This window comes from Triturus cristatus, chromosome 3_1, assembly GCF_964204655.1.
Source record: "Triturus cristatus chromosome 3_1, aTriCri1.1, whole genome shotgun sequence".
NCBI lineage: Eukaryota > Metazoa > Chordata > Amphibia > Caudata > Salamandridae > Triturus > Triturus cristatus.
In genome coordinates, this window is record NC_140583.1 from 956,582,998 (window position 1) to 956,655,086 (window position 72,089).

Below are 72,089 nucleotides of genomic sequence, written 5' to 3' on the forward strand. Positions count from 1 at the left end.
GGATGAGGTGATTTGTGTGGCTCTCATGAGGTTCTGTTATCCAGAATCCCTTGCAAACCTCAAACTTTGTCAAAAAAACATTTTCCTCACATTTCTGTGATGGAAAGTTCTGGAATCTGCAGGGAGCCACAAACTTTCATACAACCGGTATTCCCCCAAGACTGCAGATAAAAATGGTAACTCACTTGTGTGGGTAGTCCTACTGCTGGAGACATAAATGGCCCAACACATACTGTGGAGACTTCAACATTATCGATCACAAAACAACCTAATTATGCAAGGCAATCACCTGAGTTTTTGGTCACGGGCTCAGCACTCATCAAGGGAGGCCTACCAAACCCAGACAGTTCTGAAAACTAGATACGTGGGGGAGTCCAGGGAGGTGTGGCTTGCATGGATCCCCCAATGTTATCTTACAGGAAATCCCCTGCAAATCTCAAATTTAGCTAAAAAAATCACATTTTCCACACATTACTTTGTGGGAAGCTATGGGACCATCTAGCCATCACAACTTTCCTACCACTCAGCATTTCCCATGATCTCCCAATAAAATTGCTACCTCCCTTGTGTGGGTGGGCCTAGTTACCGTGACAGGAACTGGCCTCAAACGTACTGTGGAGACTTCAACATGTTCGATCACAAAACAACCTGGTTTTACGAGGGCATGACCAGCGTTTTTGGTCCTGGGCTGGGCGGCTTTCTAGGGAAACCTACCAAACCCAGACAGTTCTGAAACCTAGACACCCGGGGAAAATCCAGGGAGGAAAGGCTTGCGTGGATCCCCCAACGTTTTCTTACGCAGAATCCCCGGCATACCTCAAATTCAGCAAAACAAATCAAATTTTCCTCACATTTGTTTGTGGGATCAACATGCCAGCACACATTTCCAACCACCCAGCATTCCCCTCTGTCTCCTGATAAAAATGATAATTCACTTGTCTGGGTGCTCAAAGCAGAGTCAGCCAAAAAACGTTAAAAATGAAAAACTGAGGGAGAACCAGAGCGTGTCCATAAGGGCAGGTTATTAAATGTTTTTATGCTGACTCTGCTTTGGGCACCCACACAAGTGAGGTATCTTTATTATTAGGAGATCGAGAGAAACACTGTGTGGTAGAAAACTTGTGCCAGCGCTGTGATCCTTCAACTTTCCCACACAGAAATGTGAGGAAACTGTGACGTTTTAGCTAAATTTGAGGTTTGCAGAGAATTCTAGGTAAAACAAATCACTGGAGTATCCAAGCAAGCCATACCACTAGCCAAGCAACAGTCCACACCTACCACCAGCCAAGTGCCGGTTCACATACACCACCAGCCCAACGCCATCCATGCACACCGTCAGTCAAGCACAATCCAATGCACACCATCAGCCAGGCGCCAGTCAACACAAACCACCAGGCAAGAGCCACTCCACACACACTGTCAGCAAAATGGCAGTACACACACAGCCAGCCAAATGCCAGTACATGCAGACAGCCAAATGAACTCCAGTTCACACACACAGAAACTTTCCTTGGTATCTAGTGGTTTGCTGCCCCCCTTGGGGGGGGGGGCATAAACTGTGAAAATGTGTGCTTAAAAAAAGGAAGAGTGACACTTTACCAAGGGGCTGCTCCCTAACATGACCATAAACATATCCCTGGTGCTTAGTGGGCTTTCTGTCCCAACCATTTGGAGGGAGATCGGTTGTAAGAACCATTATCTGCCTCCCCGGGACAGAAAGACTCTGCTCATTTTAATTGAGGGGCAAGGGCATCAACATGCTTATTTCCACCCCTACACAAAGTAACAATAGTCCCTGGTGTCTAGTGGGCTTTCTGCCCCCCTCAGGGCAGCAGATCGGGAGCTGTTGGCCATATCTTTCAAACAGAGGTCCCGTAAGACTTTGCCCATATTTTATGTGGGTTAGGGGCATTAGCATGCCCATTGTAGGCTGCCCCTACCCCTACACTAAGAAAATAAATAGTCCCTGATGCCTTGTAGGCTCTCTGCCCTCCTGGGGATCAAAAAGGGGGCTACTGACAACATATGTCCCGGGGGACAGAAAGACTGTACCGATTTATATTGGGGGTGGAGGCGTTGACATGCCCATTCTGGGCAGCCCCTAACTCGCTTGTATAAAAAGAAGACATTCCTAGTGTCTAGTGGGTTTTCTGCTCCCCCGGGGGAGCCGATCAAGGGTAAAAATCCCCAACTGCCCCCCAGAGGGGGCAGATAAACTGTTGCTTTTGTGTTTGGGGGTAGGGGCATTAGCACCCCTCTTTTATAAAAAAACAATAATCCCTGGTGCCTAATGGGTTTTTTGACCCCCCACCCCCGGGGTAGCACAACAGGGGCCATTTCCCCCTTTTGCCCCCCGGTGGGGCAGAAAGAATAAATATGTCCAGAAATGTTTGGGGGGGCCCTTACCCAAGAGGTCACCCCCTCTCCCTGGTGTCTAGTAGTGGATCCCTGCTTAGGTATCACCCACCTGCGGTGATCCTCAAGGGGTGATCCACTAGATTCTCCCCTTTCCAATGATTCCTCTCTCGTTGGCCTAGGTGCTCGGGGGCTGAGAGAGCCTCACAAGCATTTAGTCAGTGAAAGTGAAATGAGCCAAGCAGCCCATTCCACTTTCAATGTAATGATGTCAGCATGCAATGCCGGCTGTTCGTCATTATATTGAAAAAAAATCAATGCCTCGGGCGGCTGGGGAAGCTCTTCCCCAGGTCCCGAGGCTGAATAAGAGAAAAGGAAATCTCTCTGCTGTAAACAGTAGAGAGATTTCATGGTTGTGTGCAGAGGATGGAACAGTTCCGTCCTCAGCACATGACCACCGTGTCTGAGGATGCAACCGTTATGCCCTCAGCATGAAACTGGTTAATGCTTGGAGGATAAATAAAGGAGTAATGGTAATATCAGATATTATCATGCATGACACATTTACTGATTTAAGACACCAAAACCTGAAAGTGCATTTACACACAAAGTGCACAGAAAAACAGATATTAAGTGACACCAATGTAAAAGCTTGATTGGAGCTATAATAATAGATATGCTTGCAAAAAGTGGATAACTGATTTAACAAATGTTTAGTATGAGAAAACTGATTTATGAGTCTTTATATTTACCAAAGTAACACAGTTTAATAACGTGGCCTAGCATTTCTATTGCTTTTTATTATTGTGCACTAAAAGAAGAATGTGGTGCAAATATGTGATAGTATGATTGTTGGGAACATGATGTTTATGGAGACCAATAAAAGACTTTAGAAAAAATAGTTTAAAGAATAATTTACATGTATCAACTTTGAAACTTTGTAGCAGTAAACCATAGTTGGGGTTAGCTAGTTTCATGTTATAATATGTCAGTGAAGCACTATTATTTTCCTTGTTATAATAAATGTTTGAGATAATTCCTTATATTTGCTTTTAATTGAATTAAATCATTTGAAAGCTGATGTATGCATCCAAATGCCTTTTCAACAGGTTGTGCGATGGATCAATGCAAGCCTCAACAACGCATGCCTGAATGACGTGGTCTTAACCACAACCGCGTCTTTACCATGCATGCCTTTACCACACATACCTTTACCACACAATTTTATAGTAAAAACATGATTGGTACAGGGACATGTGTGGTAAAGATCACACTCCTGCCCCTCTGCCCTGAGCCCTAAAATTTGGCCCTCCTGCAGTCTATTCTACCCTCCCCAGCCCTATAAACTACCCTGACTCCCCTACCCTGAGCCTTAAAAACCGATCCTCTAGCCCCCAAAAAACAACTCTGACCCCAGCCCCCTGCCTGAGCCCTAAAACCAGCCTCCACCCCCTAAAACCTATCCCACCCCCCTGCCTTAGCACAACTCCACCATGACCTGAAAACTGCCCCTTTCCTGTCCCCAGCCTGAGCCCTAAAACTGAACCCCCTAAAAACTATGCTGACCCCAGCCCCCCCTAGAGCCCTAAAACTAGCCCCACCCCCTAAAACCTACCACCACCTCCCCCTGCCCTAGCCCAACTGCTCCTTTCCTGTCCTCTGCCCTGAGACCTAAAACTCCTGACCTCCCCAGTCCTGAAAACTACCCCGACCCCCAGCCCTGAAAACAACTCCAACCCATGCAGACTACTCCCAACTCCACCAAAATCCGTTACTTCACCTCGTCACATCGCTTCCTCTCCCAAACCTTCTTCCTGCTTTCGTTAGCCAGCAACTAGACCGTGCGTATGCCTTAACCACGCATATGCACGGTTAAGGCATATTCGTGGCTAAGGCAGGCATGGTTACGCTTGCGATGTTGAAACACGCGTGGCTGAGGCTGCGGTGTTCTGACTGTTTCCGTCTTCGGTTGTGTGATGGAACAACGCATGCCTCAACAACGCATGTCTGAACCACGTAGTCTTAACCACAACTGTGTCTTTATCAACATGCTGTTTTCTGATGCTGCATTCTTCCCTTAGCTCAATACAATGGACATTTGTGTTTTCTGAATGTTTCATTATTTGTACTAAACATGTAACATATTTCAGTTTAAGGACATTCCTTTAAAGTTCATTGTTGAATAGTCTGGTGAGAAGTTGACCTATAACCCGAAGACATGGACTGTTACTTTGTAATTTCTTAATGGTGGCAAACCTGTGAGGCCCGGAAAGCTAGTTCTTCCCATGAACAGTATGGGAAAGGAGTAACTAAAATGTATTTTGTGACAACATTTGTAAACTAATCATACGATGGACTGACTATTGGAGTGACACCGGGTCATTAAGGTGTCATAAGGACTTCAAAAGAAGAAACCTCAAGGGAGGAGCAACGCTATCATTTTCCTTCTTTGAGATATAAAACAGCTGTCATTATTTTTCTTTCTTTTCCTTGGGAGATGGATACTATGCAATTGCTTTTTGTGAGAGGACTGAGTGCTTTTCTGCTGATTTTCCACCACCTTTGATCTCTATTTTTGGACTGCTTTCAAGCCTTCTTTGCCTAAGAACTAATTTACTGATTCTCACTTTTGCCCATACACATGGACTCACCCTTAGAGGACTTTACACTTGATCCTCTCTGCCCCTCTGCTTAGAATCTTTTAATTAATCTACCTATCTATCTGCCTAAATGGTAGTTGGGATTTGTAACTTTGAAACCATCCCCCTTCCGATTAGATTTTCTGGTCGAATGTGTAGCTTTGGACAACGTATTGTAATGTTTTTGACTGAAATGCTTAAGAGATTTCTTAATTTTTTTGATTTCGGATCATTAATACAATATCAAATTAACTAAATTGCCTGAGTCTGTTAATGTGTCTTGATGTTCTTTTTTGAACTGTACTGTATTTCCAATTAGATTAAATGCGCTGTAGAGAGAATCAAAGAATCTTTTCAGAATATCAAGTTCTGCTCCTTTTATTTTGTGTACCAGTGGCCGAGCTCCTCGTGTGACTAATACTGGCTAGACTTAATTTCTTCAGGAGGTTGGGTCTTCCCATTGCAATACTTCAATTATATAGAATGTATATGAGAATAGTATATTTGAACCTGATTTTGAACTTGTGAGTTGGTCACCAATTAATGGTCGTCATTGGGTGACTAACACTGTGATTTTGACACCCTAATTCCCAGCCCTCCTATTAGCGGAAAAAGATCTATCAGAGGGCCCTTCACCTCCATGGTAAGGGAAATGTTGTGAGCCTTTTGGCTGTAAAGGGCCCAGTACGGTTAGAGGGATGAATGAGTAAGCAGTGAATTAAATTAGCAAATGTATTAAATGATTTTTACGCTTCTGCTGGATTAGTAGTTCCACCAGCCCAAAATATGAAGTAAACTGATTTATGAAAAATAATGAGGCAAAATCAGTGTGCTCTCTTTTACCATAAGCATCACTCATCCTGTGCAATTATTATTTCTAAAAGGGTTAGTGATAAATCATTTTTTCAATCTTTGTGACACATAAAATGATTAGAAGCTGTAGACATGTTGTACATGCGTTCATAATTCATTTTCCCTTATTGCTGTAGTGCAAAATTCTTTCAGTGACATAGTCTTGGGCAAAATCAATTCCTCGCTAAACAGGCAGAAACAAAAATTCACAGTGTCATGTTTTTGGGATATGTTCTTCCTTCCGTAGCTGACTATTACAGAGTGTTTAACACAGTTGCATAGTAGGAAAACGTGTGAAAGAATAGATTCCCAAGAAATAGTCAGGAGTTTATGGGGGGCAGTACTTAGTTTGTAAAAGACTAAAGGCAGGAGCCCACATTTTAGCTCAGAAGACCACACCAGAGCTATTAAAAGTCAAAGTGCTTAATTCCATGGCTGCATGCTCTTCATTCAAGTTCATGCTGCCTTAGTCCACTACCATGCAGATGTTGCCCCTTGATCCCAGTCATGCAGATTCATTTTCATCCCTGTGTTCTGCCTTTGTCACTTTTTGTCCTCTTTCTCTTCCTCCTTTTCTTTTGTGATTTTTTCTCCCCTGCTCTGAGTCATAGTCTAATGAGGGAAAATAAGTGCAGATCCCAAAAATGAGTGCTGGTGGACCCTACCTGCAACCACCTGCTCAACATAAACACCACTGGTGGGAATTACACATGCATGAGAAACATATACAAAAACATAGCAGCAAATATGAGAAATTCTTCACTCACAAAACCTGTAATCAACTTTGGAGCAGCAGTCTAAACACATGAGCATGAGCATATAGAAACATCTCACATAGCAAACACAAGGAGATGATGGACAGAAGGCTGAAACTTTTTAGACACTCCCCAGTCACAAATCTGAGTTGAATCCATCATCGTTCTTTAGCTCACTTCGCCACCCCAGTTCAGACCCAGCTATATGCAAATCAGTCTTAACCCTGTGCCTCCTGGGAACAGTCCAGCCCGAACTGCCAAGCAGGTCTTCCCTGGACTGGAAACAAGCATCCTGGGACCAGTTTCAGGAAACACCCCATATCAGCCAGGCTCACTTAAATCATCTTCCTCCATCGTCTCCTTTTATTTGCTTCCTTCGCCCTAAGTTGGCAGGGTATGTCCAGATGTGGTCCCCTTGCTCACTTTGCCACTGGATTCAAGCTAGCCTGGCTGATGAGGGGTGTTACCCAGAAACTGGTCCCAGGGTGCTTGTGTCCAGTCCAGGGAAGACTTGGCTTGGCAGTTCAGGCTGCCCAGGGCCTGTAAATCAAATGCTAATATTGGGTCTGCGGGACTGAATGTGCCACCCACACAAGTAGTTTTTCAAAGGTGTCTTAGGCCTGCCACTCCAGTGTCTGCGTGCAGTTTTCAACTGCCATGTCGCCCTGGAAAGTGCACCCACTTGCCAGACCCTAACATTTCCTTTTCTTACATGTAAGACACCCCTCACGTAGGGCCCAAGGTACCCCTGTGGGCAGTGTGCAGTGTATGTGAAAGTAAGGACATGTACTGGTGTATGTTACATGTCCTTTTAGTGAAAGACTGTACAGTTCATTTTTCACTATTGAAAGGATATATATCCAATGGGCTAACATGGGGGTTGCCTTGTAAAATCTTACAAACCTAGCTTGGAGAAAGAGAGTTTAGTATGCCTGAACTCAGGATTCAAAAATACATCTTTTAGTAAATATGATTTTTATATTATGTGTTCGAAAATACCACTTTTAGAAAGTGGGTATTTTTTTGTTTAACCATCCTGTGTGCCTCTGCCTGTTTGTATATTCCCGGCTTGAGTTTAGAGTGACAGGAGCAGGGAATGTGCATTCACACTAGACAGACACAAGGGGGGGTTGAGGTGTGTCCCGCCTTTCTTGGGTGACTCATAACCAGGCTGTTATGTTATGTTAAACAATTTATATAGCGCTACAGCTACTCCAGCACGGGGGTGTCCCGGCGCTAACCTAGAGAGTAAAAGGAACCGCTGCCAGGTGGAACAGCTTACGGCCCAATATGTCTTGATTGCCTTCCTAAAGTGTAGGTAGCTGATGATACTTCGAATATGAGATGGCAGAGAATTCCAAAGTCTGGCAGCCTTCAATCTAAAGGCTCTACCTCCCGCCCTGATTTTCTTTATCCGGGGAACCAATAACAAATTTTGGCCAGAGGAACAAAGTTAGCGCATAGGCTCATAGGGCGTGACTAGATCTTTCAGAATCTCTGGTGAAGTCAGCCTCCATGCTTTAAAAACCATACAGAGGGCCTTGAACTCAATGCGCCTCTGCATGGGTAGCCAGTGTAGACGCCGTAGGGCAGTCCTGGCTGAACTTGATCTCTGCTGTCTTAAAAGTATTTTAGCCACCAGGTTCTGAACCCTCTGGAGCCAATTGATCTCTGACTTATTGGCTCCCAAATACAGAACCGAGCCACAGTCCAGGCGAGACAAAATTGTCGCCTGGACAATGATTTGACGTGTAGGAGCATAAAAAAATCTGAAAGTGGGCTTAATCTTCCGCAATAGCCCAAAGCAGGTTCCTGCCACATTCTTTGTTTGAATTTGAAGGTTGAGAGCCTCGTCCATCCAAACCCCTAAATTCTTCACCACAGTCCTAGGGGTAGGGGCGGCGCCAAGATTAGTAGGCCACCAACGATCACTCCAGGTGCCCTTATCTTTACCTACTATCAGGACCTCGGTTTTGGATGCGTTTAACTGCAGACAATTTGTGGACAACCAGTCCACCACAGAAGCCAAGCTGTTTTGAAAATTCGCTGCAGCTGGGGCAGTGTCACAGCTATTAGTGCTGGAAAGAGCTACCACCAGCTGCGTATCGTCTGCATACGAAACTAAGGTCGAATCTCTGCTCCTTGCTAGCAAAGTCAGCGGCAAAATGTAAATATTAAAAAGCAGGGGACTCAGAGAAGAGCCCTGCGGCACACCTCGGCTGACCTTGAAGGTATTAGAGGAGAATGGGGGCACATCCACTTGAAATGTCCGCTCCTCCAAGAAAGAGGTCAGCCAACTCAACGCCAAGCCCCAGATCCCCACTTCCTCCAGCAGTCGCAAAAGAATAGAATGGGACACTCAAATCAAGTAATAAAAGTGCAGATGTAGTGCCGCCATCAAGGGCGGCCCATAAATGTTCAATCACCGCCAACAGTGCGGACTCCGTACTATGGCCAGGACAAAATCCATTTTGCGAGGAGTCAAGGATATTATTGATAGTAAGGAATTCGGAAAGAGTGGCGTTGACATGTGCCTTCAAAATTTTTGCTGACCAAGGGAGTTTTGAAATAGGTCTATAATTCTCAACACTGGCAGGGTCTAAATTAGGTTTCTTTAGCAGTGGTAGAACCTTAGCCTGTTTCCAGGAGTTGGGGACAGAACCTGAGGCAAGAGACGCGTTCAGTCCAACGGCTGTAAAAGGACCGGCAGCAATTTAAGAAAATGAGCTGGCTTCAGGGGATCCAACGGAGACCCAGATTTTATTTTTATGCAAAGAGCTTCCAGTTCTGAGTTAGTAATCTGTGGAATCATACTCAGAAAGGAAGTGGACGATCGTACCTGCTCTGATGAATATACTAACACCGGAAAGGCTTTGTATATCTTATCCACCTTAGCGATGAAGTGTTCAGCCAAATCATCACATTGTTTATTGGACTGAATAGCTGACTCACTAGTGGCCTCCGTCAATGAGGCGACCAATGAAAAGAAACACTTTGCCTTATTCTCTGTGTTTTCAATTGTTCTGCATAAAAGGAGGCCCGAACTACCTGGATCCTTCTCTGGTACTCCTTTATAGCTGACCTATATTGGTTTTTGGCCAGTAAATCGTAGTCCCACCTCCAGATACGCTCCAACCCTTTGCAATGTTTCCTAAGGGAAGCCAGCTCTGCATTATACCAGCGGCTACCCTTAGCTTTGCGAACAGGTGTTCATTTTTCAGGAACTAGGTGATCTAAAGGTCGCCTAATCCATGATACAAACTCATCATAACCCTCCGTAGGGTCTTTGTCCAACATAGGGACCGATACCTGAAGCTCATTAGTGAGATCCTCCCAGTTGAGCTTATGCCAGGCACATTTAAAAAAATATTGATGAGAGCCTCTAACACTAGGCTGTTCAATCCGCAGGTTCATCTTGAGCAAATAATGATCTGTCCACAATAGTTTATCAGGGGCATGCACCACCAGTGTATTTAAATTTGAAAAAACTGGGTCCAAAAGATGACTCGCCACATGAGTGGGTCCTTGCACCAATTGCGCAAGTTGACACGCCCCTAAGTCCACCAGAAAGTTGACTATATCTGGCTCTTCCAGATTCTCAAGATGGAGGTTTAGGTCTCCCACCAAAGTGAAGTTGGCCCAACTTATAGCGAGCCTACTCACAAATTCCACACAAGCTAATTTAAAAGCTTTTGACGTACCAGCCGGCCTGTATATTAATAAGCCAGAAAATGTAAACTTCTGAGAGATTAAAACATTGAAACTGGCGCATTCACTTCCCTCTAGTTCCTGTTGTTCAATTTTGCAAATATAGTTAGCTCTAAAAATCACTGCTAGCCCACCCCCTCTTGAATCTCTATTCATGGTCAAGATTTTATAGCCATCTGGAAGTGCTAGCAGTGCTATTGTCATTGAATCGGCCGTGAGCCATGTCTCAGTGAGAAAAAAGACATCTGGCTGATGATCTTCCAAGATGACATAAATATCCTCAAAATGCCTAACCATAGAGCGGCAATTGAGGGAAAGAATCACCAAATTCATTTCCTCCTCAGTCTGAACAGACTTACCAGGACCCATCGACTCATCTCTATGCTGACCATAAAGAGAAGAAAACTTACAGTTCCGACAGCTAAATGGACCTGCGCAAGGAGCTAACCCCTGAGCAGAGCACCCAAGGCTAGCTTTCCTTAAAGAATGAATAAAATCAGCAGTTAAGGGCAGTCTCCCTGGGGCACGACCGGCAGCATCCCTGGCTCCTGGCGTTTGACTGGCACTGACGGGCGCAGACGGGCTTGCCTCAGGCTCGATTAAGTAGCCGCCTGAGCCCGGCGACTAGACTGCCAACCTCAAAGCCCCCAACACTAAAGAGGGACTACTTGTGAGTCAAAGTCTGGTAATCCCTATGCAAAATGGGAAAACAGTTTCCCTTAGTCAAATTTTTAAGGTGCGAGTATGCAATTCTAAGATAAAATGGTTCAATAAAACAGAGCAATGGGTTCGTTTTTAAAAAAAGGAAAAAATTGATTAACAACAAAGAATAGGCTGAATAGACCTGGCTGCATTTAGAGTAGTAGGAGGAGTTGTTGCTTGCACCTGAACAGACTGTGGCTGCCTCTCACAAAGCTGTCTCCACCTCCTGTGGTGAACCTGGCCTGAGCCAGGCTGAACTGGTTTACGTGTGCCAGAGGAAATTTGTTGGTACCGATGTTCAAAAGAAAATGTGGTATAAATTTTAAAGCCCTGACCCCAGAACTTTAAATTACTGCTGGACTAAGGATCCCGCCAGGAAGAAGAGCTGGAAGATCGGTGAGGAGAGACTACCACTTTGCTGTGTGCTTTGCTGAGTTGGCCTGCAGTTGCTGCTTCTGTCTTGGCGGGGCAAGGACTGGACTGTGCTTTCTGCATCCTAAGTATCTCCAAGGGCTTGATGTAGACCTTGCCTCCTGATGGAAGTCTCAGGGAAATCAAAGACTGCTTGCACTGAGATCTGTGGGCCCTGCTCACTGCATGAGCATCAACACACTTTGCACTGGAGCCCTGGTCTCACCGACACTGCTAGATGACCGTCACCAAGCTGCTGCCTGCATCGGGACCTGAGGGCACCACATGTCGCACCATTCCTCTTCACACCACAGCTCAATGCCTGCCGATGCCGGCGCTCCTGACTTTAAACTAACGGAGTTCAACTTGCAATGCATGTGACTTCATGGGCCTAATGACTGTTGCACAGACTTCGAACCGACACCTGCTGATGCTGGAGCAGAGTTTTCTATTGAAAATTTATTGAGATTTAAGCTCCAGTTTTGTTTATATGTTATGATTAAAATTACTGATTTATAATCATTAATTATTAACTTTGTTAAAAGTCTTGACTAATCAACATTACTAATGAAAGAATTACATGTGGGAATGCTTTTATGTTGCTTAATTAATACGTGAACTAAGTTGATGTGCAAATTAATTAAATAAGTGTTGCTAAAGTGCTATTTGTTTCGTGTTTACGCTTTAAAAATAACGTGCTTTAATGCTTCTTTGTGTCGCAGATGGCTAGGTAATTACATATACATAAGGGTATTAGTGGGGATTAACACTGTATAATCATTATGATGTGGTAATGTTGTTTTGTGTTTCTTTTAATTAAGATGGTCCGTTTTGGCCTAAACCAAGATGGCCGCTATTTACAGCCTGCACTCGAGTGATTAAAATGTGACGAGAGGCCTTGCTGAACATGGTTGAAAGTCACCTGACCATGGCTTCTGTCTGAATTAAAAGTTTCCGTGAGGACAGCAGCTCCAGGCTTGATGCCAATTGCCCTTGGAAAAGAATAAAGCCACAATGAACTTTGATAACTTGCGGTGGCTTCGCTTTGGTTCCGAGGAAAAGCATTCATGAATGTATCGTTTCCTAACTTGAGTTTCCTTCTTCCGTGTTTTTATTTTTGAGATTTTTGTGAGCGGAGGTTTTCCAAATGTTGCGAGTATACATCCTTTCCTGCTCGCTCTGCTCAGCGGCTCAACGGACGTTTAGAGTTTGTTTGTTACTTTTATTTCGTTAGTTTTGTTATAAATAATGTTAGACTAGAGAGGGTCTAAGGCCACTTCTTCCTGAACCTATGCTCGTGAGGATCGATGCTGATCGAGAGGACGGCGACTCGGGAGACTTTACTGAGAGACCTGTCCTGACCCATTTAGCTAGAATAGGTAACTATGAGAATAATGATCTTGCTAATGATTGACTTTCATTTGAACTAATTTAGATAAAAGATAACCTTTGTTTGAATATCAGTGTCGGATGGTTATTTCTTTGTCATTTATTGAGTTCTGAATGTATTCCCTGTGTTTAAAATCATGACTCAGGACATATCTCTATGGTCACATTGACCTCGCACTGGATGCAGATTGGTATAGGTTTCGCTCTTATATACAGTGTGGATAGAGTAATAGTTATGAATGTTAGTGTGATGGGCCCTAGCGTATGATGAGTGTATGTGCGTGCGACTGTGGATTTACTCTGTCTGTGGAAGTAGGGAGAATTTATATGCGCCGATCTGCAGCAGTTTCCTGGTAGCGGTATGATGGTTAGAGATTATTGTCTTGATCTGATAGATTGCTTGTACATAGGCTTTTGGATTTATTGATTTATTGATTGATGTTGGTATATGTACTAATACTATATGTTGAGGTCGTCGTATTGAGTTTTATGTAGTGTGTACGCCTTCTGGAACGTAGGGAGCTGGTGACGGTTCCGTAGTAGGGCAGAGGGAAGTAAGTGCGGCTCTCGGGAAAAACGGGATTGTTGGCCCTGTACGTATGCGGGGAAAAACGTGTGACAATTGAAGTTGCGCGTCACATTGTCTGGGTTCGGAATCAGTGACATCGTCGTGTGTTACTATTAGAGATATATTTTCAGTATAAAAGGAGTGCGTATGGTAGCGAAGGTTATCTGTGAAACTCTGGTCTTAAGTCCCAGGGATCCGTAAGGTTTGCCGTTAAAGCTTATCGCTGGAGAAGTAATAGGTATTCTCTGAGCTTGTCTGAAGGACTGGGCAGAGGTAAGCGCTGCTTGGTTAACGTGTGTTATAATTCTGTAGTGGGACAGATTGTTCGCTGTTCTCGGGAAAGGCAGGATTCTGTGTGGTTGTGCTACATTTTTCTGGTGTGAAAGTGCGTGAATGTATGAGCATTTAGTTGATTGTAAGACTCTTTGGAGCAGTCCTAGAGGAAGCAGTTAATGGATGCATGTTAGAAGGGCAGAGTAGAGGGATGTGCTACTGTGTCAACGAAAGTAATAATTCCGTAGTGGAGCAGAGGTAAGCGCTGTTCTAGAGAGAAGCGGGATTCTTGTGAGAAAGGATTTTCTTTACTATTCTGTGGTTAGGGAAGCAGACAATGGAGATGTTTATATGTTGTAACTAATAAATTTTGTAGAATCTGAGACGAAGTCTACTGAAAAGGTTTTGTAAAGGAGGGGTAGACGGAGGGGTAGACGAGTGACAGGAGACAGAGCAGAAGCGACTGCAGCGACCACTGACGTCAGAGACAGTCCGCGCTGTGATTGGGTAGTGGATCAGAACAGTGCTCGCACTGGGATTGGTGCGTTAGTGTGATCCGCGCAGGGATTGGAAGGAGTACAGGGTGACGTAGACGCTCCAGGATTGGTGCGTTGGTGTGAGTCGCGCTGTTATTGGACAAAAGATCGTACAGTTGCGGAAGGGACTAGAGAATAGTGGTAAACGCGAAAATGTATTACCAACCGGAGGAAAAGAAGAAGAAATCCTTGTTCGGTAAAATTAAAAGGTGGTTCGACAAGGATAAAAACATAATAACTAGAGAAGGTGAATTGCTACCTCCGACGAGAACTCCAGCATCCTTCATGGTTGCGAAATATGGGTATCATACCTGTATATGGTTAGATAACTGGGCTAAGTACACTAAGGATGATGGTGTTTTAGCATTCCCGGAACATGGTTCATTTAATCTGGCCGTGTTGAGAAATTTACGGGAAAAAATGATGTGTCTAGAGCCTATACCAAGGCCGACACAGTTCGAGGCGTTGGTGGAATGGGAAGATGAGGTGCATGAGCGAGAAAAGCAGAGGAGTGGAGGCAATTATAGGTATATGTTCGGGAGAAAATATGATCGTGAAACTCATCATGATCGAATGAGGAGATGGCGAGATGCTAGTATGTCAGAGGGATTATATCCTATGAGAACAGTTGATGAGAAGGAAGAGAGGAAGGGTACGGAAAAGGTGCCTGATGCAGAAGTGAGAAGGTATGGGGCTAATGATTATGAGGATGAGGTCTTGGATGACATGATTTACAAGAGACCACCTCCATATAGCCCAGAACCAGAAAAGAGCACGCCAGTTATTACTCCAATAAGAGATACTTTGCGAATTGTTAAAACTGAGGTTGTGACACCTGATCTGAAAAGTGGTAGCTCTTTCATGGAAAGGGAAAGAGAGAGAGAGCGGGAGAGAGAGAATCGAGTCAGTGACGAGAAAACAAGAGAATTAGCCAGAACCACATCTGAGCTGACTGAGAAAATTAGAGAGCTGACGAAAAATCTAGAAGCTGTTACAGTGCCTGTAACAATAGGTCCGGTTGTGCCTATTTTTGATAAGCAAAGAATGGGTGAAAATGGTTTGACAGTTCCCTATGTTGGAAATGGTTTGGTTGGTACTTGCTCTTTGGAGGAATCAGGAATGAGAACGGGAGGAAATAATTTGAGACAGTCGAGACATGACACATGTAGTGGAGGATCAGATGTGCAGCCTAATTCAGGATTGAATACTGGTTGTTTGGGAGGAACGATTTTGGAACCACAGAGGATGGCAGAACAAGTGGGTGCAGTGAAAAAGTCTACAGAAATAACAGCTGAGGATTTGAATGATTGGTTGAAAGTTCTTCAAAAGAAGGATAAAGATTCACAGGCAATTGATGTAGCCAGGTTACGCATAGAATTGGAGGAGCTTATTACAGGAGCAATTCCTACAGATATACTGAAAAATCATCATGATGGAGAGTTGTTATTCATGTGCAAGAGTATCACCTGGAGGGCTAAGAGTACACATGACAGGTTAAGAGCAATAGCGAGTGAACAAGGAGTTGACATGGATAAGGTGAAAGCTTTGCAGAAGCCTTACAGGGTGGATTTTACCGATAAGGATATTGAGAATCTAAATGGTGCTGGCAGAACAGGACAGATTAAGGAAATGATAGCCTTATTGCGAAAATGGGGTGATGTGGAAAAGTGGAAGGATAGGTGGTACAAGAAAAGGGAAGATTCAGTGGACAGGACTTACTCAGCTTTTCCCATGAGAGAAAAAGAAAAAACAGTGGATGCTTATCCTATGAGAGAGATTCCTGGAGGAGGATATGTACATGTCCCATGGACTAGACAGGATATTTTGTCATTTACGAATGATTTCCCTCGACTGAGAGAAAAGCCCGTCGAGTGGTATAGGCAGGTAGACAGGTTTGTGAAATTGTCAAAAGTGCTGTGGATTGAGCTGAATAGTCTGTTTGATATAATTGTTCCAGCAGACTTGTGGGCAGAGTGTAAGATAGTTGTAGATTGGCCTGCTAAGGAGTATCCAAGAGATCCGAAAACAGGAGCACCAGATCCAGAGGTTATGAAGAAGTATGACCAAGTAATTGTGTTCCTGAAAAATAAAGTACCCCGAAAGAGACAGACTGGGTTAAGATAGATCGAACACATCAGGAAGCGAAAGAATCAGTTCATGCTTTTTACGAAAGGCTGATATTGGCTTTTAAACAGTTTAGTGGAGATGATTACCTGGGTGATAAGGATTTGAGTCATTTTGTATACAGATTTGTATATGGCTTGAGACCTGAAATAAGTGAAAGAATACGTGAGCACACAGTTGATTGGCAGAGTAAAAAGATTGATGAAATCTTGAGACATGCAAAGAACTTCAGTGATGAGATTGAGGCAAAACAGAGAAAGCTGAAAGAAAAAGCAATGTGGGCACAGGTGAAAGTTGCAGAAAGACAAGAAGCACAGTTGGTGGAACAGGCAAATAATCCAGGAAATAGACCCAGATATGCAGGAAAAGGGAAGGGGAATCTAGAAGAAGCAAAGAAAAAGTTCCCTTGTCACAACTGTGGACAATTGGGGCATTGGAGATCCGAGTGTACCAATCCACCATTAGTGAGTAATGAAAATAAATCCTTGAATCAACAGGTGCAGAACAAGGGTTGTAATCATCAGCAGCAACAGCAGAAGGTTGTCAGACAGCAGAGTCAAGAGCCAAAACCGCCCTTGCCGCAGAATAGAGGGTCCCAAAAGTATAACCCGGACTCGGGATTCTACAATGATGAGCAGGTAAACAAACCGAGACGTTCAAACCCGGTACAGCAGTACTGGTTAAAAAATGAGGGGAGTGAGTCTGAAGGGGACTATTGACGGTGCCGAAGAGAGGAGGAAGAGTGCATACTTGGTGCAACTCTAGAAATAGACCAGGCAGGACCATTTGTAGATGGGAAAATAAATGGGGAGAGTGTTACTTTTTTGGTAGACACAGGAGCGACGAGATCAACTGTCAGGTCAGCAGATATAAGAAATCTTCCTCTCTCGGACGAAGCAATCCAAGTGGTTGGTGTAGCTAATACACAGATTAAGACTCGTCTTACCGAACCAGTAAGGATAAGAATAGGGAAATTTTCAGACATGCACAGATTTGTAGTCTGTGACACTAGTCCAGTGAACTTGTTAGGTAGGGACCTATTGTGTAAGATGAACTGCACAATTTTTTGTACTCCGGATGGAATAGCTTTTAAAACACCAGATGAGAATGTTTTGTACAGGATGACTCTAGATAATAGAGAGAGTGAGATTGTTGGTACATATGCTGTGTTTAATCCAGATGATTTGCCTCAGGAGTTGAGACACACAGTAAAAACAGCGGTTTGGGATTTTACTGGAGAAGATGTGGGATTGATGAATAATGTAGATCCAGTGAAGATTTCAGTGAAAGAGGGGATTGTTTATCCTAATATTCCTCAGTACAGATTGACACCAGAGATAATTGAGGGAATAACCCCTATAATTGACAAGATGATTCAACAGGGTGTTTTGAGAGAGTTACTGAGTAGCCCGTGTAATTCACCGATAATGGGGTTAAAGAAACCTAATGGAAAGTTCAGGATTGTACAAGATTTGAGAAAGGTTAACAAAATTGTGGTGGCATGTTCTCCCATTGTGCCAAATCCGTCAGTGATTCTGTATCAGATCCCTCATGATGCCGAGTGGTACACGGTGATTGATTTGTGTCATGCTTTCTTTTCAATTCCATTGCGTCATGACAGCCAGCCGATTTTTGCATTTCGGTTTGGACAGCGTATTTTAGCATGGTGTCGTATTCAACAGGGGTATACAGAGAGTCCTTCGATATTCAATCAGTTACTGAAGAAATCATTGGAAAGTTTGATCATGCCTGAAAGCTCAGTACTAGTGCAGTACATCGATGACCTACTTGTGGCATCGAAGACACGTGAAGCTTGTGAAGTAGATACCATAGCTTTACTGAATCATCTGCCAGATGGAGGATTAAAGGTATCTCCAGCTAAATTGCAATTTTGCAAGAAAGAGGTGCATTATCTTGGACACAATATTGAAAAGGGTCTGAGAAAGGTGACCGATGACAGGATCAAAATTATCAGAGGAATGAGAGCCCCGATGACCCAGAGAGAAGTGAGGATGTTTCTGGGGATGGTGGGTTATTGTCGTCAGTGGATAAGTAATTTCTCCCTGATAGCAAAGCCACTGATTAAGTTGACTAAAAGTGAGGTGAGAGACCCATTGGAATTGGATGGAGAACAAATGGCAGCATTTGAAGAATTAAAGAGCAGAATGTGTGAAGCCCCTGCTTTGCGAATGCCAGACTATGAGAAAGAGTTTGAGTTGTATTGCAGTGAGAGAAATGGATGTGCACTTTCAGTGTTAATTCAGAAGCATGGACAACTGAGAAGGCCAATTGCGTACTTCTCATCAACACTTGACCCCGTAGCTGTGGGTTTGCCAGGTTGCCTGAAAGCAGTAGCTGCTACATGCAGAAGCTTAGAACAGAGTGAGGGTATAATAATGGGATATCCTGTAAGGGTATTCGTACCTCATGATGTGGCGATTCTTTTGACAAGAAGCAGAACTCAGTACATGTCACATAGTCGGCTGACTAAATATGAGAAAATCATTCTGGGAGCATCAAATGTGACTCTTGAAAGATGTGTGAATGTGAATCCAGCAACGTTGTTACCAGATGCTGAAAATGTGAATGTGGGAGATGATGTTGATCATGATTGTTTGGATGTGCTTGACTACTGTACAAAACCTAGACCAGACATAAGAGATCTGCCACTGCCTGAGAGTGATCATGTGCTGTTTGTGGATGGATCATGTCTAAGGACTGATGACGGTGTGCTGAGTGCAGCATATGCGGTGTGCAAGGTTTCAGAAGTTATGGAAGCTTCGTCTTTGAAAGGAGTAAGATCTGCTCAAGTGGCTGAATTGGTGGCATTGACGAAAGCTTGCAAGATTGGGAAGAATCTGAGAGTGACTGTGATGACTGATAGTCAGTATGGATTTGGAGTCATTCATGATTTTGGCCAACTTTGGCTACAGAGAGGTTTCTTGACGTCGAGTGGGACTCCAATAAAGAATGCTGAAGTGATTGGGAAGTTGCTTGAGGCAATACAGCTGCCTAAAGAACTAGCAGTTGTAAAGTGTGCTGCTCATGGACAAGGAGATGATTTTGTTACTCTTGGTAATCGTTTTGCCAATGACATAGCACAGTATTGTGCAAAGAACAATCATTCGATTAACAGGGGACGAGAAAAGGAGATGTCTTTTTGTTCTGTGATGTTTACTAATGTCCTAAAAACGTGGGATGAAGTGAAACAGTTGCAGGATGAGGCAGGAGATGAGGAAATGAGAGATTGGATTAAGGCAGGTTGTGCCCCAAGAGAGACAGATCATGTTTGGATCTATAGAGATGGTAGACCAGTCATGCCTAATTCCATGCTGTCGACAATGGCAAGAATGTATCATGGCCAGGGACATCTGGGGAGGGATGCGATGATTAGGTCCTTCAAACAAACCTGGTACAATGCAAAGTTCAGGCTAATTGCTGAGAGCATCTGTCAGAGATGTTTGATTTGTCAGCAGTTCAATACTGGGAAAAAGACAGTGGTGAGCCTAGGAACAATAGGCAGAGAAGGAGGTCCTTTTACCAGAATGCAAATAGATTTCATTGAAATGCCCCAAGTGAACAGATTGAGGTATGTTCTAGTGGTAGTCTGTTTGTTCTCAAGATGGGTGGAGGCCTATCCGACTAGGAGAAATGATGGAATAACAGTGGCAAAGTTACTGTTAAGAGAGTTGATTCCTAGGTACGGGTTCCCAGTGACAATTGAGTCAGACAGAGGTGGACACTTCTACAATGAGCTCATGGGTTTAATTTGTGAAGCATTGAGCATACAGCAGAAGCTACATTGTGCATACAGACCAGAGGCTTCTGGTGTTGTTGAGCAGATGAATGACACAATCAAAAACCGAATTGGTAAGATGTGTTTAGCTACTGGAATGAAATGGCCTGATGTCTTGCCTCTAGTGCTAATGACTATTAGGTCTACTCCAGATAGAACCACAGGGTTGAGTCCACATGAAATATTAATGGGACGTGCGATGAGACATGCATTTGTGCCTGTCAACAAGTTGATGACAATAACTGATGACATGATTTTGGATTACTGTAAAGGCCTGGCTGACGCAGTTCATTCTGTGTTTCACCAGGTTGGAGAAGACGCTACTACACTTGAAAAGAAGCAAGCCCATGATCTGAGTCCAGGGGACTGGGTGAGGATTAAAGTACACAGAAGAAGAAATTGCTTGGTTCCAAGGTGGGGAAGGCCAAGACAGGTTATTCTGACTACGACAACTGCAGTGAAGTGTGCTGGTGTGAAGAACTGGGTTCATGCGAGTCATACTCTGAGAGTTCCAAATCCAAAGGATGGGACTGGTAAAGAGTATTTTGAAGAGTCAGATTCCAGTGATGATGCAGAAACTGAACCAGTGAGAAGAAAAAAGAACCCTGAAAGGGGGGAAGGAGAAAGAGAGTCAGGTGATTCTTTTTTCTTTCCAAGAGAGGCTTCAAGAGAAACATTGAGAGTCTCAGAGGAGAGATCGGATTCTGTAAGAGTGCCTGAAGTTCCAACAAGCAGTGGAGAGGAAAGAAGAGAGAAGAGCAATTCCACAGTGACTACACCTGAATCAGATGAGGAGGTTGAAAATCCACTTGAGATTACACCTGAAGAAGCAGGGTCAGAAGAAGATAGAGAGGGACAGATTGCGGAAGACCCCCGAGGAGGTGTAGGGAACATTTCTGATAAGCTAGGTGAAGGGACAAGTAGACAGCAAGAAGATTGCGTGTCGGAGACCCGAGGAGGGACAGAAATAGGGAAATCTCATTCGGTGGTGGAAAAGACTGCGGAGCAAAAGAAAATTGTTCATGAACCAGAGGCTAATGAAACAGAATCAGATGAGAGTGAGAATGAGAAATCAGAGGGTCGAGTTCTGAGAAAGAGAACTTGGATCGGAGAAAGAAATAATAAAGAAGTGAGACCAAAGAGGGTTGTAAGAGGAGATCTTCGGCCTAACAGAATAAAGAGGCTAAGGTACAGACTGACACGAGCAAATTCATCGAAAGCTGAACAGGTGAACGAGGTGTCTAGTCAGAATCAAGCAAGAAGTGATAAACAAAAGGTCACAAAAGAACCGGAAGAGATCAAGAGAATCAGAAAACCTAACCAGAAGTATAGGTCACCGGAATGGACGTACGTGGCACTGTCTGAAGGTGAAGAGGCAGAAAGTCAAGGAAATCCAGAGGGGACCGTACGAGAAGTGGTTGAGGAGAAAACTGTTGGAATCCTGAAAGTTATCTTGACTGACATTGGAGAAGAGTCGGATGCTCAGGATGTTGTTGAAGATCTGATACAATTCGATGTTGCTGAAGAAGAAGTGAAAAGTGATGAAAATCCAAATTGAGTGAACTAAAGGAGTCACTTGGAGAAAAGTGAAAAGAAGAAAGTCTGAAATTAGCTGTTTGAGATAATATAGAGATCTAGATTTCAGTAGTGGAGTAGAAGAGGCTAAGTCAAAAGACACTGCCAAAGTAGTAAAATGGCTAACACAGAGAATAATCAAAGTAGATGTGCCTTCTTGAAAAGATGGTGTAGAATGTGCTGCTGCTGTACTGGATTATTAATGCTATTATGGGGTGTACTAGCTTTACTAGTTACTTTTAGAGTTACAATAGACACTTTTGGAATACATACTGAAAATGTGACTAATATAGAGAAGAGTTCACAGAAAGTAGTTCCAACTAGAATTAGTAACATTTACATACATAAAGATAGGTCAATTAATGATTTTTCTAGCAATGTTTTTTCAAAGTTGTTGTACGAATACGTGAAGACAATGGAAGTTAGGGATTGCTACGTCTGTATGCAATTACCTGCATCCGTTTCAGAAGGTGTTACTTATCATCATTTACCAGCTATGTATGGGATTTCATGTAGTGTGCTAAGTAGTGTTTTTTATTTGTTAGGGAAAATAGATTATGAGATGTTTGACAAAGATAATATTTTTGGGCAATTGCCTATGAATAAAAAGCTGAATCCAGCTAAAGAAGCTAACATTTTTGGTGAGATTTTTGTTGAGTCAGAAGAATTAACATTAGATTACATTTTTAGAAACAATTTAACTTGCAGTTTGAAAGAAGAAGAAAAGGCTTTCCTAAACATGGTGGAGGAAAGGAGAGTGAGCATGCATGAAAAGGCAGGGAAATATAAAGTGAGTGAGACAATATGGGATATTGAGATGGGAAAGGAATTGAGGAATGGGGCCAGTCCAACTTTGGCTTTAGATGCACCACAAAAGGGTAAACTATGCATTACCAGAAAGAAATCCCAATATGATAGGTATTTTGTTGGGACTAGTGAGTGTCGTGATACATACTTCATTGCAACAGGATGGGGTTTCAAGGGAGGAGAAGATCCAGTTTTCCCGGGAGTGTATTATGTTTGTGGGAACAAGGCTTATTACAGGTTGCCTGACCATTGGTATGGCACGTGTTATGTTGGCCTGGTCTTTCCAAAGATTTTTCATATAGATAGGATAGAAGATGTAGAACACATTAATCTACTCGTTTTAAGAGAGAAACTTGGTCAGAAATTGTAGGTGATATTTTTGGAGCTTTAATTCCAGCAGTGGGAATTTCTTTAAATGCATATGGAATTCGGAAACTGTCAACAGTGGTGGATCGCTTATCGACAAGTACCGCTGGAGGGTTTCTTTTGGTAAATACGGAGATGATTGCCGTACGTGCCATGTCTATGCAAAATCGACTTGCCCTTGATATTCTATTGGCCAAGGAGGGTGGAGTCTGTGGAATGCTGAAAGTTCAACATTGTTGTACTTACATTCCTGACGAAAGCAAAGATCTAAAGGTCTATATCAAAAATATTACTGATTTGCATGAAGAATTAGTACCACTGGAAGCTGAAAGTATCTGGACTAAAATAGCTAATAAGATAGTTGCTATTAAGAGTTTTATTGCTAAGATAGGTAGTACCATTATTGGTAAAATATTATTTCCATTGACATGTGTAATTGTTGCTTTATTGATACTAAGATTGGGGTGTTTGTGTTGTAAAAACAGGGGAGGGAAAAAGAGAATAATTAGAGGAAATACTGAAAAGAAACAAAAGAGGTCAAAAAGAGACCCACAAGAAATAGAATTAGAAGAATTAAGGGAGAGTGTTTACTTAGAGTCAAAAAGGGATAATGAGAGAGAGTCTGGTGTGTAGTGTTGTGAAAAGACATTTCGATTTCTCCTAAAAATTGGGACTACATTTTTTTTTTGGGTTGGTTTTTGTGGTGATAATATATCACCAAAGGGGGGATTGCTGGAGCAGAGTTTTCTATTGAAAATTTATTGAGATTTAAGCTCCAGTTTTGTTTATATGTTATGATTAAAATTACTGATTTATAATCATTAATTATTATCTTTGTTAAAAGTCTTGACTAATCAACATTACTAATGAAAGAATTACATGTGGGAATGCTTTTATGTTGCTTAATTAATACGTGAACTAAGTTGATGTGCAAATTAATTAAATAAGTGTTGCTAAAGTGCTATTTGTTTCGTGTTTACGCTTTAAAAATAACGTGCTTTAATGCTTCTTTGTGTCGCAGATGGCTAGGTAATTACATACACATAAGGGTATTAGTGGGGATTAACGCTGTATAATCATTATGATGTGGTAATGTTGTTTTGTGTTTCTTTTAATTAAGATGGTCCGTTTTGGCCTAAACCAAGATGGCCGCTATTTACAGCCTGCACTCGAGTGATTAAAATGTGACGAGAGGCCTTGCTGAACATGGTTGAAAGTCACCTGACCATGGCTTCTGTCTGAATTAAAAGTTTCCGTGAGGACAGCAGCTCCAGGCTTGATGCCAATTGCCCTTGGAAAAGAATAAAGCCACAATGAACTTTGATAACTTGCGGTGGCTTCGCTATGGTTCCGAGGAAAAGCATTCATGAATGTATCGTTTCCTAACTTGAGTTTCCTTCTTCCGTGTTTTTATTTTTGTGATTTTTGTGAGCGGAGGTTTTCCAAATGTTGCGAGTATACATCCTTTCCTGCTCGCTCTGCTCAGCGGCTCAACGGACGTTTAGAGTTTGTTTGTTACTTTTATTTCGTTAGTTTTGTTATAAATAATGTTAGACTAGAGAGGGTCTAAGGCCACTTCTTCCTGAACCTATGCTCGTGAGGATCGATGCTGATCGAGAGGACGGCGACTCGGGAGACTTTACTGAGAGACCTGTCCTGACCCATTTAGCTAGAATAGGTAACTATGAGAATAATGATCTTGCTAATGATTGACTTTCATTTGAACTAATTTAGATAAAAGATAACCTTTGTTTGAATATCAGTGTCGAATGGTTATTTCTTTGTCATTTATTGAGTTCTGAATGTATTCCTTGTGTTTAAAATCATGACTCAGGACATATCTCTATGGTCACATTGACCTCGCACTGGATGCAGATTGGTATAGGTTTCGCTCTTATATACAGTGTGGATAGAGTAATAGTTATGAATGTTAGTGTGATGGGCCCTAGCGTATGATGAGTGTATGTGCGTGCGACTGTGGATTTACTCTGTCTGTGGAAGTAGGGAGAATTTATATGCGCCGATCTGCAGCACTGACACCGTTCCTCCAGAGCTCACCGTAAGGCCATCACCCTGTATCTCCAAAGGTACTATTTTACGGGTCTCCCGACATAGTAGCTGGCCCATGATGCCGTGATTGGCCAGAATATTTGGATTTATTTGATCACAACCCTTTGCGTACCGGCTTCTGGAAGTGGATGCTTCTCCTGCCACAGAGGAGAAAAGGTAACCTGACACTGTCAACAATGCCGCTGCTGGCACGGTGACCTGAAGGCATAGCCACACTTCGCACCACAACCCTGGTCTCACCAACAACCCCATCCAATGCCACATCCAAGCAGTTGCTTGCACCGTGACCTGTGGGCACCGCCTCGCTTCACACCACTGCCCTGGTATCGCCGACAACGCCACAATGCCATCACCAATGCCGCTGCCTGCACTGTGACCTGTGGACAACGCTCATGGAGAACAGGGAGCACCGTCCCACTTCGCACAGCACCCTGGGCTCACCAGTGCCAGCGCTCCAAGCTGACATCGACGCCGCTGCCTTCACCATGGATGGGGGCCCCACTCGTAGGTTATGCGATGCATCGCCCTATCCTACACTGCAGCGTTGGTCCACTGACGCCAGCGCCATCGACTCCAGATCATCAATTGACACATCTGCTTGCACCGAGACCTGTGGGCCCTGCGCACCGTATTCAGCAATGACTATGCTGCTGCCTGCACCGTGACCAGTCAGAATCGCAACGAGCACCGCCCGCTTTGCACTGGAGCCCTGGTCTTACCAACACTGCTGGATTACCGCCACCGAGCTGCTTCCTGCATCGGGACCTGAGGGCACCGCATGTTGCACCACTTCGCTTCACACCACAGCTCGATGCCTGCCGATAACGGCACTCCTGAATTCAAACTGATGGAGTTCAACTTGCAACGCGTGTGACTTCAAGGGCCCGATGACTCTTGCACAGACGATGGAACCGACACCTGCTGACGCCGCTCCTTCAGAGCTCACCGCAAGGCCATTACCCTGCATCTCCAAAGGTACTGTTTTACGGGTTTCCCCGACACCACAGCTGGCCCACGATGCCGTGATTGGCCAGAACATTTGGATTTGTTTGCTCACAACCCTGTTATATCCCCGGACGGAGTTATTGACTTCAAGGAACTGTATATAAAGTCTTTCTTTGCTTCATTGGTATTGTGGATTACTGTATGTTGGATTTTTATCATTTTGGTCTTGTTTTACACATATAAAAATTGGATAATTTTCTAAAACTGGTGTGGTGTCACTTTGTAGTGTTTTCACTGTATTACTACTGGTTATGTGCAAATGCTTTACACACTGCCACTTGGATAAGCCTGACTGGTCGTGCCAAGCCACCAAGGGAGTAAGCAGGGGTTATTTCAGAAGTGTAATCCCCGTACCCTGACTAGAGAGGTGGATTCTGCCCGGGTTAGGTGCAGGCCTTAGCCAACCAGAAAACCCATTTCTAACAACTAGTGACCCAGCAGCACTCCTTCTGTCAGCCATGTAAGTAGCCCTTTAAACATGTCTCAGCCCACTATTGCAACCTGTGTGTGCAGTTCTAAACTGCTATTTTGACCTGGTAAAATAAACCTGTTGCCAGGCCAAATTCTTCCTTTTTAATACACATATGTCAACCCTAACACTTTATGCTTCCAAACAAGCTGAGGTCAGGGCAGGAAGGCAGGAAATTCCAGACATCTCTGTACAGTGAGAACTCTAGAAACTTCTCCTACTTTAAAGCGGGCACCAGGCAGTGCTTAATTTGTAAAAAAATAAGTCCCGGTGCTCAAAATCTTTCTTAGGCGGCCGCCGCAACTTCTTACAGTTTTTCACCCGGCTACATTACTGCGCCACCCAACTGTACCATTGTTATGCCCACTGCCTACACTGACAACTCGAAAGCAGCCAAAATCAAAAATAAACTACTGCTTCAGCATCACGACATCGATTATAACAGTCTACTTATTTCACAACAACAGCATTCATTTAAACAAAATGCATCTGAAAGTGTGTTCCTGGGCAAATTGCTTTCATGTCCCAGGCTTTATGATCTGCTGCAATGAAGAGGTGTTTTTGAGAAACAAAGTTGGGTAGACTGTTAAGTGCTATATGTAACAAAAGCAGACCATTCGTAACAAAAGCAGACCATTCGTAACAAAAGCAGACCATTCAGTTCAGTGCATGGTGCAATGCCATCTGGTAGGCATACGCCTTTTGGTGCAAGAGCTTTATATTCTTAAGATGTATTAGTTTGTGAGGGTAGTTCACTGTGCCTCGCAGCGCTTTGGGCGCCTTAGACTATGAACATGAAGCAGCTATGGAAAAGTGCGTTTTGCCTACCAGCCCCGAACTAGTTATAATAAGTACCGGGTCAGTGCAATGCCCACAATAAGCAGCGGGTGCTGGTGAAATGTAGCAGTGGGCATTCTTGGCACAGTGGTGCAGTGTGCAGCCTGCAGTGGAAGATAACCACGAGCGCAGTGTGCCAGGCAAGTGAGTGTGCCCAGCACCTGTCAAAGACTTTAATGCCTCTGCGCAAAGGCCGGAGGCAGAAGCGAAGCTGTGAAATTTTCAGCTGAGTTCTAATATCCCAGTTCCCTAACTCGCCGTTATCGTGGGATCATAACCATGAGTTAGCCAATCAAGTGCTAAAGGAGTGCATAGAAAACCGTTAATGACCAAAACAAAGCACTGTGCAAAACAAACTTGACATCCCTGGAGCTTTAACCTTCTTTATCAGACGAGGGCAGAAGACAGACACGAACAGAATTCTGTCTGAGTCAGTGCACAAACCCATCTTCGACTAGGAGGAAGGCTGCGCCCCTTTAGCGGACTCTCTCTTGATTTGGTGGGCTGGGATAGTTGGAGTTCATAGGTTGCTTTATCGGTAAAGTGGAAATGTGAAAATTAACTTTTTCCACAGTTCGATCTCTTCAGCATCACACAAATCAATTCTTGTCTGCACCTTTTGAGTCTGCATGACGCAGAACTTGCACAGACACGTGTACTCAGTAGAGGCAGACACTTGAAGGGTGTGTGTGAGTCAAGAAAGGCTCCCACTCCTGAAAAGTGACACATGCATCATGCCTGCACAATACACGTGCATCATGCCTGAATCAGAGACGGCCAAGCTGTAAAGACATGTCAGGCAGTCACCCGGCAGGCATATTTATTTTGAAAAGTTAAAAGGAATTCTGACCGCAGGAGAAGAGATTTATAGTCCCGGCCCTCTGAAATAAGTGCCGGTGCTGAGCACCGGAAAGCACCGGCACAAATTAAGCACTGGCACCAGGTATAAATAGAAGACCTTCAGACCCAACTCTTCAGTGCACTTCTGGACCTGTGAAAGACGGACTGCTGTGCTGCTCTGCTGCAAGAAGGATTGCTCTGCTGCCCTGCTGTCCTACTGCTCTGCTGTATAGGTGAGCAGGACTGGACTTGCACCTTGAACCCAGGATCACCAGAGTGAATCTAGGGCTGGTTGGCAGGCCTTCTGATCAGAACCTCAGGGATAGAAAACACTCAAACCATCCTGAGCCCTGCACCTGGACTCTGTGAGTCTTAATCCCCCAAGTGGTGCCCCTCCAGTCCTGGACTCTTGGCTAAAGGTACTCTGACATCGGAGATGTGGCCACATCAGAACTGACAATGCTTGGTGCAGACCTGACACAGCTCTTTACAGCTTCTGATAAGAACAGACACAGCATGACACAGCCTCGAGGCAAGCCTGCTGTGGTAATGTGTAGTTATATTCTTTAATTTCTTCTATTTGTCATTATGGCATACTCTCTCTGTCTCCCCCCCCTGATTTCCCCTAGTATAATGTTCCAAATCGAATGATTATCCTTAATTGGGTAAGTTATGAAAAGGCAGTTGCTGTGGGAACCTGGATGATGCTGTGGTTCTCTTCTGGAATAAAACCTGTGTGAAATGATCATCCTCTATTTGGTATTTCTTTGGGACCCCTGAAGATTTAAAGAAACATTTTATATAGGTGATGACTGGACCTACTGCTGCGTTTACAGGAAGAAACTTCAACACTTTTATTTCATCGAGGAGTCTCGTGTTTGTAGTTACTGATGCCACCATCATCCATGAGGTACTGTTTCTAACTTCATGCTACTTTTTACCAGCATTTTGTTGAGAACACATTGTATGTACTTATCGTTATTTTCACTTATTCACCTCTGGTTTATTTACTTTTTAATTTTGCCTGTTTTAATGATTTTTGCCTTGCCAGCATTCTCACTGGATCCCTTTTTGAGCCTCTTTATTGCCGTTATACAACTTTACTTTGCACAGAACCCCCTCATGGTGCCCTTCATATTGACCGGTTACTTACTGGTAATATTCATTACTCCGTGTCAAAGACTTCCCCGTCACAGTCATTACCACATGAGCAATAGCTCCTCCCCAGAATGTCCAAGCAAAAAACTCCCCATCCCATCCCTACCCTCCAGGCCACTCCCACATCGTGTGGCATATAACCCTTGACCCCATTGGGCACATCCTGTACCCCCAAGCACAAGAAGCCGAACAGGGAGGGAGGGATGGGAACCCGGATTGTGACAGGGAGGTCCTATACTCCGAGTAATGAATATTACCGGTAAATAACTGGTCATTACCTCCTCATCAGACCTCCCTGTCACAGTCATTTCCATATGAGCAGATACCAAAGCAAGACTCTGCTTCAACATAGTGCAGTGAACAGACTTTATTAATAGCAGCAGAATGTCACACCACCTGAACAGAACGCACCAAAGTGTCCCCAAAGCCAGCCGAACCTGCTCCACCCACCACCGAATGATAATGGGAAATAAAGGTCTGAGGCACACCCCCCGTAGCTGCCTGGCAGATCTCAGGAATAGAAGCCCCCTGAAAACAAGCCCAGGAAGCAGCCATGCCCTGAGTCGATCTCCCTTGAACTGAACCAGGCGCCAGCACGCCGCAAGCATCATAAGCAGCCCCCACAGCCCACCTCAGCCAACGACTAAGAGTAGCCCCTGAAGGCTGCAGACCGTGACCAGCCAGACCAAAGGTTACAAAAAGGGAATCCACCTTACAAAAAGGCTTGGTACGCACCAAGTACACCTCCCGAACCCGCTTAACATCCAAACAGTGCAGCCACACCTCATCTTCCAAAAGAGGAACCGGACAGAACATGGGCAAAACCATATTCTCCTAGCAGTGAAACGAGGAAGGAACTTTGGGCTCAAAGGTAGGATCAGGGCAAAGAACCACCCGATCCTGAAAGAAATTCAAAAAGGGCTCCGAACAAAGCAAGGAGCCCAATTCCCCAACCCTCCAGGCTGAGGTAATAGCAACAAGAAACTCAACCTTGATCTTTAAAAAACGCAAAGACACCTCCCGTAGAGGCTCAAAGGGAGCCGCCTGCAAGGCCCTCAGAACCAAAGGAAGGTCCTAACTAGGTGCAAAGGACTTAACCATGGGCTTTTGGAGGAAACAACTCCACAACAACTGGGACACGAACGGAGCCACAGGCTCACAGTCCGAACGCCTAAAGGCCTGTACAGCAGCCCACTGAGTCCGCAAGGAGGACACAGCCAGACCCAAGTTGAGCCCATCCTCTAGGAAATCCAAGATACACACAGGGTCCACCACGAAACCAGACCAACCCCGAGCCGCACAACACCCAATGCCAAGCATCGGACTTAAGTGTCGAAGGGCACCTGGACTGGATAAACTCAGCCACAGACGGAGAACACCCCAAAGCCACCAGGTTCAGCCACTCAACAGCCAACGCGCCAGTTGTAAGTGGTCTAGACAATCCTGGGACAGAGGGGGAAACGAGAGGGGAGAAGGAACCACAGGCAACCTCCAGCAAGGACCCACCGCCAACCTCAACAACAGAGGGAACCAGGGCCTCCTGGAGCAAGCAGGCACCACCAGGACAATCGCTGCCTGACCCAACTAGACCTTCAATTGGACCCTCGGAATCAGGGCAATTGAGGGAAAGGCATACAACAGACCCCCCTCCCAACTGAAGGACAGCGCATCCACTCTCTAAACCCAGTCAGACTGAACCAGAGAACAAAACCTTGCCCGCAAGGCATTCCCCGGGGCAGCAAACAGGTCCACCATCGGGACCTTGAACCGCTCCATCAGGCCCCCAAACACTTCCTGTGTCAGGCACATGTCGGACAGGGAGGGAAACAACTGACTCAGGCGACCCGCCTCCGAGTTCAAAACACCCGGTAGGTGCAAAGCTCTCAGAGACAACAAGTGTAACTCCGCCCACTGGCAGATCTGTTGCGCCAACAAGTTGAAGGAAGCCACTTTCACAATCCCCTGGCAGTTGACATAACACACCACAACCGTGTTGTCTGACCGCACCATCACATCCCGCTGTAGGACCCAAGGAAGAAAATGAGTCAAGGATAGCTGAACAGCCTTCAACTCCCTCGAATTCGAAGACAACACCGCCTCCTGAACTGACCAAATCCTTTGAACAGATTCCTGAGCCAACACCGCCCCCCCCAGCCCAGCTCGCTGGCATCGGTCGTGAGCACCAACCACTCCTGGGACACAAAGGCCTGCAAGAGGTTCCGTTCCTCCAGCCACCAGGACAACTCCCCGACAATGTCCACACCCCTCGGAATCAACAGCTCAGAATTCTGAGACTCTGGACTCCAATGCCCCAGAAGATGATTCACCAGGGGGTACACGTGCAAATGGGCCCAAAGAACAATCATAACAGTAGCAGACATCAGTCCCTGAACTCATAACACTGCCGAGCCGTGGAAGACTGTGACCCCAACATCCTCCGTAGCTCGTGCACCAGAGTCAGTCTGCGAGGTTCTGACAGGAAAACCTTACCCAACTGGTGTTGAAGACCTCTCCCCCTCCAATGAACAGCAGTTCCTGAGTGGGGCACAGATGGGACTTCTCCAAGTTCAGAATCCACTTGAACTGCTGAAGGAGCCGGCAAACGTCCTGGGTATGAGCTTGAGCCTTTTGGAAAGAAGAGGAAGATATAAACCAGTCATCCAAGTAAGGAAACACCTGGATCCCCTGGGCATGCAACAAACCCCACCAAGGGAGCCAACACCTTAATAAACACCCTAGGACAGGCAGACAGCCCAAATGGCAGTACCTGGAACTGGTAATGATCCATGTCCACACAGAACAGGAGAAACCTCTGGGAAGCCACGTGGACCAGAACATGAAAGTAAGCGTCCCTGAGATCCAGAGAAGCCAGGAAATCCCCCTCTGGCAGGAAGGGCAGAATCAACTGCAGAGACACCATTTTGAAGGACCGATGAGGGATGCACAAATTCACCGCCTTCAGATCCAGAACAGGACGGAAGTCCCCATTGGGTTTTTGGACCAGAAACAGGATCGAGTAAACCCCCTGACCCTGTTGCTAACAGAACCCGACATCTGTCCCGAGATCGGGGAACAGGGGTAGCCCTGAACACATCCACCAGAGGAACCCCAAATTCGATCAGATATCCCTCCTTAACAATCCGCAGGACCCATCGATCCCAAACAAACTCTTTCCAGACATGAAAAAAGCTGTGAGGCGACCCCCAACTGGCGTCACCTCCGAAACCCAGCACATAGTCATAACTTGGAGGGCCCGAAGAAGAGGAGGCACCCTGCTGACTCAGGGATTTGTGGAAGGAAGGGACACCCTGGCCACGTCCCCTACTACGAAAGGGCTGGGCGGCCATCTTAGATTGAAACACCTGTCCAAAAGCCTGCTTATAACCAGCAAACTTCCCTTCCTGTGCAGAGTGGACCGGAGCCAGCAACTTCTTGTCCTCCACCGTCTTTTTAATCAAGGTCTCCAATGGTTCCCCGAACAGCTTAGAGCCAGTGAAAGAAAGTTTCATGATGGCAGCCTTCTGTGCCATCTCCGCCTTCCAAGGTTTAAGCCATGACTGCCTCCAAGCCGTCACAGAGGCCCTCACTGCCGCAGCCGCCACAGCCGCCACAGCCGCCGCAGCCGCCGCACTAAGGGAATCGAAGGACAAATCAGCCAGAAAACGCAACTTGCTGTTCCAACATTGTCAAAGACTCAGAAGGGTCCTCATCCTGTAAGAGCTGCTCTAGTGTCCAGTCATAAGTGGGACAGGTATGCCCAGATGTAAATCCTGTGCACACTGTGTCACCAAAACCAATGTATACTTTGCTGGTGAGTCCTGACTGGGGCATAAACGGTGCTGGGTTGCTTGTGTTCTGATTCAGGGAGGATCTGGCCTGGCAGTTCAGGGCCAACTGTTCCTTTTGGAGCAGGATCAAGACTGATTTGCATATGGCTGGGTATAAACTAAGGTGGCATGGTGTGCACAATAATGATGGACTGGGATGCAGCCCAAGTACCTACCAGTGTCTGAGATTAATTCAAGCATTCCATCCATCACTTTTTTGTATACTACAATATTTTCTTCAGACAGAGCAATATGAATCAATTTTCAATGTTCATGCTGCAGGAACATTGCACCATGATTACCTAACAAGAACAACGTGGAACACATGCAAATTTATTTCCAATGAATCGAAAGAGCTACCACCATCTTCAAACAATGTGAGAATTCAAGGACTGTGAACTGTTGTTTTCTTTTCAGGCACCATGGTGTAATGCAACTTGCAAAGAAACAAATTATTTCGTCTGGTGGAGTTAATACTTTACTACTTCCATCAGCCTCCCTTTTTTCTACAATTTCAGCATGACGGGGATTGGCATATTACGCCTCTGAGCCCTGTAAGTCCTGTCAGATAAGACCCCCATCCTGACTCTACATTAGAATACAGTAAAGGGAACTTCAGGTACATTGTAAACAGAAAGGGTTTTGATAGGATCTGATATACATTTTCCCAGTGCACTGGAGAATGCTGATGTTTGAGGGCAGGGAACTAGAAAATAAAGGACATGCACGTGAGGTGGTTGACGACAACCCTCATGAGAACCAACAGATTGTAAGTGTCTTCACACTGTGTCCTACTTGCAATCCATTCACCATGGATATGGTCTCCTCGACCCTCCGAAAATGCATATCAAGCAGGAGAATGGGAGCAGACTGCCTCACATCCCAGCACTGAATTTGCCACAATGCATCATGGTAAATGCAGTTTATGATAACACTTACTTTAGTAGTAGTCTTAAAGTTGCACCCTTGATGGTGCAGCTTGAGCTGTGTAACTCTAGACATGTGTTTCTGGATGCATTCCTTCATCCTTAGAGAGCAACCAGTCATTTTAGGGGTTCTGGAAATGCTGTCCAAAGTCTTATCAGTTCTCTGTACCACTAACACAGGTGCATCAACACAGCTTATCAGCTCAGTAGCTCAAGGGAGCTGTTTTAAGCAGAAGGAACACACTGCCTTACATCCCAGCACTCACTTTGGGCAGCATTTCCAGCATTTCATTATCATTTCTAGCCAATAAGTCAACATTTTAATTGATATTACATTCACATTTTCTTTCATGTATGCCTTATTATTCTTCCTCTCCTCTTGATTTATGGTTATCCCACCAAGTCTCATATTAGTATTGCAATTGAGAAATTCACCCACTTTTGAATTTCCCATAATAAAAAAAATCATTTTTCTTCATTGCACAATACATTGCTATCAAACAATCTTAGTACATTTTTAGGTCATTTCTCTTCTTTTGCTTTTCACCATTTGAAGAATTAAAGGAGGAAACGAGAAGCAAAAGTAATACACAAGCAATTTCTACAAAATATTTTACAATCAAATTCAGCTCTTAAATGCCCCTCTCAGCACTGCATTGCCCCCTTGTTAGTATGGTTCCTTAAAAGTTCTCTTTATTTTATCCACTACGTATACACCTTAGTGTCACATATTCAATTCAACACTTCTGTTTATAGTCTTTAAATCAATGAGTTTATCGTTCATTCCACACACAGTCACACTTTAGAAGTTTTCTCGAAATAGGTAATTTGGATTGCCATGAAGTGCAATGAAAAATATGTAAATTGCTGTCTATTCCCTGCTTCAATAGGCTGCACTGAACACCAGTTCAGTCATTTATCCTCAATCTCTTAGATTTTCGAAATGATTCCTACATTTTAGAAACATTTTTATAACATCAGATCAAAGAATAGATGCCAGTTTGTCTAGTGTACACTCAGAGCCCGATTCACAAAGAGCCGACGCACTCATGGCGGAGGCTTCACAGTTGTGGCAGGAGCTCCGCATTGCAGTTTCTCAGTGCCAACATACCCCTACGACTGTGAAGCCTCAGCCATGACTGCAGAGGCTCTTTGTGAATTGTGTCCTCGGTCTTATTTTTGTAATTCCTTAGTATCTTGGGTCTGTAGGTCTTCTTTCCTCCACTATGAATTGCAATATAACACGTTTTCAGTGTTGCGTTGTGTTGCATATCAAATCTAATATAGGTTAATAGCAGAGGAGGTGTCATGAGATGATAACAGATATAATTTATCCACAGCAGAGAGGAATGGATGAGTCAGGTGATTCAGGATGTGCAGTTGATGAGAGGTTGAAGAAAGGGGAAACCCTGGAATAAGTGTAGAGGAGTTGCAGATACCACCAGACTATGGGCCTGATTACGATGGTGGATGGACAAATGTCCATCTGCCATCGTCCTGGGCCCCCTCACTTCTATGGTGGTGGTCCCACATATGCTATTACAATGCGGCCGCAACCACGGCGGCTGCAAAGGGCATTTTTTCCATTGTGGTGGGTGCTGCTGGCTGCAGCACCCGCCGCAATGGAAAAAAGGCAGGTTTTGCTTTTCCCTGCACTCCATGGCAGGCACCACACGGTGCCTGCCACATGGTGCAGGTAAATGTAGGGGCGCCATAGGTGTCCGCAAGTCCAAAAACCAACTGCCCCTGCACAAGGGGAGCCCGCAACATGCTGCCAAAAGCCATCCCGCCAGCCTTTCCATGGCGTCTGAGCATCATGGAAAGACTGGTGGGGAGCCAGCATCGTAATCTGACTTGCGGTGCCTGCTAGGCACCGTCAGCATGCATTACATACTGAGGGCCTCCGCAGCACTGGTGGTCTCGAGGAGCATGTCGAATACGTGGAGGTGGGTGTTTCCAACCGCCGCGGTACCACCCGCCACAATAATATGGCAGGTTCAAAATGGCCTAGCAATGGCGGTGACCCCACCATCAACAGCCTGTCGGTGGCGGCTTCACCGCCATCATAATGACCGCCTATATCATTAATCTCTTATAGGAACAAAGTAGAGATAGGATTTGATACAAATTAAGCTAATGAAACAAATCATCTGGTGCGGTTTGATCACTTGTAATCAGCAATGATAACGTCCTAGTGGAAGGCATACATGGAGTTGGCCCTCCATCCTTGGGAGTAAAAGGCAGTGAGAGAGAGGAGTGCAATGCATGGTCCCTGTTAGGCCAGTTACCTACTGGGTGCTGACCTTTCCAGAGGGAACATTTAATGACTGAACTAGGAGTGCTTAGATGTTGCTTGGTCTTGTTTGCATGGCCTTGAGGTGCTCTTTCTCTAGCACAGGAAAGAGAGGCCCATATCTCTGGCCATATTAGGCCGATTTGGATGAAGTTGCCAACATTTAGCTCCTTCTGGTGCACTACAGCCATGCCTTATGGGCTCTAAAGTTTTGCAATTTTCCAGGAGCTTTTGCCTTTTTTTATTACTAGCTTGACTTTTGAGACTTGCCTGCAACTCCTTTGCTGAGATGCCTCCCCTCCAACAGCATAGCCTGCTCAGAACCCAGAGCTGCTGCTCTGTTTGGAATTCTGGCAATCTCTTTGGCCCATGCTCTTTCTCAGCAGCACCTCTTGGCCTCAATGCATGTTACCTTCTCTGCCAGCACTCCAGATGTCCTATTGCCTCCAAGTCACCCCTGTGTCCAACAGGAGTCAGGGAGTTCACCTCCAGGGGGACCTAAACCAGAACTAGTCTGAAGGGCCTGAGTAGCCTTCTCCTGCAGGGTTCACAGCAATGGTTATTGTTGGTCCATTTATTAGTTTTGTTTCCTTACACAGCCTCTGCTCCACCTTCAGGGATCCCCTTAAGTTCTGGTCAGCTCCACTTGTGTGTCTGTTCTGTTTGGAACTACAGTACAAAACTCTGAAGATGTGTTTTCTTCTATGAATTTCCTTAAGGTATAGCATTTCAGGGCAATGGTCAGAAGAAAAAGGTATAGAAGTTTGAACTTCTTTATGTTATTATTTTTCAGTCATGAATTAAATGAAGGCAAAAGAAAAAGAAAATGTTTCCTCATAATCCATGGGTTACTCTGCTTGAGTCCTAGTTCCCAGATCAAACAAGTAGTCTCCGGTCTGGTCTCGCTCTGTCTCTTGCAGTTTCTTTTTCTTCCCTACCGTTTCCCTTTGTCACTATGTTCACACATTTCTCTTCTTCCAACTTCCTCATACTTTTTCCATTTTCTGCTTTTCTCTCTATTGCTCTGGGTCACCATCAGAGAATGCAAATCAAGACCCAGTCCCCAAAAATAAGTGCATGTGCCTACCACATGCAACTGCTGACACAAATGAAACTCAGCTTTCACCTACATGTTACCAAACACGTCCCCTAATGAAAATCCGGACCTATTTATTAGCATTGCTATTAATTTTCTTTATGAGAAAACTGATACATGGATTTTCCCTTCCAGGTGTAGAAGTCTTGATTGCTTTATTATCATAAGCAGAACAGTATGGGAAACACATACACACAGTATACAGCCCAAATAAGATACTGAGGGCCAGATGTACGACCATTGGAAATTGTGACTTGCCATATGCGCCAAATTGTGAGTTGCAATTTGCGAGTTGCAATTTCCAATGTACATTAGTGTCTGAGACACAGTTTGCGATTCCCAATGGGGTCGCAAATTGCATGCCTCATGAATGTTAATGAGGCTGTCGCAATTTGCGACCCCATTGGGAATGGCGGGCACTCCCAGGGAGGGTGGCCTGCTGGGGTCAGCAGACCTCCATGTCTGGGACTGCTTTTATATAAAGCTGTTTTTTTTTATGCAGCCCGTTTTCCTTAAAGGTAAACGGGATGCATTTAAAAAACAAATATTGAACTTTTCTGTTTCATATTTTAAGGGTTGCCCTTAAAACATTTTTGCACATGCATTCCCAAAGGGGAAGGAGTCCTATTTGCGAATGCTTTTCCACCCTCTTGAAGAGGGTGGTAAATTGCGAATGTTTTGCGACCGCAATTTTGGTCACAAAACATTCTTACGTGGCTTGTGGGGTCGCTATTAGGAAGGGAACGTCCCTTCCTAATAGCCAATTGCAAAACACTATTTTGCGAGTCGCAAATTTTTGCGGGTCAAAAAATAGGGTTTGTACATGGCCCACATGATTTTTGCATGCGCAAACGGGTGTAAAACCCATTTGCGCATGCAAAAATCGGTCCTACATCTGGTCCTGAATGCTTCAACACCACACCCACATACGCCGTCAACACTGACCCTAAGTGTAGACTGCACACACATTTGCAAACAAAGCAACACCACACAGAGCATTTACACTTCACCTCTTCACAAAACCAGGCAAATTGTCAACAGTGTAGAACGCCTGCCAACATTTGGTAACAGCACATCTAAGGGTCTGAGATTTCTAATCATTTCTCCTGCTATTCGTTTCCTGTTGTGCAAACACTGTGAAACTATAAAATAAAGATCATTATGTGACCAATTGTTGTGTAAAGATAATGTCATTGTGCCACCATCTCTACCTGCCGATCTCCAATCGCCCTAAGTGATTCACAAAGTGTTTGTCACCTGGCAATGAAACAACAACTAAGCTATTTAGTTCATGAAACCTTAAAACAGAAAGTTCTAAAATGCATCTGATGCTGAGATTGTGGGCCACTATTTTCAATCTTGGTGTGCCATACTCTAACTTTTATCCTCTGGCAAGAAAAACAGTTGAGTCAAGAGAAAAAGTGCGAGCAAACGAATTCACTGAAAGAATTAATCTTGAACAGGCGTCCTCTATTTAATAATATTGCACTGCACAATGCTATGGAAGCAAGCATTATATAAAGACAAAGATTTATTTTATTTTTGTTCTATTAGTATATTTCTTTGCCTCTCTTAAATTCAAGAAAATAGGGCAATGCTGTATAAATCAGTTTTATACACATTATTCAGAAAAAAGTAATGTAATGTTGCTGCACGGCTCCACATATGTCTCAAACTTTCTCAGAACGATTCTAGCGACAGATACGTTTCCTTTAATGCAAAGTATATGTTATACCGGCTGTTAGGAAAACATTATTCTTTGTGTAAAGTTAAAATATGAAACATTATCATCTATATGGTCTGATGTTATGCTGCAGAGATGTTTTTATAAACAGTTCTTGAACAATCAACTGATTAATACACATTTAAGATGAACATGGTCAGGCAAACCTAAACAGTGTCCAGCAGTAGCATTGTACACATGGTTTATGTTGTTGCATTAAATGGTAAAGATAGATACATAATCTTGAGGGGAAAAACATTTATTTGTGTATATAGTGATTTGATAGTCTAATTCATCATATGTGAATCACGTATTGATTTCGTTAGAACGCACACCTGGTTAGAGTTATGTTTTTAGGAATGGTTTGTTGCTTTCCGTGCTGACCAAAGTAGTCCCACGGGGCTCAAGTCTAGTATACTTTCTGCTCTTATGAATTGTAAATAAGCTGACTAAAACAAACTGGGCCTCTAAGCCTAATATCCTGTGTCTACAAATACATGCACAGTCACAGATCATAAGTCAAAGGGCTGCACAAAAGGGCACGCCTGCTTTCTATTAGAGAGAAAAATTAGTCAAAGGCAGGAATGCGGAATGAAATGAGTTTGACTATTGACTCCAGGCACTTGGTGTATTTTCCACCTCAGTGCAGTCGACAACAGCAGCACATCTGAGACAAGGCCACCAACACACATGTTTGAATGATATGATTTGAATCAGTACTATAACTACTATTTAAACATATTTTTAGAAAAAAAAACATTTTGTTACATCTGAATATTTTAGCATATGGTGTTTTTTCCCGTTACAATTTTTGTTAAGGTTGGACCAGGTTAGTTCAAGGGTGATCACTAAACAATAAATGTATATTTACGCACAGGCTTACAATCAATAGAGCAGAAGATGGTGCAGTGATACTGGGGTCCAGGTGTATTATGGGTGCACTGTATCCAAATCATGGCTGTATTGTACCATAAATAAATGTCTTTACTTGCACCTGGGCCCATAGCACCTCTACTATGCCAGTGTAATTACATCATTAATGTTTTTAGTTTGGCGTGACATGAGGAAGGTGACTCTGCATTTATTGCAGGAAAAACAAGATTGAAATCTGGGAAATAGCTCCTGCTTACAAAATATGTAAATATTCTAAAAAAAAAACAAATGCTCCCCGCTGTTCATAGATACTAAACAATGAGATAAACGTTTTGCTCCACATATTTTAAGTTCCGTGAGACGGATTTTCACATTTCATATATACTATGCACACAATCTTTAATGCCTATCTGCAAATTCTAGACATACCTTAATCATTCAAATGCAAGGAATGTTTCCTAGCAACAATGACGCTTGAACAAGCTTGATGTTCCTCCCTGCAATTCGGTCTAGACTGTCAGTTTTGCAGCGGGGTCAAGACTGACTTGCATATGGTTAGTCCCTGTATGTAATGTCAGAAAGAAGCTGTAATGGACTGGAATGCAATGCAGTGATCACAAGTGGCTACGATGAATTCTAGCATTACAATCAGCATTGTTTTTTTGCAGTGTCCCGGACATATTTCTAGCTCGAGGATTTGGCGCTGAGACACAACTGGGAACAAAACATTTTCATGAGTTTTATCTGCCATTCCTTTGCAATCTCTTATCATTCTTGTCAGGTAATTCAAAAGAATTACAATTGTTTGTCCATCCTGGACTGAAAAAAAACACGTTTGTTATTGCGAGCCTTCCATGGATGTTTACACACTCTCCATGGCAGAAAACTGTGGTCCTTAGCCTTTAATCTATTTTACAATGTTACATGTTACAATAAATATAGTTTAGAGAACAGACTGTACAGTAAACATTTGAGTTCTATGGCCTGCTTCCACATCAGTAGCTCAACATAAGTTAATTTCCAATTACATCTCAAATATCACATGATTTTGGAATCAATCTTTTTATTAAGTGATACACCTGCAAAGTACACAGCTCGACTGCCTACATCCATGGGCCGGCAGAGCGAAACAAAATATGTCATACACAGCACCCAGGTCTACAGCCCGGAGGGCGAACCCGCAAAAAGGATGAAACACAGGTCAGGCCTGTCAGGCATGCATTCGCAGATCACAAATTTTAAAAGAAGAGTCCACAACAAAACATATAAACCCCCCGCCCCCCTCCCCTCCCTCTCCGCATCAGCCTCTGCCCACTACCCACTACCCCGAAGCCCTACGAGTCTACAACCCTGATCAATATGAATCAGACCTCCCCAGTGCCCCTTGCTGGCTCTAGTGGGATAAGCTGAAGAATTTGCAAATATTTAGGGCATGTAACTTCCCGCACCTCCTTGGATAGAAGCCGCATAAAGGGGGCCCAAAGCTTCTCATAATCCGATCCCCTCCCATCGACTCTGAGCGATAGGCGCTCCATCGCCAGCAGATGCCAGATCCTCCGGATCCAGTCCCGCGGATCTGGCTCAGCCGGGGAGCCCCACTGCACCAACAGAACATGCCGCGCTGCAAGTAGCGCCAATGCCAGCTGCCTGCCCCGTATCATGCGCAGGGGAAAGCACTTGGGATGCGGAAGACCTAACAACGTGTGCACAGGTTCCCGCAGCAGCTTAATTTGAAACGCCTCATCAAGTTCATCCAAGATCGCCGCCCAGTACCGCACTAGCTTCGGGCAGCGCCACAACAAGTGCACAAGAGTACCAGATTGCCCACACCCCCGCCAACAAAGACCGGATGTAGTAGGGTCCCAAGATCGAATGCGTGCCGGAGTATAGTACCAGTATGACGCCACTTTATAGGCAGATTCAGCCCCCGCCGTGTTGGACGCCGTATGGTGGACACGATAGAAAACTTGCCCCCACTCCTTGCTCATTAACGGGTGCCCCAGCTCAGTCTCCCAGCAAACCTGCGCATTCGACCTCTGCTGCGTAGGACGCGCCATTATCAGGGCATAGAGTTCCGAAATGAGCTTCCGATCATCTTTCTTGTAAATCAACCAGCGTTCAAAAGCGGTCAAGGGACGGGACATCAAGGCGAAGTTGCGAGGGAGGGACACCCAATGAGCAAGCTGTGCGTGGTGATAGTCATCGGTGGAAAGCAGGTCAAAATAATCTTTGCGCAGTTGGGTGAAAGGGATCACTCCATCCTGATCCAATAAAGAACCCACTCTCTTATAGCCTTCGTCACGCCAACGCTGAAAAACAGGCGACGCGTAACTCAGTGGAAAATCGGGGTTGTCCACGATAGGCGTCATAAGGGAGGGGAACGTGGTCCACCCCCGAGCGCGCACTAGTTGATCCCACACCGTAAGAGTCGGAGAAGTCAACGGGGATGAGTAAAGACCCCAGGCCCTGTGCTTCCGCGGAAGCCAGAGCTCACGCCAGATATTACAGCCCGCGACTGTCTGATCCATAAAAAGCCAATGCTTGCTGGAGGAAGGCCGATTTCACTCCGTAATATATATCGGAGGCAAGAGGCCTGGTAATACGCCCTCAACAGGGGTAAGTCCAACCCACCGGCAGCCTTCGGCACAGTAGCATGCGATAATGCGAGCCTTGGCCTCTTATTGTGCCATAAAAACGTATTAAGCAGGTCCTGCAACTTACGGATGGTACCTGGAGGCGGCTGCGCGGGAAGCATCTGGAACAAGTAAAGGACCCTCGGCAACACTGTCATCTTGACCGCCGCGAGCCGCCCATACCAAGCCAAGGCGAGACCAGTCAGATAGCGCTTTAGTGGTGTGCTCCACCAAAAATTTATAATTAAGGCGAGCAGTTTTGACAACTGATGGGGCCAAACGAATCCCCGGGTAGGGGATATCAGAGTGCACCCACGGGAAGGCAAAGTCTCGCTGCAAATCACCGACTTCCTCTTCAGGGAGAGAAAGGTTAAGCACCAGCGATTTTGAAAAATTTACTTTAAATCCTGCAACCGATCCAAAATCACAGAGCTCTTGCATCAAGCAACGCAAAGAGGTGCGCGGTTGGGTAAGAGAGAGAATAACATAGTCCGCGTATAGACTGATTTTGTGAATGTCGGCGCCAAATTTAAGGCCACCAACATCCGGATTCGACCGTATGCGCTGGGCAAAGGGCTCCATATAGAGCGCGAATAACAGTGGAGACAGGGGGCACCCCTGCCTCGTCCCTCTAGTGATGGGAAAGAGAGAGGACCGGCACCCATTCACCCTCACCGACGCCTTAGGGGCGACATAGAGGCAGTGCACCCAGCGAAGGAAGTGTTGCTTGAAGCCAAAAGTACGTAGGACCTCGAACATGTAGCCCCAGTCCACCCGGTCAAAGGCCTTCTCGGCGTCAATGGAAAGGAGACAAGCTTGGGTCCGAGACCACTGGACCAAGTCAATAAGATGGAGAAGACGCTTGGTGTTGTCCCCTCCCTGACGCATAGGAATGAACCCGGACTGATCCGGGTCTATGATGCCATCCATCAGTGGACTGAGACGCGCCGCCAGAATGCCCGCGAACAATTTGGCATCGATATTTAAGAGGGATATTGGCCTATACGAGCCACAGTCCCTCGGATCCTTCCCGGGTTTAAGGATAACCGTAATCGCAGTTTCAGACATAGTGGGGGTCACCTCCCCCGTCTCCAAAAAAGACTCCAGGGCCCCCACGTCACGCTCCAACTCCGCGCGCTTATCCCTACGAAGACACGCGAATGCAGCTGCCAGCGCTATGAACTCCCCCCGTACCACCAGCTTAAGGGCCTCCCAAACCGCTGCCACCGACGTAGCGCCCTGATCATTAACCGCCAAATAAGAAATGATCACTTCGCGAATCCGGGCCACCGTGGTGTCGGAACTGAGCAAAGACTTGCGTAGGCGCCATCCAGACGGAGAGGGACGGGCCGCCGGAGAATTGAGCTGCACAGAGATGAGGGCATGGTCGGACAAGGAGCGGGGAGTGATGGTCGAATCCGACAGGCATGGCAAAAGGGAGGTGGAGGCAAAGAAATGGTCAAGGCGGGCATAAGTTTTGTGCGCTGCCGAGTAGAAGGTATAATCACGCTCAGTAAGGTGTTGTATGCCCCAGACATCATGCAGACCGCCATCACTCAACCATTGTCTGCCCCCCTGCGAGAGAGCACCCGCCTGGTGCGATCGCTGCCCTGACCTATCCAGACCCGCATCCATCACCACATTCAGGTCCCCCCCCATCAATATCGGGGAATCAGGCGAGGCCAGCACCTCAGAAAAGGCCCTCTTTAGGAAAGACTCCTGCTGCTCATTCGGGGCGTAGATTGACCCTACAGTGAAGCACATGTCCCCCCATTGCACACGAAGCGCCAAAAGTCTCCCCTTCAAGTCAGCAACCTGGGCGAGAACCTTACAATGAGCACGTGCACTAAAAAGTACTGCCACCCCATGCTTCTTAGCCACCCCAGAAGACCAAACCTGTAGTGGAAACCGCCGATCCCTCATCCGCTTAACGTCTTTAGAGAGAAGGTGAGTCTCCTGTAATAAACACACATCAACCCCGGCGCCCTCCAGGAGGGATAGGATAGCAAAGCGTTCAACCGGATTATTTAAGCCGCGAACATTCAAACTCACCACTTTAAGACTCCTACTCATAAAAGACAAGGGAGAGGTAGCCAATGATCAAGCGCAAGAACCCAAAGCCAGAAGGCCGACACACGGACAAGGATTTGGGGATAAACAAACCCCCACCCCTAAGAGGACTGATGCGGAGCCCCAACACATTCCTAAAACACCCCTTGCCCCCCACCTCCTCCCCTCCCCCCGAACCTCAAAAGCAAAAAGCTTGGTAAACATAGAAAAGTCACAGCCAAACACAGAACCCAAAGGCCCCGTAAGGGAACAACAGTCTGACATATCGAACAAACATTGTGGGGAACGTGGAATCCAGGAAGACAACACCCCGGCACGAAGGGCACCAGCCACCCAACCCCCACAGGGTAGTTGACGACAAGCACCCCCAGCCAAGGACCTCTCCCGTCCGGCGCCGCAAGTGAAAATCCACCTGATGCCAGCAATAGAAGGTTCATGGAGCACCGTTACTGTCCGTCACCTGTGCCACCGAAGTGACCGCCGCCTCCCGCTCCAGAAGACTAGTGGACACGCCAGGCCCCGAGGGTCGGGGGAGCGGCCCACCTGCTGCCAGCCACCCAGAGCCTCATAAGCTGCAGTCAACGAGCGTAGCTGAAGAAGTTTGCCCTGGTGTTTAAAATAAGACGGAAGGGGTGGCCCCCCGAGTAAGGAATGTTATTCTCGCGCAGGTGAGTAGTGATGGGCTTAAACTCCCTACGCTTCACCAGGGTAGAGGCAGCTAAATCCTGGAAGAGGGCTGGCTGGTGACCACGGAACTGTATTGGATTAAGCTCCCGGGCTTAGCGCAGAATCCGCTCCTTAAGCTGAAAATCGTGCATGCAAACCAATATGTCTGGTGGTGGAGCCCTCTGCCCTCTCAGCAAGCCAACCCGATGCACGCGATCCATCTGAATGTCCCGCTCCGTCTCCTCCCCGAGAATCTGCCGGAATAGCTGCAGCACATAGCCTCGGAGATCATCCCCCTCACCCTTCCAGGGCACCACGCGAATTCTAATGTTATTCCGCCGGGGCCGGTTTTCGAGGTCCTCGGAATGGGCCTGCAAGTCAAGGTTTTGCTCCCTGAGATGGAGAACATCCTGCTGGAGCTGATGCATATCGTCTTCACGCCCTAAGTCATGCTCTTCCACAGTGGCGACACGGTCCCCGAGAGCGTCCACGTCACGCCGCACTTCGCGAAGGTCAGAAGATAGCTGGGAGCGAAGTTCTAAGATGTCCTCCTTAATGGCAGAGAAGAGGTCGAGCATAAAGGCCTTAGTGGCCGGCTGGTCGTTGTCCTCCGAGGATGGCGTAGAAGGAGACGACTGAGAGGAAGACAGTACCGTGGACCGCTGCTGAGCGTCTTTCATGGTCTTATCACGCCGGGCCTTAGCGGAGGACATGACGGTAACCTGGGTCCCCCACCACTCAGCCCAAGCAGGAAGGCCCCGGAGGCCGAAGGAGCAGACCCGCACACCAACACCACCTCAGAGCGACTCCAGGACACCGGGAGGCAACCAGCCCCCCCACCGGCCGCCAACGTGCGGCCCGAGCGCTGTCACCACCCTATCAGCAAGTGCCCCCCAACCGCTAGGCAGTGTGCGGCCCATCGGCAGCAGCAGAAGAGGGTCCCAGCCCCCCGGGCCCAGCCGTCCCCGCCACTGACCCTCACTTGGAGCACACTGGGCAAGGAGCACTGCCTGCCGAACTGCGGGCTGAAAGTGGGCCCAGAAGCCAGAGCAACCGGTCCCCACGCCTTCAGGCAGACCCACCACACCGAACCAATGGCAGGGAACAGACAGGAGGGCCCAGCGCTCCGCCACACAAGACCACCGCCAGCACAGGACCACGCGGATCACAACCACCAGCGGCCGATGACAGGGCCCCAGTCAGGACCCCGGCACACCCCAACAGCGGCAATCTCCCTGTCCGCCGAGATGCGGATCGAGCAGGGCCCACCCCCGGACTCTCACTGCAGGGTCTCTGCTAGGGAGCACCGTCCGCCGAACTGCGGACCGAAAAGCATGCCCAGGAGCTAAAGTCGCAGGCCCCCGCGCCTCTAACCAGACTTGCCGGGACTCAGCCAAGGGCAGTGAACTTTCCAGTAGCCCCCAGCGCACCACTGTTCAAGGGCACAGCCAGCACGGAAGGCGCATGGGACACCAGCGGTAGACTACAGGGCCTCAACCAGCTCCCCGGCGCACCCCAGCAGCGCCAACACCTCCGTCCGTCGAAAAGCGGACCGAACAGAACCCCCCAGCAGCCCGGACCCACCAAGGGCGTGCAGAAGCGATGCGGCCAACAGGGGCTCGAAGCCCCGCCAAGAAATCGGCAGGTCCTGCAGCGGGCCACCTCTCCTCTCATGCCTGTGCAGGGACCCTCCCAGGCAACACCGCCGACGATCCCAGGCCCAGCAGTAGCACCAGAGGGTTCCAAGAGGCTGCCGGGTCACAGCAATGCCGGGACCGGAGGGCCCCTCCGGAGTCACGAAGCAGCGTCTCTCCACCAAGGAGCGGATCCCCCAGGCCCCAGGATCCGCCAAGCACAGCACCCCCATGCACAGGCCTCTCACCGCTTTAGATGTCGCACCAGCTCCTCCAGTCAGCAAATGGCGGCCGCCACCACGAGGATCCACGTCCCCGCAAGCCGCCGCCGCTCCCTTCACCACCAGGGCGATATCGCCGTCATGCTGCAGGTGCCGTCAGGCAGCGCCCATGGGTGTCGCAGCGCCGACTCTCTTCCTCTGCCGGCCGTCACCGCGAGGACGCCATACCATCGAGGGCCGCCAGGCCGCAGCGAGGCCGGGGACGGGCAGGCCCGCCCGAGGCACAAGGTATCGCCGAATCTCGCAATGGGGTGCTCCCGGGCCAGCAGGTACGTGTCCCACCCGTAATGGGGGCAGAGCAGGAGCAGATGGGCATCAGGGGCCTGGATTCTGCGTGCGATAATCGGCGGCGCCGGAGAGACGTAGAGACACCTCTCACTCGGCCGCCATCTTAGCCATGCCCTCAAATATCACATGATTTTGAGTAGCAATAGAAATATCTCAAGCTCTCTGCCAGTAGTGAAGGGGGTCTTTAGTCAATCCACCGTTCACTGCTGAGGACCATCCCATTTGGCAAATGTATTTCCCAGCACCCTTTGCTTCCCTGCAAGACTTGCATCTGGGATGGCCAACTGACAAGAAGTGGTTATTAGGATGGCACAATAGAGCAGACGAGTTAAAAGTCTGAGCTAACCCTCCTCTACCATTTTTGTCCCTCAAAGCCAGATGATGTAAAAATCGCCAAAATCCCACTCACTCACAAAGTTGAAGTGGACTGCAAATGGCAAGAAATAGTACTTAGGTGCTAAATTTTTCTTGCATTTATTATCAAGTCCCTCTTCCTAAGATGTTTTTTGGGTAGGAGCCTGGTTGGTTTGGCGAGGGAGGACTTACCTGATGGTGGTCTATGTCTTCTAGCCCTACATCTGGTGCCCAGGATGTTCCTTAGGGCGTCACAAACCACCATGGAGTACCCCTGGATGGACTGTACACTGAGCAGTTCCCTGTTGTTTGCCTTATAAAGACTGAATGTGTCATTACTGTGAGCATTGCTTAATATTTAATAGCCTTTCTCTTTGTTTTGAGTACGTCATGTTGGCTAGTCTCTAGGGCCCCGTCTGGCCCAATGGGGGTGTAAATAGGAAATGAGTGGACATTCAGTTGTTCGATGCCAATATCAGTCTATTAGTCTTAAGATGTTATCATGCTCTGCAATATGTTCTCATAAAGTAAACTTTGCTGTGTACTATTCCAACTGAGGTGTCTTTAACTCAATTTGTGTACAGGTTTGTGTTGAGTGAGACAAAGCCATTTCCTCTCTTCCTGCTTGCACTCCACTGTTTCCACTTTTCATGGACCTGGGAGTACAGGAGTCATGGGCAAAATCCGTATTCGCCCCCTATTGTACCAGATAGGCCTATGGACTACCCCTGAACTTGTCCACTATGTGGATGATCTCAAGGATGTCATGAAGGCTGACCACTTCAGCATGGTCCTCTGGCTCACAAGATGCCCGAGTTGTGGGAGTAGCCAGATTCACTAACTTCACCTCCAAGGATCTTTTAGAAAAGCAATTTTGGGCAACATTAATGGCCAATGACTGCAGAAGAGCTGCTTGTTCTAAGCTTACTAATGACGTCATCAATTTCAAGCTCATTTGCAGGTTTGAGCTCTTCTGAGATCAGGTGTCTACTGGATAGAAAGCTTCACTGGCAGTTCCAAGTGAGTATCCTCCCACTGAGAGTGCTCACTTCCAATTGGGTGGGAGGGGAAGCCTCCTGGTGTCCTGCTTGCAACTCTCCAGAGGAGAGCATTCTGCATGTTTACTGTGTGTGTTCAGCTTATACTTACTCTCGCCGCAGTTGGCTAGCTCCTCTTTGTAGGCTGCTAGGTGTCTGTAGTTATTCTTACTCCCTTTGCATTCTCAGAGTGGACAGTCACCCAGCTTTTGCCATGTCTGTTTCCAAATATCTGGGTGCTCTGTGGGCCCTTAGAAGGAAGGTTCTTTCCCTATCTGAGGGATACCAAGGACATTCTTAACCTTTTTGAGCAGATTAACAAAACTTGCAAAGTAGGTTTGTTGATGACCCTTGATGTGGAAGCACTGTTTGCTCCAAGCTTTGCATGCCTTTACATGTAAAATTTTGAAAAGAGACTTATTCTGGATCCATCTAACCTCTTTGGGCACCAGCTCCAGCTTTGGCGAAGATATATTGATAATATTCTCATCATTTGGTAAGGGGACAACATGGAATTACTAGGATTTATGTCATAGATCAATACCCTTGATCCGTTTTTGAGATTTACGAGTACCAACTCCATCACTGAGCTGCCTTACCTTGACCTCATGCTATCACTAGAGGGTGGTTACCTTAAGATAAGAACATTTCAAAAACCCAAAAAACCCAATCATCGTAACAGCCTTCTGTTATTTGGTAGCAACCACCCCCCCAGCATTAAGAATTAATCTTCATTTCAGACAATTTCTAAGCCTGCGTCGCAATTGTGGTGACACTACCACAATTGAGAGACAGGCAGATATGCTAAAAACAAAACAAAAAAAAGTGTCAAGCGAAAACCTAGTAATAAATATCTCAAGTAGACAATTAATTAAATGTCAAATGAGGGTATTATCACAAGGTATGTTATTTGTCCTTTCCTTCCAAACTATCAAGCTAGAGATTTAAATCTTATTTTAGAAATTTATGAGGAATCTATATTTGCAATATTTCTTCAACACTTTGTACACTACAGAAATTTTAACGTCGTGGAGGGTAGTGATCAAGTATAAGCACAAATACAATCAAAATGGGCATTGCAATTTCCATGAAATAGATTTGGGTATGTTGGAAATTGCTAGAACTGGAAGATGTATGGTTCTTTATGATAGATGTCAATGCTGGGTACACCCCTAGCCCCCATGCGGAAGTCATTGAGAATGTAAAATTGGCATTACAACAATCTAAGCAAACTAGAGCTAACAAAACATTTGTATTTGAACTGCTGCATTTCATCCTTTATCATAGCGATATTAGTTGGAATGCAGCTTTTTATTTGTTTGTTGTTTTTTTTTTGACAAAAAATTAACATCAGTGGATTGTTCAAGCACCCCAAGTTATGCTAATATTTACATGGCTAAATATGAGGCTGAAGACATCTACAGAGATGTGAAATAGATTGATGGTATGATCATCTATCTGAAATACATAGTTGACATTTTTATGATATGACAAGGAGCACAGCAAACATTATGGACAATGTTTCTGAATTAAACACAAAGAATATCAACATCAGATTTAGCCATAATATTGAAACTATGCAAATTATTTTTTGGGATGTATTGATTGAACTTAAAGATGGAACCATTCATATGTGTTTGTTGCAATAGAACAGACAAGAACTTTGAATGCTACATTTTCAGAGATTCCATTCAGACTCCTTTAAGAAACATCTTCTGAAAGAATGGTTTACATGCTTAAAGAGAATTATTTCTAATAATCAGATGTTTGAAGAAAAAGTAATTGAATACGCTATTAGTTTTGGGAATAGTGGTTACACACAAGGCATCTTATCAGAAGCTGTTGAATGTGTGCTTACCAAAATGACTAATTACTGAAGAAGTCTACAACACCAACACATTTTACTTTTGTCTCCGAATTTTCCACACCCAGCATAGTAATTTAGAGGATCATCAACAAAACTAAAAGATGGGAAATTTTAAAGATTAAGAACGATTTTTCAAATTTATATAAAAATGTGTGCAAGTCCGTTCTTCTACATATGGCTTATCCACACTAACATGGCTGATCCTGCATATGGCAGTACAACGGGTATGCTTCTCCTAACAGCATAAGAATGTATTTACTCATAGAGCTCATGAGAGAATAACTTTTGAACGCTCAGTTGTAATCATGTTAATCAGCATTACTGGCGTTTTATTAACAACCACAGCCGAGGCGATGAGAAAACACTGGCATTACATGTGGTTTGTTTCTTCTCTTTCAGAAGAAAACATTGATTTCCAGTAGGAGGTAATTGTGCATAGGAGACCTCTCTGCATAGATTAGCAATCAACTTAAAGACAGTATTTTCTAAACATAGTAGCAGTTTGCCTATGAAACAATAGTCCAAACATTCTCTGAATGCAAAGATCCAATGTAAAGGGCTCAACATTTGGTAATTATATCCATAGTGACTGAGTTGTTTTTATGAGAACATGTTGTGGCATGCTCTTTACATGACATTTCCTATAATGTTCTACACGATATATACATGAAATTTATAAGTATGAATGACGTCCATTTCTAAATAGAACAATGCTAAGTTTGTTATAATGTTTATAGTATCAAAGCATTTGTTGGCAAGGCATTTATTGTGTATGTTGTGAGAAGAACTATGATGTATGGTACAGCAATAATGTAAATTTCATTATGTGAAGGAGCACTTACATAATCATGAATAGGAACTTGTATGTTATGAATTATGATTTTCTGGTTTGTCTATTGATTAATGCATATTTTTCTGTTTTATTTTCAGTAACTTGTTTATAATATAAAATGTGCCCCCATGATGAAGGTGTTTTACCCGTCCGAAGTGTATTGGGGGAGTATTGAAATTTATTGACAAACGTCACTAGTGATTAAGTAAATCATGATACAAGAACATTGTTGTTCCACCCAAGTGGTTTTGTCAAAACATAATCATAGAGTTATGTTCAGTTTTGCAATTCAGCACCAATAATAGAAAGAAAAAATGTTTGGGTTAGAAGGAATACCATTGATTTTTGCATTGTATTTTTTTGCATAAGTGTTATATTAATGCTTTGGAAAGTGATTAAACAACACTACACAATTTCTTAAGCTGGCTGAACATTTAGAACGAATACATAAAACCTCACTATGATCTTAAACCTAACTGAAATAATGTTCTTTGACCTGGTTTTTCTGACTAACGATAATCAACTGTCCACCATGGCACACAATAAAACTACAAATAAGAAAACTCTTCTTAGCTATCACTGTTACCATCCAAGGACATGAAAAATAACCTACCATTTAGTCAATATCAAAGAATTAGATGAAATTGCTCTAAAATCAGCAATCGCTGCCCTTGAGTCAGACATCAGAGGACAGAGAGCACAAGCTTAGACAGCTGGACAAGTAAACAAAATGATCACAGCTGTGTGGATGGCAAGCACTTTCTTTGGCAGCACAGAACATTTGCCCAATCCAAACATGTACTCATTGCTCCCAACTTGTGGGCGGAGCCACAGCCCCTCTTAAGTGATACTCAAATATGCATCTGGTGACAGCTGCACTGTCAAGCCAGACTCTGAAAAGACAAATCTTTAAAAAAAACATAAAAAGGACAAGACAGGCTTTATTGGCTACAATCTCAGAAACATATTAGTCAAAGCATACTGTCAGATTTTCCAAATTAAATCCTGCCATGACCTAAAAAAATCTCAACACCTAGAGAGTATCTACTTAATAACAAGACACTTAAGGATAATTTGGGCAGATTACAAAGAATCTGCAAACCTGAAAATTCATGGTCACTAATTTTATTTTGAGATCAGTAAAAACTGGCAGGTTTCTATGAATCAATTTTACAGCTGCAGTGATGATACCAAAGACAAAGTTCATCTTCCTAAACACAATTAATGACCACTATAAGACAAAGAAATATTTAAAACATATCTCTCCTTTGGAAACCAAGGGGTATATTTAGGAAAGTAATGCAGGTTAGCAGATCAGCATGCTGTGCTGCGCTACAGGGAAAGGGCAGGAATGCACATTCCTGTCTTTTCCCCAGTGCTGGCGCACAATGGGGTTTCTAGCTCCAATGCAGGCACCCTCACACCATTGTGGAAGTGTACCTCTGTTGCATCCAGGATTGTTGTCTGTGCAGGAAAGGGAACCTTCCTGCACAAAAACAATCCCCTGAGACATATTCCTCTATGTGTGCTGCAGAACGTAGCACACATAGAAAGAGGAAGAAATAAAGATATTTCTCCTTGTTATTCCTCCCCTGGGAAGGCGTAACATGTTGGCACAATCACAGGCCTATCAGTAATGGTAAATCTGGGACTAAGTCAAAATACAAGAGTTGCCTGGGAATCAATCAATCAATCAATCATTTGTAGAGCGCGCTACTCACCCGTGAGGTTCTCAAGGCGCTAGAGTGGGTGGGGGGTGACGCAGCTACTGGTCGAACAGCCAGGTCTTGAGGAGTCTCCTGAAAGTCTACAGGTCCTGGGTCTGTCGCAGGTGGATGGGGAGGGTGTTCCATGTCTTGGCGGCGAGCTGGGAAAATGACCTGCTGCTGGTGGTTGTTCGGCGGATGCGTGGGACGGTGGCGAGGGCAAGGTCAGCGGAGTGAAGCTGGCGGTTTGGGGTGTAGAAGATGAGTCGTTCGTTGAGGTAGGCTGGTCCGGCGGTGTGTAGAGCTTTGTGCACGTGGGTGAGGAGCTTGAAGGTGATCCGATTGTTGATCTGGAGCCAGTGCAGGTCTCTCAGGTGGACGCTGATGTGGCTGTAGCGGGAGATTCCGAGGATGAGGTGTCCGTAGTTCCCTCGTAGAGGGCGTTGCCATAGTCCAGCCTGCTGCTGACTAGGGCTTGGGTGACCGTCCTTCTGGTTTTGGTGGGGATCCATTTGTAGATCTTGCAGAGCATGCGGAGGGTGTTGAAGCAGGAGGAGGAAACAGCGTTGACTTGCTGTGTCATAGAGAGCATTGAGTGGAGGATGAACCCCAGGTTGCGTGCGTGGTTGGTGGGTGTAGGGGCAGCTCCCAACGTGGTCGGCCACCAGGAGTCGTCCCATGCGCAGAGGGAGGAGCTGAAGATGAGGACCTCCATTTTGTCAAAGTTCAGTTTCAGGCGGCTGGTCTTCATCCATTCTGCGACGGCCTTCATTCCCTCGTGAAGGTTGGCTTTGGCGGTGGCTGGGTCCTTGGTGAGGGAGAGGATCATCTGGGTGCCGTTGGCATATGAGATGATGTTGAGGTGGTGTGCTCGGACGATGTCAGCGAGCAGTGCCATGTAGATGTTGAAGAGGGTCGGCCTGAGGGATGATCCTTGGGGTGCGCCGCAGGTGATTGTGGTGGTTTCGGATCTGAATGGGGGAGGCGGACTCTCTGGGTTCTGCCGATGTGGAAGGAGGTGATCCAGTTCAGGGTTTTGTCACGGATCCCTGCGTCATGGAGGCTTGTGTGCAGGGTGTGGTGGCAGACGGTGTCGAAGGCGGCCGAGAGGTCTAGCATGATGAGGGCCGCGGTATCGCCGTTGTCCAGCAGGGTCCTGATGTCATCAGTGGCGGCGATGACGGCGGTTTTGGTGCTGTGGTGGCTGCAGAAACCAGATTGGGAGGGGTCCAGGATGTTGTTCACCTCCAGGAAGTGGGTGAGTTGTCGGTTTGCGGTCTTCTCAATGACTTTCGCCGGTAACGGGAGCAGGGAGATGGGTCGAAAGATCTTGAGGTCCTTTGGTCCGCTTTGGGCTTTTTGAGTAGGGTGTTGATTTAGGCGTGTTTCCAGTTCTCCGGGAAGGTGGCAGTTTCGAAGGAGCTGTTGATGATCTTTCGGAGTTCGGGTGCGATGATGGCGCTTGCTTTGTTGAAGATGTGGTGGGGGCAGGGGTCAGAGGGTGAGCTGGAGTGGGTGGCGTTCATGATTTTGATGGTGTCTTTGTCATTGACGTTGTTCTAGGAGAGCAGGAGGTCGGTGTGTTTGGAGGGCGTTGAGTCTGGGGTGTCGGCGTCTGTCGTCGGTGTCTGGGTGTTGAAGCTGTCGTGGATATCTGCGATCATGCAGTGGAAGAAGGTGGCCAGGAAGTTGCAGAGTTCTTGTGACGGCGGTATGTCGTTGAAGCTGGAGTTGGGGCAAGCAAGCTCTTTCACGAAGCTGAAGAGCTCTTTGCTGTTGTGTGCGTTGTTGTTGATGCGTTCCTTGAAGAAGATCCTTTTTGCGGATCGGATGAGTTGGTGGTGCTTGCATCTGGTGTCCTTGAGGGTAGCGTGGTTGTCTGGTGTCTGCTGTGGCGCCACTGCTTCTCTTGTCTTCGGTAGGTTTGCTTGGAAGTCTGGAGGTCGGCGTTGAACCAGATGGCTTTGGTGTCGGTGTGCCTGTTTGAGGGTTTCCTGAGCAGAGCGAGGGTGTTGGCGCAGTTTTCGATCCATTGTCTGAAGTTGTGGGTGACTGCGTTGGTATCTGTGGGCTCGGATGGAGGGTCTCGGGTGAGGGTGGTGATGAGCTGGTCTTCGGTGACTTTGCTCCAGCTGCGATGTGGGATTTGTTGCAGTTGGTTGTGCGTGGCGTGTTTTTCGAAGGAGAAGTGGATGCAGTGGTGGTCGGTCCAGTGGAGTTCGGTGGTGTGGCTGAAGGTGACGAGTTTGCTGGCGAAGGAGATGGGGTCGAGCGTGTGTCTGGCGGAGTGGGTGGGAGTTGTGACAAGCTGTTTGAGTCCGAGGTTGGTGAGGTTGTCGATCAGGGTTTTGGAGTTGCTGTCGTTGGCATTCTCGAGGTGGAAGTTCAGGTCTCCGAGGAGGATGTAGTCTGTGGAGGCGAGGGCATGCGTGCTAATGAGGTCAGCGATGGAGTCGCTGAACTGTGGTCAGGGGCCCGCGGGTCTGTAGACAAGGGTTCCTCTGAGGGTGGTGTTGTGATTGGCGTGGATCTGGAAGTGTAGGTGTTCAGCCATGCTGAGGGAGTCTTCGGTGTTGGTCGAAATTCTGATGGTGTTCCTGTGGACAATGGCGATTCCTCCTCCTGGTTTGTTGTTGTTTCGGCACCTGCGGGTGATCTTATAGCTGTCCGGGATTGCTATGGCTATGTCGGGCGCCGACGAGGCGTTCATCCAGGTCTCTGTCAGAAGGGCGACGTCTGGGGATGAAGAGTCGAGAAGGTCCCAGAGTTCGATGGCGTGCTTGTGGACTGAGCGGGTGTTGAGTAGTATGATTTTGAGACTGGTGTAGCCTGCTTTGATGGGAAGGGCAGGATGCGCTGGAGTGCGTTGGCTGGTGTAGTTGCAGTTTCGGCAGGTGAGGGATCCGTGGGTGAGCTTCGGGGCGGCCTGGAAGCAGGAGGAGTTTAGGCCTGCGGTGAGTGTGTGGAGGGAGTTAGCATCGTATTGGCCAGGGGGTCTGGCGCTGGGCACGGTCCAGGCGCGGATGGGCGCAGACGGGCTTGCCTTATGCGCGCCTTTGGCGCGCATTTGCGTGCGTCCACTGCGCGACCGCGCAGCGGTCTCCATTAAGTAGGGGAGGGAGGAGCAGCTGGGAGGCGGGAGCGGCGTGGGAGGGCAAGAAAGACGAAGGGGGCCACAGAGAGGAGTCAGCGGGGGTGGAAAACAAAAACAATCAGGACAAAACCCCAATACAAGTCACAATCGGAGCAGAAATGCGGGGGGAGTAAACAGCGAAAAAACAGTACCAGCAACCGGCACCAGCAAGGTGCAGAATAGAACCATGCCTGGGAGGACCGCAGGCAGACGACAGCACGGAGGAGCTGCGGGGGGAAAGCTGATCTCTGGCCAAGGGCCGGGGGTCTAGCTTGCACTCTCCGCAGCGGTCTCCATTAAGTAGGGGCGGGGGAGGGAGGAGCAGCTGGGAGGTGGGAGTGGCGTGAGCGGGAAGCAGAGGGCAAGAAAGACGAAGGGGGCCACAGAGAGGAGTCAGCGGGGGCAAAAACAAAAACAATCAGGACAAAACCTCAACACAAGTCACAATGGGAACAGAAGTGCGGGGGGAGCAAACAGTGAAAAAACAGTAAAAAAAAATAACAGGGAGAAAAACAGTACCAGTGACCGGCACCAACAAGGTGCAGACTAGAACCCTGCCTGGGAGGACCGCAGGCAGATGACAGGACGGAGGAGCTGCGGGGGGAAAGCTGATCTCTGGTCGAGGGCCGGGGGTCTAGCTCGCGCTCCCCGCAGCAGTCTCCATTAAGTAGGGGCGGGGGGAGGGAGGAGCCGCTGGGAGGCGGGAGCGGCGTGGGCAGGAAGCAGAGGGCAATAAAACGAAGGGGGCCACAGAGAGGAGCCAGCGGGGGCATAAAACAAAAACAATCAGGACAAAACCCCAAAACAAGTCACAATCAATCAATCAATCAGTTAATTTGTAAAGCGCACTACTTACCCGTAAGGGTTTCAAGACTCTGGGGGGGGGGGGGGGGGTTCTGCTGCTACTGGCCGAAAAGCCAGGTCTTGAGTTGTCTCCTGAAGGTCAGCAGGTCTTCGGTTTGTCGTAGGTAGAGGGGGAGGGTGTTCCAGGCCTTGGCGGCGCAGTGGGAGAAGGACCTGCCTCCGGAAGTGGTTCTAGGGATGCGCGGGACCGTGGCCAGTGCGTGGTCAGTGGAGCAGAGTTTCCTGTTGGGTATGTAGAAGGAGAGTCGACTGTTGAGATAGGCTGGGCCGGTTTTGTGGAGTGCCTTGTGTGCGTGGATCAGGAGCTTGAAGGAGATTCTCCTGTCAACGGGGAGCCAGTGCAGGTTCCTCAGGTGGGGGGTGATTTGGTCGCGGCGCGGGATGTTGAGGATCAGGCGTGCAGAGGCGTTCTGGATTCTTTGTAGTCTGTTGATGAGCTTGGACGAGACTCCGGCGTAGAGGGCGTTTCCATAGTCGAGTCTGCTACTGACTAGGGCCTGGGTGACTGTTTTCCTCATGCTTGTCGGGATCCATCTGTAGATCTTGCGGAGCATGCGGAGGGTGTTGAAGCAGGTGGAGGAGACTGCGATGGCTTGTTTGGTCATGGTGAGTTTTGAGTCGAGGATGACTCCCAGGTTGCATGCGTGGTCGGTGGGGGCCAGGGGGGTCCCCAGTGATGCGGGCCACCATGAGTCGTCCCATGCTGAGGGGTTGTTGACCCGAGGATGAGGATCTCTGTCTTGTCTGAGTTCAGCTTAAGTCGGCTTTCCTTCATCCAGTCGGCGACGACCTTCATTCCCTGGTGGAGGTTGGATTTGGCGGTGAGAGGGTCCTTGGTGAGGGAGAGGATCAGCTGCGTGTCATCGGCGTAGGAGATTATGTTGAGGTCGTGCTGTCGGGCGATGCGTGCTAGTGGTGCCATGTAGACGTTGAACAGCGTCGGGCTGAGGGAGGATCCCTGTGGGACGCCGCAGATGATATCGGAGGCCTCGGACCGGAATGGGGGGAGGCGGACTCTCTAAGTTCTGCCGGAGAGGAAGGAGGTGGTCCAGTCCAAGGCCTTCTCCCGGATCCCTGCGTCTTGGAGGCGCGTGCGTAGTGTGTGGTGGCAGACAGTGTCGAAGGCGGCGGAGAGATCCAGGAGGATGAGGGCCGCCGTCTCGCTGTTGTCTAGAAGGATCTTGATGTCGTCTGTGGCGGCGATGAGGGCGGTCTTGGCGCTGTGGTTGCTGCGGAATCCTGATTGGGAGGGGTCCAGGATGTTGTTGTCTTCGAGGTGATGGGTGAGCTGGATGTTAACTATCTTCTCAATGACCTTTGCTGGGAACGGAAGCAGGGAGATGAGCCGGAAGTTCTTGAGGTCACTCGGATCCGCCTTGGTTTCTTCAGTAGGGCGTTGATCTCTGCGTGCTTCCAGTTCTCAGGGAAGATAGCGGTCTCGAAGGAGAGGTTGATGATGTTGCGCAGGTGGGGTGCGATGGAATTGCTGGCTTTGTTGAAGATGTGCTGTGGGAGAGGGCCGGACGGGGATCCAGAGTGGATTGTGCCCATGGTCTTGATTGTGTCCTCGATGCTCACGTTGGCCCAGGTTGTCATGGAGTCGTGGACGGTGGGGTGCAGTGGGTCCGGTGCGACGAGGCCCGCAGGGGTTGTCTGGGGTTTGCAACTGTCATGGATGTCGGTGATTTTTCAGTGAAAGAAGGTGGCGAGGGAGTCGCACAGGGCTTGCTATGGTGGGATGTCATTGGCGCTGGAGCTGGGGTTGGAGAGTTTCTTCACGATGTTGAAGAGCTCCTTGCTGTTGTGTGCATTGTTGTCAAGACGGTCTGTGAAAGAGGTCCTTTTGGCGGTCCTGATGAGGTGGTGGTGGTTGCGGATGGCGTCTTTGTGGGCAGCGCGGCTGTCCGCCGTCTTGTCGCTGTGCCATATGTTCTCCAATTTCCGGCAGGTGCGCTTTGAGTCAAGGAGTTCAGGGGTGAACCAGTTGGCTCTTTTGCTGGTGTCTCTGTTGGTGGGTTTTTTCAACGGGGCTACGGTGTTGGCGGATCAGAAATGCGGGGGGAGTAAACCGTGAAAAAATCAGTACCGGCAACCGGCACCAGCAATATGTAGATTAGAACCCTGCCTGGAAGGACCACAGACAGGCGATAGCACAGAGGAGCTGCGGGTGAAGAGCTGATCACTGGCCGAGGGCTGGGGGAACACCCACACAATTCCCATGGAATGCCTTTTTGGGACTGAGTAATGCAAGGCAGCAATTTGCACTGTGTTGTGTTACTCCTGATTTATCAAGCCACTCAGGGCTTTGCATGGCTTGTTAAATCACAGTTGTGGTTTGCATCGCGCATTTACCACGCTGCATGGTGCAAACGTAATGCAAACACCTTCATAATTATGCCTCTAAGTATTTAGGAGCCAGCAATCTTGTGTCTATTTTCGCACTCCTTGATGAAATTCAGCGTGTTTTGATTGCTAGTGAGATGTGTCTGAACACAGTCCATGTTATAAACATGTTTTTTTGCGCCTGGTGAGAGGCTAGAAACAGTGAATTCTTTAATATGCATACCCCGTTATTTTGCCAACATTTTATTGCATGACATATTTTGCATCTAATATATCACAAGGCAAGTATACAAATTTAATTCAGTAGTTAGTAGGGTTAGGTACACAATGTAAAGGACGAACTTATAACAATATACTTACTATGATGTTGTAGCGATAAGCAATGTAATGAATGGAACATATTTAGAGGTCGCTATAATTGACCTCGAGGTAGTGTCACACATCCCCAATAAGCCATAGTATCATACATCCTCAATCAACCAAGACAACAGTTTTTTTTCACAGTAACTGTGGTAGGACAGCAAAACACTTGCACTTCTGTATGCTACAGGACTACATGAAAAGCAAAAGCCACAACCACCTACATTTACTGGGATCATGTAGATTCCTAAAATAATTTAGGTAAATACAGCTTTTCTGAAGATCATAAATGTCTCACCTCGACTTTCAATAATATTTATCTCAAAACAGGGCTTACTTCAGTTTGCGATTTGAATGCTCTGATCCCGCTAATATTCAGGGCTGTGTTTATGGATTTTCTTCCATGCAGTGCTGTTCACAAATATCTTGACATATCATATAATTAAATATACTTAGAGGCCTATTTACGAACTAGTCACGCAGTGCACCACAGCAGGTCATCTTGCTACAATGCATGAGAGGCAAAGGGCAGGAATGTGTATTTAAGTCAATACTACACATTCCTGTATTTTCCCCTGAGCTGGCGCCCTTCTGGCAGACTAGTGCCATAGCAGACACCCTTGCACCATGGTGCAATGGTGTCTCTATTGCATGCAAGATTGTTTTTGTACCTTTCTGCACAAAAACATTTCTGAGAGGCATATTCCTCTTTCCCTCTTTCTATTTGTGCTGAGCAATGCAGCACACACAGAAAGTGGAAGTAACAAGGAGAAATATACATATTTCTCCTCCATTTGCCGCCCCTGGGAAGGTGCATCTTTTTGGCTCAATTCCAGGTTACCAGTTCTGGTAAATCTGGGAATGCGTCTAAAACAATGGGCATGGGAACGGCTTCCTAGGGCACAGTAAGGCAACGCAGCAATTTGCACAGCATTGCTGTACTCAAGATTTACGGAGCCACTCAGGGCCATGCAAAGTAGCCTTGCGCGGCTTGATAAATTACATGTAAGGTTTCCGTTGTGCATGTACTATGTTGCATGGTGCAAACATGATGCATACCAGATCTTACAATGAAAATTTCTTGATCATTAGACTCACTAAGCCATTCTAGGGGCATTTCTTTCAATGTCAAACAATTGTTACAGAAGATGGTAACTACATTGGAGTAAAGAAAACACTGCAATACCCCACAATATGTTTATCTAAACAAGAAAGAGGACATTTAATAACAACAAAACCCGCTGACCTCCTTCCAGTCTATAATAAATATTATTATTGTTACAGATTTAAACAGATGGAAAAGATTCCAGGCTATCACAGACCACTCAGCACTGGCACAACTCAGCAACACCCTGAAGGCATGTCACCAATATTTAGCAGGGCTTGAACCATAAGATAGAGTGCATTCATAAAACTGCCTGTACGTCCTTATGAAATACCAACAAATGTGACACAGACGCCAATAAATAGACATAATAAAACAGTCAAAATATAAGCAAAGAATTGACCATTCAAACACCCAACTAACTTAAATATTGAAGGTAAGGCAACTATCAAGTCATCAATGTTGAATACCACAAGAAAGGTATAAGAGGATGACAGGAAGAAGGTGCAACATGGTATTGCTTGTCGGAGAAAATCTACACTTGCACACCACAATGGACCATAAAAAATAATCACATGTGGGAAACGGCTTTGCAGAAGATAGTATCTATGACCCGACTAGTTTGTACAGGTAAAAAACAAGCTGCGACCTATCCTTGATAGTTATATATTTAAGCGTTTTAAAGTGAAAGACTGCAAATATCAATTAGAACATTGGGGGACTTGGCTTGAGGCACGATGGAGAAGGACTCGTAGTCCCTAGCTCATGTAACTGAAGCCCCAAGACTGGCATTGATCCTGTCTCCCAAGACAGCCCCTTCGCCAATCTTGGCTCTCCCCATGTCAGAGAACACTCGGGGGCTGAGGCAGTGGAGATCAAGATTCCGGTGGGGGCCGCCTGGGTAAAATTCAGGGTATGAAGATGAAGAGTGTCTGCTCCCACGATGGTGGTGCATGCCAATGGGCGGCTGTGCCAAGTTGTGAGGACTGGGACTGGAGTGAGGACTCTGCCGACCCGTGACAGGGCAGCCTGGAGGCTTTAGGCGGACTGGCAGAGCCACGATGGAGAGGCAGTAGGGTCCCGGGAGGTGAGATAGATGGCATCCAGTAGCAGAAAGTGTGACTGTCTGGCCATGAAGATTCTGAAGAGCCCAACGCACTAAAGAATGGCCAAAGGGGTGAGGAAATAGCCCGCAAAACCTTGTTGCACTCCAGCCTGGGAAGTTATTCCCAGGCAGCTTTGGCTCAACCCTGCAGCCTGCTTCAAATAAATGGAAGCCTTGGCAATATCAACAGATGACTCAGGGGACATTTTCTAGAAGATGTGAGTGCCCAGGTGTGAGGGTGGCGACGATTGGAGGCCACCGGCAGTGATGTGCAGGGCACCTCTTTGTCTTGAGTGCTCCTGCGGGCCCACCTTTCCCCCAAATCCCCTGCATTTTGGTAAGAACATTTTGGATGGAGGATGGAGGATGGCTTCTGCACCAACAGTGTGATTGGATCCAGACAGTGCCATCAGAAGTAAAACTGCACCCTGGAACTGGTACACACAGACATAGGTCTAGAAGTTGGAGGCAAGCTCGGCTGCACAAAATGGTATACACGTGATCATGATGTTGGATGGGCATGTCGCACTTGCATGGCCTCCTGAGGTACTAATGCGAAACAGACACTGTACTTAGTGTGTGCAGCACCGAGAAAGAGCTGGCCAGGGATGTCTGTATCTCTAATTTTTTCAGACTCTCCCAGGGCCACTACACCCTGTTTATAAAATACAATTCTGTGAAACTGGTACAGGTGGGGAGTGACCAGCGATGATATGCCTGAAAGGTACAAAAGGTGACCAAGGCAAAGATACAGAGAGACCCAGGCACAGGTTGGCAGACTTGCCAGACAAAAAGATTCTGAAGGTTCCACACGGATACCATATTGGCTACCATTCGAGATACAACAATTGCACTTAAGGCACAGAGCAGCATGGTTACCCTGGAGCTTGGGATACTTCGCATAGGAATCTACCAGACAGAGTTTCCAACCTGGTGTGTAGTATGGCATCAACAAAACCAATGGTGGTGGAAATGCCGGTCAGGATCCAGAAGCTGGAACAAGAGGTTAAATTTCTCACAGGCAAACTAGATGATCCAGAGGGTAGATCCAGATGTAGTTGGCTTGCCTGAATGGATGGAGGTGCAGTGTGCTTAACTGGACATGTCGGTACAAAAGAGGGTGGTGATGGACGGAGCATTAGAACCAATCAAACACTCACACCCAGTCAACAGATCTGGGTTTGATCCATCACCGTTCTTTAGCCCACTCTGCCACCCCAGTTCAGACATGGCCATATGCAAATCAGTCTGACCCTGTGCCTCATGGGAACAGTCCAGTCCGAACTGCAAAGCCATGCCTTCCCTGGACCGGAAACATGCTTCCTAGGACCGGTTTCTGGCATTTCAGCCGTCTTCAGCCAGGCTTGCTTGAATCCAGTGGCAAAGTGAGCAAGGAACTCACGTCTGAGCATACCCTGCCAACTTATGGCGAACAAAGCGGTACAAAAGAGGGTGGTGATGGACGGAGCATTAGAACCAATCAAACACTCACACCCAGTCAACAGATCTGGGTTTGATCAATCACCGTTCTTTAGCCCACTCTGCCACCCCAGTTAAGACATGGCCATATGCAAATCAGTCTGACCCTGTGCCTCATGGGAACAGTCCAGCCCGAACTGCCAAGCCATGCCTTCCCTGGACCGGAAACAAGCTTCCTAGGACCGGTTTCTGGCATTTCAGCCGTCTTCAGCCAGGCTTGCTTGAATCCAGTGGCAAAGTGAGCAAGGGACTCACGTCTGAGCATACCCTGCCAACTTATGGCGAACAAAGCGGTACAAAAGAGGGTGGTGATGGACGGAGAATTAGAACCAATCAAACACTCACACCCAGTCAACAGATCTGGGTTTGATCCATCACCGTTCTTTAGCCCACTCTGCCACCCCAGTTCAGACATGGCCATATGCAAATCAGTCTGACCCTGTGCCTCATGGGAACATTCCAGCCCGAACTGCCAAGCCATGCCTTCCCTGGACCGGAAACAAGCTTCCTAGGACCAGTTTCTGGCATTTCAGCTGTCTTCAGCCAGGCTTGCTTGAATCCAGTGGCAAAGTGAGCAAGGGACTCACGTCTGAGCATACCCTGCCAACTTATGGCGAACAAAGCGGTACAAAAGAGGGTGGTGATGGACGGAGCATTAGAACCAATCAAACACTCACACCCAGTCAACAGATCTGGGTTTGATCCATCACCGTTCTTTAGCCCACTCTGCCACCCCAGTTCAGACATGGCCATATGAAAATCAGTCTGACCCTGTGCCTCATGGGAACAGTCCAGCCCGAACTGCCAAGCCATGTCTTCCCTGGACCGGAAACAAGCTTCCTAGGACCGGTTTCTGGCATTTCAGCCGTCTTCAGCCAGGCTTGCTTGAATCCAGTGGCAAAGTGAGCAAGGAACTCACGTCTGAGCATACCCTGCCAACTTATGGCGAACAAAGCGGTACAAAAGAGGGTGGTGATGGACGGAGCATTAGAACCAATCAAACACTCACACCCAGTCAACAGATCTGGGTTTGATCCATCACCGTTCTTTAGCCCACTCTGCCACCCCAGTTCAGACATGGCCATATGCAAATCAGTCTGACCCAGTCTGACCCTGTGCCTCATGGGAACAGTCCAGCCCGAACTGCCAAGCCATGTCTTCCCTGGACCGGAATTAAGCTTCCTAGGACATATGGCCATGTCTTAACTGGGGTGGCAGAGTGGGCTAAAGAACGGTGATGGATTAAACCCAGATCAGTTGACTGGGGGTGAGTGCTTGCAATGTTCAACACTCCGTCCATCATTTCCTTTGGTTTTAACTGGACATGTAGCAGTGGTTGTCAGAGACAGTAATGGAAGGGAAGGTTGCCAAGCTTTTTGCGATGGAAAGACCACACCATATGTCTGGCAAGCTGCAGCTGCCTGGACTCCCACCTAGAGTCATGGTGGTGAGAAAGCTAAGCTGTAGAGATCAAGACAGTATTTTGCAGATAGCAGGAACACATGGTCTCTGGCAGGTGGAGGGAGTAACCGTAAACATACACCCAGACTATACCACCATTGTCCAAAGACAGAGAATACTTCATGTAAGTTAAGAGACACCTGTGGAAACTGGACATTCCATACATTCTTTTTACCCTGCAAGACTTTGAATAACAGATCAAAATACCTTGCAATTTTTTGATAAGGCTTCAGAAGTCTGGGACTAGCTGGAGCAGCATGGATTTGAAATTTCCCAAAGACATCAAAAGAGCCAATGACAAGGATGGTAGAGACATACGGGAAGACACCACCCCAAAGGAAAGGCATGGATCTTCCCAACAGCCTTTGAAGCAGCTTCCACCGGGGCGAAAGTTGTGGTAGAGATCCAACAGTGGCAGCAGCTTGCTGTGTCCAACAGGTGGAATTCACTAAAACAGAAGACTACAAGTTTTGAGGGTGACTTAGTTTTCTCAATGGTGAAGTCTGATGGTGGAGCATTGCCAGTGGTGGCCTTGATGACGTCAAACATACTGATCTGAATGGTTGTGAGGTGGAATCCCCACAGTATTCAGCCTGATACATAGGTGGAAAAAAGGACCCTTTGGGATGCAATGTTAGGTTTTCATGATTTGTTGGTGGAACCTTGCTCAAAGTCTCTCCCTCTTCTCTTTCATCCTCCTTCACTTTTCGTCTTCTTTTGTTTTTCACTGAGATAATTGTATATATAGTCATTGTGTATGGATTAATTGGCTACATTGAATAGCATGGAAGGACGACAGATATCTCATGCATTGGGGAGGAGGGCAGTTTGGAGCCTTCAGCATGAGGAGATTGGGAGGGCGGGGTGTATATGGGGTGGGGAGGTTTCATACCGGTGAAGACAGGAAGTGATGTAGTGCGGGTGGGTGGTACTACTGGTCACAGGCCTGCTGATTGGGGCTCTGACGTGACTGACCCAGAGAGTTTTGTGAAGTGGCCAAGTCCCCTAGGCAACTTGGACTCTAGCGATCACTGCTATATTTGATATACTATTTTGAAGTATATCAAATATAGCACTGCACGCTAGAGTCCAAGTTGCCTAGGGGACTTGGCCACTTCACATTTATCTGATTATATGCTAGGCAGGCATACTAACAGCGTGGCCCGCTGATCGGTTTTACAATCAAAACCAGAATTAACAGAACATATGCGAGTGCACAATCTCTTGCTTCATTTATTGACCCAGAGAGTTTGCCATTGACCGTCAAAATTCTCTCCTGGAATATAAATGGACTGGGTAGTACACTGAAGAGAGGAATTGTACATGCATTTATGATGAAACACAACACAGATGTGATTTTTCACCAGGAGACCCACCTCATCAGCAATAATTGCTGGTTGGAAAAGCAAGGGAAAATATAAGATGTTGGTGCATCCAAACTTCTCATGGGTTTTAAGAGGGGTGGGAGTTTTCGTACGTAAGACACTCCTTTCCCAGGTGAAAAATGCATGGGTTGAAATGCTAGAATGCCAAGCGGCAGTCGCCGGTAGCTGGAATTATGAAAGCCTGTTGGTGGCCTCCTGGTATTATCCCCATGGTCGACAATCTCAGCGGTTAAAGCAGTTAGGGGAGTGGTAAGTGATGGCCCCAGAGGTGCTTTTTACTGTGGTAGGTGATCTTATTTTGAAGGTAGGGAGTAACCTAGATAGAATTCTGACTCCAGGTGGGCAGGTTAGAATGGACAATAGGCTGCCTACGTTCCTTGAGGCCACAGGCTTAGCCGACCTAAAGAGAACCATGCATCTGTAAGAGAGACAGTTCTCATTTGCCTCTAATCATCAGACTAAATTATAATTTTTACCCCATTGTTTTATGGGTAAGTACAAGGAGAAATGATATCTGCCAAGGGGCATTTCCAATCATTTGCCATTGTTGATGATGCTGCAGGCACCGGGTTTAGAAAGAAACTGGAATGACGCCGAGACATCTGAGAACTCACACGCAGAAATATGAGAAAATATATTGACCATGCCACAGATTTATACTTTACCGAGAGGAAGGGATCGGTTTACTCTGGAGTGATCCTCTGCTAGGCCTGAAAAGCAGTAATCTGAAGGCAGAAAATAGCCTACACTATTGGGAGAAAAAGGGAGAGAGACAAAGCAATGTCGGACCTAAAAATACCACCTCCAGATTCTCAAAGCAAAATGTTTCATGGCCCCCTGACCTGGGTGCAGCCATGCAATTAGAGCAATTAAGAGAGGGATATAGGACACTTACTCGGCACAAAGGGAGAGCATGCTTTAGATTGCAGTAAGGACGTGTGTCTGAAACAGGGGATAAGTTGGGAAAAGTATTGGCTTGGTTGGCTAAGAGGAATGAGGGGCAAAATTGTGTACACAGTGCACATACCAGAGGGAATACTGGTACACACATCTGGTGACATTGCTGAAACAAGTTAGAGAGGTTTGTGGATGATATCCCGCTACCCAGCCCTCCAAGTCGACTACAGGATGGAATTTGACAGGGATCTGACAGTGAATGAGCTGGAAGAGGCCATTTTGCAGCTGAAGTCAGGGAATACTCAGGGTCCGAATGGCCTGCTTGCTAAAGTTTTAAATGTGCAAAGTGCAAGCTGTCAGACCCTTTACTGAGACTCTTTGAAAGATGGTATACTTAAGAAGGATCTCAGGCAAGTCACAAAAGTTATGATCTATCAAAAGGCTCAGCCTGCTGAAGATTGCGCATCTTATAGATCAACCTCGTTGTTAAACCTGGAGCTAAATATTTTGGCCAAGGCTTTAGCCACCCAATTGACAATGGTGATGGAAGATCTGGTACACCCCTATTAATCAGGATTTATGCCACAGAGCCACTAGACCCAACCTACTATGCTAATTTTGGTTCTATCGTTTAGACAGATAGGATACGGAAACCAGTAATTCTTTTGGATCTTGATGTAAAGAAGATCTGTGACTCCATGGGGCCTTATTTCGCATAGGGTGCACTTCTTCTGGTGTGCTATGCGCAAAAAGAGAAAGTGCACCCTATTACAGTGAATGTGCTGCCCCCATGGCAGATGTGAACTCGTGCGGCCCTGTGGGCAAGCACACTCAAGTAGAATTCAGGGCTGCAGTTTCAAATCTGCTACGTGTGTCACTGTGCAGGTGGAAACTCATCTTTAAAGGGGGATTAGAGGTTTCCCTGCAGGTGAGTGCAGGGAGTGACTGCACCCGTCTGCAAGGGGATATTTTGGGCATCCATGGGAACCCCTTTCCCCCCTCAAGAGGGCTGCCATCAGGGGGCACACTGACAGCGCATGTTTACCACTTGAGATCTTCTTTGCCTATGTGTCCGTGTGTGCACAGAGGCAAAGAGATTTTCTCATTTGCATGGGGCCACACCCCCGAGCAAACGATGGAACACCCTCTTGAGATAGAGTACAAAAGAACGGTAGTAGTGTCTAAACAGATCGCACCTCAGAGAGAAGTATATAATCAGATTAAGCAGTTAAGATGATGTTCTAGATTTTCCTTATCATAAATGACAAATAAACAATTTGTTGTGGTGCCACTCAGGGTTACAAATGCACCATACTACCTTGGGTGCATAAACATACAGCAACTGTGAACAGTTGCCGTATAATACAGTATGTAATACAAAGTACCCCGGCACTCAAAATAATATCAAATGTTCCTTAGTGTCCAACCTTTATAAGCAAGAGTTCATTTCATTTTCTCAATATATCACTGATCACAAGCAGAAATGGATTCATAGGAAAAATGTGTTTTTTTTTGCTTATTTTTAATTTAGACAAATTAATGAGTTAAAACGTCACAGTTTTCATAAAGCGACCATAGAAACCCCCTATTCTTTCACATAAACATAACAATTACAAGACTAATTGTACAAGATGTTTGGACGCTCTATAGTCTTGATCAAACAGCACAACAGCCAACATGTGTTTCGTTACATCCGGTGACTTTCTCAAGGCTGCAAAGATAATGACATAGTCTCATATTTCATATATATACAAATTTGAAATAACTCCTATTCATCATAATGTTCATTATTAAATCATTACACTTTAGAAAGTGTAAGACAAGAACAAGAAGAAGAATGGAACAATGTCCAAATAGAGTGAAATTCCCAAAGAGTAATACTGAAATCAAGATTGTGCTCATCATATCTGAAGAGAAAGATCAAAGCAAAAGATTTAAAGACCCATATTCCAAATGACGTACGATATATCCCAAGTGAAACTAGTGCAACACACTGTGCTCAAGGTCCCCAACAATTTTTGTTATAGGTCACTAACCTTTCAACGAAAAACCTTTTCCAAAATTGATAGATACTGTTTCTTAAGATTAGAAACCAAACGCGGCTGCGATACGACCAGTATTCTGGGAAGCAAGTAAATAAAATGCAAGAGATTTTTAGCAGGCGATCCTATTTAGCCCCATTTTCCATATTTAACATTTGTTTATTAATATATACTCACTTCTTAGTTCAAAAAAAGGGCAAGGTCCGCCTATCCCACAAATTAGATTTGCAGAAAGACACCTAACAAGTGATTCCGAAAAGATTTGTCCTAAATCCCTGGTGAGCGAAAGAAACGAAGAAATATAAGTCAAATCAAGGTTACCAGACTATAGTTGTCTGTATAGTAATAGTCCACCCCCACTGACTTACTGTGTATTTTCAATGTCCCAAGTATCTCTAAATTCATTTGTTTTTCCAAAGCCCAAAAGACAAACTTCATAGAGGTAATTGCCCCTGTTGTAATTTTAAAGAAGCAGTATTTCCAAAAAGATGTTGATGGCTGCGAATTTATTTTTTGAAAAACAACAATTAGGGGTTGTTTCTGATATGGTAACAGAAAGGTGACATCCCCAAATTCTTTTTTCCCACTTACTTTAGTTTTTCTTGTTTGAAGTTATTAATACTCAATCTCCATGTGGGCTATGATAGGCCCCTGTGGAAGAGATTTGTATTAAACAAAGAAGTAATAGAATTAACAATATACTTCCTACGAATTGTTAATCACCGTATGGGCTTTGGCAGGCCCCTAAGAGAGAGATTTAAAATAAATATAATAGTAACGTGACTCGCTAATCCGTTCTTTAAAACATTATCAATTAATTGGATGACGATATGCCTTTAGGTGCGGCACCCGCATTTATATAGACCATTATTATGATGTCCACATATACCCCATGACAACAACCATACAACCCGCAAATGGCAGGTCATAAAAAATACCTTTAAAACTTAACTGACCCATTCATTTTATAGAAGTCAATGCATCATAATTCATTGGTATGAAGTAGCCCTCGTGATATGCAAAGCAAATGGCATGACCTCCCATGAATACAGAAGTCAGTTTAACTCATACACAGTTTGCCGACATGTCACCAATCCAAACTTTGTAGGTAACAGTAACCCAATAAGTATGAACCAGATCCCAAAAAAAAGGGTATTCCCTTTGCAACTCACCAAATAGAAGCTGCCAGAATCATGCAGCAGGGGCTTTTCGGAATATCTGTTCAGTGCGGGAAAAGAATGTGAGTTTGGTGGTCCCTATTTGTATCCCGCGCTACGTGAAACACGCCGAAAGTGAACTCTGTCCTCTGCGTACTGGGATTGTTAGTCCCCTTGTTACTTTCACTTCTCTTGTCTTCCATAGAAATCGATGATGTATGTGGCGGCCATATTTGAAAGAGTGGATTCCGGCAGTTGGTATATTTATAACCGCGATTTATCGAAAAACGGCCTTGAAAACTGGACATTTTCGTAATATAGTTGGCCATTATTGTCAAACATTGACCAATATTGATATGATTCCATATTTGATGAGTTAAGGGGGTTAAATTTAAGCATCACTATTATTTATATTTACTATGATTTGACTGTACCCGACATAATAAAAAGGCCGGCATGTATACGTATATAAGTGTCCATCTCTCATTAAAACCAGTACCCAATGAATCCTATCAGAGACACCAAGAAACACCAAATGTGAAATATTTCAAAAAAGCAAAAAGTGCTTACAGACTAGTTACCACCACCAAGATCTAATTACAACAAATAAATGAAATAAAGTATAGGCCAACAGAAGAGATCATGAATACAATCGCTCATATCTTATTCAATCTGAAAATACAATTTTCCATTTTTGTGAATATTGAGACAAACAGCATTTCACATTGGCATTATTTCTTTGCGATACAATTATATATCATCCGTCAGAATTCAAGAATTAACACTGATCGTAAATCCTAGTTCCTAACACATTTCAACAAACATCACTAACCCATCACAAAATTCTTGGTATTTGGTGAAAATATTTCTACTAATCAACAATTGGAAACTCATGATTTTCATTCAGTTTGGAATACATGCAGTTCCTTGTCAAAATTGAGCCCCATCTCCACGGCACACAATTTGATAATCCACTGTGTCTCAGTTCTTCTCAGAGCCAAAGTTCTATCCCCCCCTCGAGGGCTACTATGTGTATGCGAAATCCCATGGAACCTAATTTTTCTGATGTCTTCCTGAGCGTGATTTTGATTAAAATGGACTGCAAAGGGGTAACTACAGTTATTGTTGCGTACTGCCCTCAAATGTTCTTGTATCCTTTCTCTTAGGGATCAGATGGTACTCCCCACATAACATAACAGGTGTTTTTGTAAAGCGCACGATTACCCGTAGGTGTCCTGGCGCTGAATAACAGATGTTTATTGTTACCCAACTCAATGGTACTCATTTTATCGACCTCAGATGGATGAAAGGCTGAGTGGACCCACCGGGATTTGAACCTGTGACCATGAGGTCGAACAGAGGCCCCTGCAGTGGCTGCTTTAGTCCACTGAGCCACCAGACCCGGCTTCCACTGAGC